The 72,089-nt window shown below is 44.3% G+C and overlaps 2 protein-coding genes across 2 annotated transcripts in view; both read left to right on the top strand.

The window, feature by feature from the left end:
- Window positions 1–3,465, top strand: part of LOC115192786 (E3 ubiquitin-protein ligase TRIM47-like) — a 5,671-nt gene extending 2,206 nt beyond the window's left edge. The window contains exons 2-7 of the mRNA XM_029751641.1: window positions 860–1,555; window positions 1,921–2,016; window positions 2,331–2,564; window positions 2,654–2,813; window positions 2,936–2,995; window positions 3,232–3,465. Of these exons, the coding sequence (XP_029607501.1) occupies window positions 962–1,555; window positions 1,921–2,016; window positions 2,331–2,564; window positions 2,654–2,813; window positions 2,936–2,995; window positions 3,232–3,449 (1,362 nt within the window). The 5' untranslated portion in view covers window positions 860–961 and the 3' untranslated portion in view covers window positions 3,450–3,465. The remainder of the gene's footprint in view (window positions 1–859; window positions 1,556–1,920; window positions 2,017–2,330; window positions 2,565–2,653; window positions 2,814–2,935; window positions 2,996–3,231) is intronic.
- A 38,595-nt stretch (window positions 3,466–42,060) lies between these two features.
- Window positions 42,061–65,702, top strand: LOC115192787 (tripartite motif-containing protein 16-like). Its single transcript, XM_029751642.1, has 6 exons — window positions 42,061–42,910; window positions 43,343–43,438; window positions 58,908–59,141; window positions 61,817–61,976; window positions 62,102–62,161; window positions 65,085–65,702. The coding sequence occupies exons 1-6, from the start codon at window positions 42,329–42,331 to the stop codon at window positions 65,591–65,593; spliced, it is 1,641 nt and encodes a 546-aa protein (XP_029607502.1). The 5' UTR covers window positions 42,061–42,328; the 3' UTR covers window positions 65,594–65,702.
- The last annotated feature ends 6,387 nt before the right edge of the window (window positions 65,703–72,089 follow it).

Raw genomic sequence — 72,089 nt, 5'->3', positions numbered from 1 at the left:
CAACACATTACTGAGTAACATTCTCCATATTTTCAAGCAAAGTGGTGGCTGCATCATGTATCCATTCTATGATTGTAATCGTTAAGGACTGGGGAGTTTTTCAGGATAAAAAAACTAACGAAATGGAGCTGAGCACAGGCAAAATCCTAGAGGAAAACCTGATTCATTTTGCTTTCTACCAGACACTGGGAGATGAATTTACCTTTAAGCAAGTCAATAACCCTTAACACAAGGCCAAATCTACACTGAAGTTGTTTACCAAGAAGGCAGTGAATGTTCCTGAGTGGCCGAGTTACAGTTTTGACTTAAATGTGCTTGAAAATATATGACCTGAAAAATGGTTGTCTAGCAATGATCAACAACCATATGGACAGAACTTGAAGAATTCTGAAAAGAATAATGGGCAAATATTGCACAATCCAGGAAAGCTCTTAGTCACTTACCCAGACAGACTCACAGCTGTAATCGCTGCCAAAGGTGATTCTAACATGTATTGACTCAGGGGGTTGAATACTTATCTAATCAAGATATATTTATTTTTTATTTTTCATGTATTTTTACTTTTTACAAATGTTAGAATTTTTCTTCTACTTTGACATTAGAGAATATCTTGTGTAGATCATTGACAAACAATGACAATTAGTCCCATTTGAATCATATTTTGTCAATACTTTCTAAAGGGACTGTACTTCATTTATTCTAACAACTCATATTTGAGAAAGTACATTTTTGATTTATTCCATATTAAACTTGAGGCCATCACCTGGAACAAAACTATTTGTCTCTCTTGAAGTCGCATGCCATTCTCTCTCTCCCTCTAATCCCTCCCTCTCTCCTTCTAACCACACCCCTCTGGCAGAACCAGGAAGTCCATCCTCCTCCCACAAACTCTCTTCTGACGAAACAAAACTGATCTGAGTCTCGTTGTCAACTGTCTGAGTGAGAGTGAACAACCGTCCAAATGGCTCAGCAGGGAGTTCAGCTGGACCAGGACCAGTTCTGTTGTTCTGTCTGTCTGGATCTACTGAAGGAACCAGTCACCATCCCCTGTGGACACAGTTACTGTAGAAGCTGTATTGAGGACTGCTGGGATCAGGATGTTCTGAAAGGCTATAGCTGTCCTCAGTGCAGAGTGACCTTCACACCAAGGCCTACTCTGAGGAAAAATAACATGTTGGCTGAGGTGGTGGAGAAACTGAAGAAGACAGGAGTCCAGGCTGCTCCCCCTCCTGCTCTGTGCTATGCTGGACCTGGAGATGTGGCGTGTGATTCCTGCACTGGGACCAGAAAGCAGAAAGCCCTCATGTCATGTCTGGCATGTCTGGCCTCTTACTGTGATACTCATCTCCAACCTCACTATGAATCTCCTGCTTTCAAGAAGCACAAGCTGGTCAAAGCCACCGCACAACTACAGGAGAAGATCTGCTCTCATCATGACAAACTGCTGGAGGTTTACTGTCGTACCGATCAACAGTGTATCTGTTATCAGTGTACAATGGATGAACATAAAGGCCATGATACAGTATCAGCTACAGCAGAGAGGACTGAGAAACAGGTAAGACCAGAACAACTTGTTGGTGACTGTCTGATAAACAAAGAATTAAAGATACAGTAGGAACTAAGGCTGTTTGAATATGAAAGAATTAAAATGAGATTGATCCTCAGCATAATAAATATCAACACAAACATTGAGTATATAGATATGTTAACCCAGGTTCTCCAAATGGTCATCCATTGTACACTGATAACAGTTTTGTAAAACTGTTATCATTCATATAGCAACATAATAATACTATATTGCAAAGGGACTTCCTTAAGATTTTAGACAATCCTCTCTATGGGCCCTATGTCACAATACTATACTGTTGATCTACTGGACAAATAAAGCTTGGTAACTCATTGAAGAGTGATTCTCCACAGAGGCAGCTGGGGAGGAGTCAGCAGAAGGTCCAGCAGAGATTCCAGGAGAGAGAGAAGGAGCTGAAGGAGCTCCAACAAGCTGTGGAGTCTTTCAAGGTGAGTATTGTTGGGAGACACCATTTCACTTCTCTCCTCCAGTCAACCAGAGGTAGAGGGGTCCCTCTCCAATCCCCCTGAGCCCCACTCTGGGAAACAGGCTGCTTGGGCTCCCAGTTATAAAGATAATAGACTATTTAAAATGGAGCCTTCTCTCTCTCTCTCTCTCTCTCTCTCTCTCTCTCTCTCTCTCTCTCTCTCTCTCTCTCTCTCTCTCTCTCTCTCTCTCTCTCTCTCTCTCTCTCTCTGTGTATCTCTCTCTCTCTCTCTCTCTCTCTGTGTATCTCTCTCTCTCTCTGTATCTGTCTGAACAGCGCTCTGCACAGGCAGCAATGGAGGACAGTGAGAGGATTTTTACTGAGCTGATCCGCTCCATTGAGAGAAGGCGCTCTGAGGTGAAGGAGCTGATCAGAGCCCAAGAGAAGGCTCAAGTGAGTCAAGCTGAAGGACTCCTGGAGCAACTGAAGCAGGAGATAGCTGAGCTGAGGAAGAGAAGCACTGAGCTGGAGCAGCTCTCACACACAGAGGATCACATCCATTTCCTCCAGGTAACTAAACTGCCTTGTTACATGTGATATGAAAATTAACTTAATGTGAAACTTTTCAATCATTCTGTTCTGTGTCTCTCTCTCTCCAGAGTTATCAGTCTCTCTCCAGTATCAGTGTATCTTCAGACTTACCCAGCATCGTTGTCCGTCCTCTTCAGTACTTTGGAGATGTGAGTAAGACTGTGTCTGAACTGAGAGATAAACTAGAAGACTTCCTTAAAGGAGAATGGACCAAGATCTCCACTACAGGTGTGTTGAAAATAATAACATCAACTTTAGACCATTGAAAGTTCCCTACTAGTCATATACATGTGGAATATGGTATGATGATAACATTCCCTCTCTCTGTCAATGTGTTTGTGTGTCTGTAGTGAATATAGTGGATGTTGTACTGCCTCCAGAGCCCAAGACCAGAGAACAGTTGTTACAATGTGAGTCTCTTTATTGTGAAGTAACTAACAGTCTCTTTTTACTGACACTCCTAACAATCCCTCTAGAAATATATAGCAATAGTAGATCTAATCAAAGACTGGGTATCTATCTGACTCCTCATATTTCTCTGATTTGATCTCTGCTGTGCTCTAATCAAAGACAGGGTAGATACAGTATCTGACTTAACTTATTGTTCTAACTCCCCTCATTGGTCTCTGCTCTGCTCTTCTCCCAGATTCCTGTCAGCTCACACTGGACACAAACACTGCGAACACACACCTCTCTCTGTCTGAAGGGAACAGAAAGGTGACACGTTCACGCCTAGCCCAACCATATCCTCGCCATCCAGACAGATTCACAAATGACTTGATGATTCTATGTAGAGAGGGTCTGTCTGGACGCTGTTACTGGGATGTGGAGTGGGCTTTGTGTTATTACAGCAGTCTCATATAAAGACATCAGCAGAATACAGAGAGGTATTACATTTGGACTAAATGACAAGTCCTGGAGTTTAAAGTGCTTTAGTGGTGGTTATTCTTTCAGACACAATAATGTTGAGACTAAAGTATCAGGCCCTCAGTCCTCCAGAGTAGGAGTGTACCTGGATCACAAGGCAGGTACTCTGTCCTTCTACAGTGTCTCTGATACAATGACCCTCCTCCACAGAGTCCAGACCACATTCACTCAGCCCCTCTATCCTGGGTTTTGTCTCTCTGGTACTGCTGAGCTGGTTAAACTGTAGTAGGTTCCACATAGATACTAGTCATGCTGGTGTAGTCTATAGCTGAGCTGGTTAAACTGTAGTAGGGTCCACATAGATACTAGTCATGCTGGTGTAGTCTATAGCTGAGCTGGTTAAACTGTAGTAGGGTCCACATAGATACTAGTCATGCTGGTGTAGTCTATAGCTGAGCTGGTTAAACTGTAGTAGGGTCCACATAGATACTAGTCATGCTGGTGTAGTCTATAGCTGAGCTGGTTAAACTGTAGTAGGGTCCACATAGATACTAGTCATGCTGGTGTAGTCTATAGCTGAGCTGGTTAAACTGTAGTAGGGTCCACATAGATACTAGTCATGCTGGTGTAGTCTATAGCTGAGCTGGTTAAACTGTAGTAGGGTCCACATAGATACTAGTCATGCTGGTGTAGTCTATAGCTGAGCTGGTTAAACTGTAGTAGAGTCCACATAGATACTAGTCATGCTGGTGTAGTCTATAGCTGAGCTGGTTAAACTGTAGTAGGGTCCACATAGATACTAGTCATGCTGGTGGTGATGGTCCCCAGATATAATGCTCTGATTTTCTTTACAATTATTTATTTCTGACTGATTTGATCTTCAGAGATTTCATCCATTATAATACAATGTTTTAATCTTGTACATTCACATCATCATGATGTATGGTGTTGATGTATATTGGTTGTCATTCAGAACCATTGATATGTTTTCTCAGTTGGTTCTTTGTCTCTATGTAATTCTCCTCAATGGCATTGAACAGGTAGTATCACTAACTAACTAACTAACTAACTAACTAACTAACTAACTAACTAACTAACTAACTAACTAACTAACTAACTAACATGGAACAGGTAGTATCACTAACTAACTAACTAACTAACTAACTAACTAACTAACTAACTAACTAACTAACTAACTAACATGGAACAGGTAGTATCACTAACTAACTAAACTATATTAAACAGCAGATATCTTGACTTGCCACTCAGTATATCAGCAATGTTCAGAATAGTACTTTAATATCATTGGAGATTGATGGTCTTTTTAATCCACTATCCAGAGTCAGGAACAGATGAAGTTAGGTCTGCTACTGTTCAGTGATTAAATATGATTTATGGTGATGGGAAATAAAAAATACAACACTAAACTTCATCTAGTAATAGTTTTCTTTGTTATTTATTCTAATGTGTGTCTTTAACTTGTAAATGGATTGTGTTGAAGCTGGCTTGTAGTGTGGATGATATAATAGAGCCAGGAGGAGAGAAGAACATAATATAGAAAACAGATGAGATAAAGACTTCTGACTCTGTCCCAAAATGACACCCTGTTCCCTATGTAGTGCACTAGGTTACTTCTGACCAGATCAAAGTAGTGCACTACATAGGGAATATGGTGTAGATTAGAATATTAGAATATGATACTGTAATGTTAGTGGTTGACTCATTAGGATATTAGAATATGATACTGTACGTTAGTGGTTTCCTCATTAGAATATTAGAATATCATACTATAATGTTAGTGGTTGACTCATTAGAATATTATACGTTAGAATATCATTCTGTATTGTTAGGGGTTGCCTAATTAGAATATCATACTGTAATGTTAGTGGTTGACTCATTAGAATATTAGAATTCATACTGTAATGTTAGTGGTTGACTCATTAGAATATTTAAATATCAGATTGTAATGTTATTGGTTGACTCATTAGAATATTTGAATATCAGATTAATGTTACTGGTTGACATATTAGAATATCATATTGTAATGTTACTGGTTGACTCATTAGAATATCATATTGTAATGTTACTGGTTGACTCATTAGAATATTTACATTTTAGCAGACGCTCTTATCCAGAGCAACTTCCAGTAGTGAATGCATACATTTAATTTCATGCATTTTTTTTTTGTACTGGCCCCCCGTGTGAATTGAACCCACAACCCTGGCGTTGCACACACCATGCTGGCGTTGCAAACACCATGCTCTACCAACTGAGCCACAGGGAAGCCTATCATATATATCATATTGTAATGTTAGTGGTTGACTCATTTGAATATTTGAATATCATATTGTAATGTTAGTGGTTGACTCATTCGAATATTAGAATATGATAGAAAGAGGAGGAAGGGAAGCGCTACTGAGGTACACAATAGTACATTTTGGTAGACAGAAGGTGCTCTTTGGTAAAAGGGGTGAATTGGTAATCAAAAAGAAAGGAGGACCAAGGCACTCCATATAATTAATTAAAATGCCTTTATTTGTATGGCATGTTCAATAGAAACAAGGTTTTATTAGAATATCATATTGTAACGTTAGTGGTTGACTCATTAGAATATTTCAACATCATACTGTAACGTTAGTGGTTGACTCATTAGAATATTTCAACATCATACTGTAACGTTAGTGGTTGACTCATTAGAATATCATACTGTAACGTTAGTGGTTGACATGTGCAAGAAGATATGAATGATGTATATTGTGTTATTGACTGTACGTTTGTTTATCCTATTTGTAACTCTGTTGTTTGTGTTGCGGTGCTTTGCGTTATCTTGGCCAGGTCGCAGTTGTAAATGAGAACTTGTTCTCAACTAGCCTACGTGGTTAAATAAAGGTAAAATAAAAAAATATATACATATTAGTATATCATATTGTAACATTAGTGGTTGACTCATTAGAATATTAGAATATTATATTGTAACATTAGTGGTTGCCCACTAATTTTCTTATTTTTCTTGTGTTATGTTTTTCAGTTCTCATCTCTCCCTATAAGGTCTTAAGTCTCTCTATGACCCTCCTGAGCCTGTGTCCTCTTCCAAAGTGTGCAAGGAGATATGAATGATGTCTAAAAATGGTAGTTAGTACACACATACAGTATGATCTCAAGATGTTTTTTAAGCTCTATTAAAATATGTGGTATATTTCTCATGGAATGTATTCAACTTTATTTGAGGTATATTGCTGAGCAGTTGTCTATTTGTGTTCATTGTGTAATGTGTTTTAGTCTGAAAACCCCCTAACACGTTCTTCTCTTAATATTCAAAACAGTGACACAATTCCAAATGTCTCCTGAGCTGAAGACCAAAGTAGAGTTGTATCTCTGTAAGAGATATTCAAACACCCTCTCAAAGACAACATACATGTTCTTTCTTTTACTTGTGTTTTTTTCTCCATCTGTCAGCCGTCCTCCAGCTGACATAGGATCTGAACACAGCTGATCCAGAACTCAGCCTGTCTGAGGGAAACAGGAAGGTGACAGCCACTGATAAAGCTCAGCCCTCTCCTGACCATGCAGAAAGATGTTCCTACTGGAGACAGGTGCTGTGTAGAGAAGGCCTGTCTGGAGTCTGCTACTGGGAGGTAGAGTGGAGCAGTGGATGGGTTGAAATAGCAGTGTCATATAAAGGGATCTGCAGGAAAGGAAAGGCCCCAGAGAGGAGATTTCTAGGTGACAGTCAGTCCTGGACTTTGGAGTGCTATCCCCCCATTGTAGGTTTTGGCACAATGATAATAAACCAGAAATATCTGTCCCCTGCTCCTCCAGAGTAGGAGTGTACCTGGATCACAGGGCAGTTACTCTGTCCTTCTACAGTGTCTCTGGCACAATGACCCTCCTCCACAGAGTCCAGACCACATTCACTCAGCCCCTCTATCCTGGGTTTGGGATTGGTACAAAATCATATTTCAAAATAATTACCAGTTGATATTATTTCAACTATTTCAGACATATAGATGGAGAGCTTCTGGGTTATTAACAGTCTTCCAGTAGGTCTATGATCTTGTTTAACATCCTTTTTTTGATCAGTATTGTAATAAAATACATTCTTTAGACAGTACATTCTTAATAGACTGGTCCCAGATCTGTTAGTGTTCTTGCTAAACAGATGGCATGATAACACATACAAACTGACACTCAGGCTTCAGACTTTTACTGTCCACCTTATCACCTCTTGGCTGTTTCAATCCTCTGTAAATGTGTCCCTTTTTCTCTTGATGTAAAACTGTAGTACTGGCAAACCAGTCAAACCAGAAACTGGGATCATTGTTTATCCAGTTATGATCAGATGATAATTTTTAAATCATGTATGTGTATGAATCCAAACAATTCAGTTTTCTGAGTCAATTACTGAATCAATGTGATCTTTCAAAATACAACTCATCATCATGACATTGGAAATGCTCTATTATTGAATTGATTGACACAATGAATCAGCTATTTCCAGTAATCTTTATATCAGTATTCCATTTAGACAAATAGATGACACATAACTCACTCCCATATCATGTCCATTTAGACTAATAGACAGTACATAACACACTCCCACATCATATCTATTGTGGTAAACCGTGGGGTGTTGGGTTGAGCGTGCAGAGATTGAACAAAGTCAACAACGCAGCCACTGCTAGCTAGCCTACTCCACCAGCCAGCAGTACTGTATCATTTTCGTCATTTTAGTCAATAAGATTTTTGCAACGTAAGCTTAACTTTCTGAACATTCGAGACGTGTGTCCACTTGTCATTCCAATCTCCTTTGCATTAGCGTAGCCTCTTCTGTAGCTTGTCAACTATGTGTCTGTCTATCCCTGTTCTCTCCCCTCTGCACAGGCCATACAAACGCTTCACACCGCGTGACCGCTGCCACTCTAACCTGGTGGTCCCAGCGCGCACGACCCACGTGGAGTTCCAGGTCTCCGGCAGCCTCTGGAACTGCCGTTCTGCGGCCAACAAGGCTGAGTTCATCTCAGCCTATGCTACCCTCCAGTCCCTAGACTTCCTGGCGCTGACGGAAACATGGATTACCACAGATAACACTGCTACTCCTACTGCTCTCTCCTCGTCTGCCCACGTGTTCTCGCATACCCCGAGAGCATCTGGCCAGCGGGGTGGTGGCATTGGAATCCTCATCTCTCCCAAGTGGACATTCTCTCTTTCTCCCCTGACCCATCTGTCTATCTCCTCATTTGAATTCCATGCTGTCACAGTTACCAGCCCTTTCAAGCTTAACATCCTTATCATTTATTCCCCTCCAGGTTCCCTTGGAGAGTTCATCAATGAGCTTGACGCCTTGATAAGTTCCTTTCCTGAGGATGGCTCACCTCTCACAGTTCTGGGTGACTTTAACCTCCCCAAGTCTACCTTTGACTCATTCCTCTCTGCCTCCTTCTTTCCACTCCTCTCCTCTTTTGACCTCACCCTCTCACCTTCCCCCCTACTCACAAGGCAGGCAATACGCTTGACCTCATCTTTACTAGATGCTGTTCTTCCACTAATCTCATTGCAACTCCCCTCTAAGTCTCCGACCACTACCTTGTATCCTTTTCCCTCTCGCTCTCATCCAACACTTCTCACTCTGCCCCTACTCGGATGGTATTGCGCCGTCCCAACCTTCGCTCTCTCTCTCCCGCTACTCTCTCCTCTTCCATCCTATCATCTCTTCCCTCTGCTCAAACCTTCTCCAACCTATCTCCTGATTCTGCCTCCTCAACCCTCCTCTCCTCCCTTTCTGCATCCTTTGATTTTCTCTGTCCCCTATCCTCCAGGCCGGCTCGGTCCTCCCCTCCTGCTCCGTCCTCCCCTCCTGCTCCGTGGCTCGACGACTCACTGCGAGCTCACAGAACAGGGCTCCGGGCAGCCGAGCGGAAATGGAGGAAAACTCGCCTCCCTGCGGACCTGGCATCCTTTCACTCCCTCTCTACATTTTCCTCTTCTGTCTCTGCTGCTAAAGCCACTTTCTACCACTCTAAATTCCAAGCATCTGCCTCTAACCCTAGGAAGCTCTTTGCCACCTTCTCCTCCCTCCTGAATCCTCCTCCCCCTCCCCCCCTCCTCCCTCTCTGCGGATGACTTCGTCAACCATTTTGAAGAGAAGGTTGACGACATCCGATCCTCGTTTGCTAAGTCAAACGACACCGCTGGTCCTGCTCACACTGCCCTACCCTGTGCTTTGACCTCTTCTCCCCTCTCTCTCCAGATGAAATCTCACGTCTTGTGACGGCCGGCCGCCCAACAACCTGCCCACTTGACCCTATCCCCTCCTCTCTTCTTCAGACCATTTCCGGAGACCTTCTCCCCCACCTCACCTCGCTCATCAACTCATCCTTGACCGCTGGCTACATCCCTTCCGTCTTCAAGAGAGCGAGAGTTGCACCCCTTCTGAAAAAACCTACACTCGATCCCTCCGATGTCAACAACTACAGACCAGTATCCCTTCTTTCTTTTCTCTCCAAAACTCTTGAACGTGCCGTCCTTGGCCATCTCTCCTGCTATCTCTCTCAGAATGACCTTCTTGATCCTAATCAGTCAGGTTTCAAGACTGGGCATTCAACTGAGACTTCTCTTCTCTGTGTCACGGAGGCTCTCCGCACTGCTAAAGCTAACTCTCTCTCCTCTGCTCTCATCCTTCTAGACCTATCTGCTGCCTTTGATACTGTGAACCATCAGATCCTCCTCTCCACCCTCTCCGAGCTGGGCATCTCCGGCGCGGCCCACGCTTGGATTGCGTCCTACTTGACAGGTCGCTCCTACCAGGTGGTGTGGCGAGAATCTGTCTCCGCACCACGTGCTCTCACCACTGGTGTCCCCAAGGGCTCTGTTCTAGGCCCTCTCCTATTCTCGCTACACCAAGTCACTTGGATCTGTCATATCCTCACATGGTCACTCCTATCATTGCTATGCAGACGACACACAATTAATCTTCTCCTTTCCCCCTTCTGATAACCAGGTGGCGAATCGCATCTCTGCATGTCTGGCAGACATATCAGTGTGGATGACGGATCACCACCTCAAGCTGAACCTCGGCAAGACGGAGCTGCTCTTCCTCCTGGGGAAGGACTGCCCGTTCCATGATCTCACCATCACGGTTGACAACTCCCTTGTGTCCTCCTCCCAGAGTGCTAAGAACCTTGGCGTGACCCTGGACAACACCCTGTCGTTCTCCACTAACATCAAGGCGGTGACCCGATCCTGTAGGTTCATGCTCTACAACATTCGCAGAGTACGACCCTGCCTCACACAGGAAGCGGCGCAGGTCCTAATCCAGGCACTTGTCATCTCCCGTCTGGATTACTGCAACTCGCTGTTGGCTGGGCTCCCTGCCTGTGCCATTAAACCCCTACATCTCATCCAGAACGCTGCAGCCCGTCTGGTGTTCAACCTTCCCAAGTTCTCTCACGTCACCCCGCTCCTCCGCTCTCTCCACTGGCTTCCAGTTGAAGCTCGCATCCGCTACAAGACCATGGTGCTTGCCTACAGAGCTGTGAGGGGAACGGCACCTCCGTACCTTCAGGCTCTGATCAGGCCCTACACCCAAACAAGGGCACTGCGTTCATCCACCTCTGGCCTGCTCACCTCCCTACCTCTGAGGAAGCACAGTTCCCGCTCAGCCCAGTCAAAACTGTTCGCTGCTCTGGCACCCCAATGGTGGAACAAGCTCCCTCACGACGCCAGGACAGCGGAGTCAATCACCACCTTCCGGAGACACCTGAAACCCCACCTCTTTAAGGAATACCTGGGATAGGATAAAGTAATCCTTCTAACCCCCCCCCCTTAAAAGATTTAGATGCACTATTGTAAAGTGGTTGTTCCACTGGATATCATAAGGTGAATGCACCAATTTGTAAGTCGCTCTGGATAAGAGCGTCTGCTAAATGACTTAAATGTAATGTAAATGTAATTGACACAGAGACGGAGGTTTTAGTCTGCAAAAACAACTTTACTTTACTAAGACAGAAAATTAACATAACAAAGAAAATCACTTAGGTTTGGCTCGGTCCTTCTTCTCTACTGTGGCTTGGTGTCAGTCTCTCCCGGTTCTCTCTCGCGGTGTGCCACCGTGCTCCTTTTATTTGGCCTCCACGGCTGGTTGGCACTTCCCTCTAATTACCTCCACTTAGAGCTGTCCGTGTCGGGGTGCCCAGCTCCTGTATTCCCAGCAGAGGGAGCCAACGTTGCCTCACGTACCTCCCTTTATTACCATCCCCCGGGGTAGACCTCCTGGGATACCACCACACCCCCCCCCCCTAGCCCTGACTGGGAGGGAGGCATGCTAGGGGCTAGGTTTGCATCCCTCTGGGATAGGGCGTCCGCATTGCCGTGCTGGGCCCCCGACCTGTGGATGACAGAGAAAGAGAATTGTTTTAAGGACAGGAACCAGCAGGTGACACGGTCATTCGTTTCCTTAACTCTTGCCATCCACACGAGGTCAGTGATCAGGGTGAACTTCCTCCCGAGGAGGTAATACTTGAGGGTGTCCAGTGCACACGGCGAGGCACTCCTTCTCGACAATAGAGTATTTCTTCTCCCTCGGGAGGGTGTTTCCTGCTGACATACATGATGGGGTGCTCCTCGCCTTCCTGCTCTTTGGACAAAACGGCCCCTACCCCTGTGTCAGACGCGTCTGTCTGGACCAGGAGGTTTTTTGAGAAGTCCGGGGTGATGAGTACCGGGTGCGAACATAGCGCATCCTTCAGGGCCTGGAACGCAGTCTTTGTGTCCTCCGTCCATTGCTTTGTTAACCTCTTACATCTAGACGTTCCGTTAGCAGAACACCTGCTCCAATATCCAATGATGGGCGTGGCGCGAAATACAAACTCCTCGAAAATCCGAAAACTTCAATTTTTCAAACATATGACTATTTTACACCATTTTAACCTCTCCAGGGTATGTGGGACGAAATCGTCCCACCTACTCAACAGCCAGTGGAATCCTGTGGCGCGATATTCAAATACCTTAGAAATGCTATTACTTCAATTTCTCAAACATATCACTATTTTACACCATTTTAAAGACAAGACTCTCGTTAATCTAACCACACTGTCCGATTTCAAAAAGGCTTTACAACGAAAGCAAAACATTAGATTATGTCAGCAGAGTACCCAGCCAGAAATAATCAGACACCTATTTTTCAAGCTAGCATATAATGTCACATAAACCCAAACCACAGCTAAATGCAGCACTAACCTTTGATGATCTTCATCAGATGACACTCCTAGGACATTATGTTATACAATACATGCATGTTTTGTTCAATCAAGTTCATATTTATATAAAAAAACAGCTTTTTACATTAGCATGTGATGTTCAGAACTAGCATACCCACCGCAAACTTCCGGTGAATTTACTAAATTACTCACGATAAACGTTCACAAAAAACATAATAATTATTTTAAGAATTATAGATACCGAACTCCTTTATGCAATCGCGGTGTCCGATTTTAAAATAGCTTTTCGGTGAAAGCACATTTTGCAATATTCTGAGTAGATAGCCCAGCCATCATGGCTAGCTATTTGACACCCACCAAGTTTGGCACTCACCAAACTCAGATTTACTATAAGAAAAATTGGATTACCTTTGCTGTTCTTCGTCAGAATGCACTCCCAGGACTTCTACTTCAATAACAAATGTTGGTTTGGTTCCAAATAATCCATAGTTATATCAAAATAGCGGCGTTTTGTTGTGCGTTCAATACACTATCCGAAGGGTAACGAAGGGTGATGCGCCCGGCGCGTATCGTGACAAAAAATTAAAAAATATTCCATTACCGTACTTCGAAGCATGTCAAACGCTGTTTAAAATCAATTTTTATGCGATTTGTCTCGTAAAAAAGCGATAATATTCCGACCAGGAGTCGTTGTTTTCGTTCAAAGACTGAAAATGTAAACATGGAGTCGTCTCGTGCACGCGCGCCCCAGTCTCATTGTTCTCAGATCGACCACTTACCAAATGCGCTACTGTTTTTCAGCCAGAGACAGCAGAGTCATCATTCAACGTTCTGGCGCCTTCTGAGAGCCTATGGGAGCATTAGAAAATGTCATGTTACAGCAGAGATCCCCTGTTTTGTATAGAGATGGCAAAGAAGGCCAAGAAATGGTCAGACAGGGCACTTCCTGTATGGAATCTTCTCAGATTTTGGCCTGCCATTTGAGTTCTGTTATACTCACAGACACCATTCAAACAGTTTTAGAAACTTTGGAGTGTTTTCCATCCAAAGCTAATAATTATATGCATATTCTAGTTTCTGGGCAGGAGTAATAATCAGATTAAATCGGGTACGTTTTTTATCTGACCGTGAAAATACTGCCCCCTATCCATAACAAGTTACACATGCCACTTATATAATGTTTTCATAACCTACATTACTCATCTCATATGTATATACTGTACTCTATACCATCTACTACATCTTGCCATCCTGATGTAATGTATCACTAGCCCCCTTAAACAATGCTGCTTTATATGTTTTCATACCCTACAATACTCAACTCATATGTATATACTGTACTCCATACCATCTACTTATAAGGTAATTGTTGTGGAATTGTTAGGTTATATTACTTGTTAGATATTACTGCATGGTCGGAACTAGGAAATAGAAGGACAAGCATTTCGCTACACTTGCATTAACACCTGCTAACCATGTGTATGTGACAAATAAAATTTGATTTGATTGATTTGATTTGAGGGTTACCACCACACAGTCCTGCAATAATTAATGTACTGTGTGTCTGTACTACAACCCACCAGAGAGGTAGAGACAGCAGGATGACTACAGGGTTACCACCACACAGTCCTGTATATATTAATGTACTGTGTGTCTGTACTACAACACACCAGAGAGGTAGAGACAGCAGGATGACTACAGGGTTACCACCACACAGTCCTGTATATATTAATGTACTGTGTGTCTGTACTACAACCCACCAGAGAGGTAGAGACAGCAGGATGACTACAGGGTTACCACCACACAGTCCTGTATATATTAATGTATTGTGTGTCTGTACTACAACCCACCAGAGAGGTAGAGACAGCAGGATGACTACAGGGTTACCACCACACAGTCCTGTATATATTAATGTACTGTGTGTCTGTACTACAACCCACCAGAGAGGTAGAGACAGCAGGATGACTACAGGGTTACCACCACACAGTCCTGTATATATTAATGTACTGTGTGTCTGTACTACAACCCACCAGAGAGGTAGAGACAGCAGGATGACTACAGGGTTACCACCACACAGTCCTGTATATATTAATGTACTGTGTGTCTGTACTACAACCCACCAGAGAGGTAGAGACAGCAGGATGACTACAGGGTTACCACCACACAGTCCTGTATATATTAATGTACTGTGTGTCTGTACTACAACCCACCAGAGAGGTAGAGACAGCAGGATGACTACAGGGTTACCACCACACAGTCCTGTATATATTAATGTACTGTGTGTCTGTACTACAACCCACCAGAGAGGTAGAGACAGCAGGATGACTACAGGGTTACCACCACACAGTCCTGTATATATTAATGTACTGTGTGTCTGTACTACAACCCACCAGAGAGGTAGAGACAGCAGGATGACTACAGGGTTACCACCACACAGTCCTGTATATATTAATGTACTGTGTGTCTGTACTACAACCCACCAGAGAGGTAGAGGCAGCAGGATGACTACAGGGTTACCACCACACAGTCCTGTATATATTAATGTACTGTGTGTCTGTACTACAACCCACCAGAGAGGTAGAGACAGCAGGATGACTACAGGGTTACCACCACACAGTCCTGTATATATTAATGTACTGTGTGTCTGTACTACAACCCACCAGAGACGTAGAGGCAGCAGGATGACTATTGTCATGGAAATTCTAACCAAAAGGAAGAGAGACTAGATTCTTCAAACAGCAACTTTATTATAAGATTTGCAAATCTGGAGCAGTTGATAATCACTCAATAGTGCAGAGTCAAAAGTCCAACAAACAGGATTGGGTCTCAGCTTTTATATAAAAGTACAATCTCTTTGTCTATGTGGCAGTAAGCAGCTTTGTGAAAACAACGGTTGAAGGCATAGAGTACAGACAGTGATAACCGGCAGTTTCATTACTCTTCTCTGCTGATATTTAGGTGCTGCTGCAGCTAGTTTCTCTTCTCTGCTGATATTTAGGTGCTGCTGCAGCTAGTTTCTCTTCTCTGCTGATATTTAGGTGCTGCTGCAGCTAGTTTCTCTTCTCTGCTGATATTTAGGTGCTGCTGCAGCTAGTTTCTCTTCTCTGCTGATATTTAGGTGCTGCTGCAGCTAGTTTCTCTTTTCTGCTGATATTTAGGTGCTGCTGCAGCTAGTTTCTCTTCTCTGCTGATATTTAGGTGCTGCTGCAGCTAGTTTCTCTTTTCTGCTGATATTTAGGTGCTGCTGCAGCTAGTTTCTCTTCTCTGCTGATATTTAGGTGCTGCTGCAGCTAGTTTCTCTTCTCTGCTGATATTTAGGTGCTGCTGCAGCTAGTTTCTCTTTTCTGCTGATATTTAGGTGCTGCTGCAGCTAGTTTCTCTTTTCTGCTGATATTTAGGTGCTGCTGCTGCAGCTAGTTTCTCTTCTCTGCTGATATTTAGGTGCTGCTGCTGCAGCTAGTTTCTCTTCTCTTGCATGTCTCCACACGGCTGTGCACTTTGCAGATACCAAAAAAACAGGATGTGTCACTTACTGTGGTCACACCCAAACGGCTCTTGGCTGCATTAAGTTACACAAAGACAGTTTGTATCAGTAGAAACATACCAGCTCATAACCATAGGTAATTCTCTGAGTAGAAAACAGCATAGCATGTCTAACTTGTAAATTCCACAACACTATAAGGTTACCACCACACAGTCCTGTATATATTAATGTACTGTGTGTCTGTACTACAACCCACCAGAGAGATAGAGACAGCAGGATGACTACAGGGTTACCACCACACAGTCCTGTATATATTAATGTACTGTGTGTCTGTACTACAACCCACCAGAGAGGTAGAGATAGCAGGATGACTACAGGGTTACCACCACACAGTCCTGTATATATTAATGTACTGTGTGTCTGTACTACAACCCACCAGAGAGATAGAGACAGCAGGATGACTACAGGGTTACCACCACTCAGTCCTGTATATATTAATGTACTGTGTGTCTGTACTACAACCCACCAGAGAGGTAGAGACAGCAGGATGACTACAGGGTTACCACCACACAGTCCTGTATATATTAATGTACTGTGTGTCTGTACTACAACCCACCAGAGAGGTAGAGACAGCAGGATGACTACAGGGTTACCACCACACAGTCCTGTATATATTAATGTACTGTGTGTCTGTACTACAACCCACCAGAGAGATAGAGACAGCAGGATGACTACAGGGTTACCACCACACAGTCCTGTATATATTAATGTACTGTGTGTCTGTACTACAACCCACCAGAGAGGTAGAGACAGCAGGATGACTACAGGGTTACCACCACACAGTCCTGTATATATTAATGTACTGTGTGTCTGTACTACAACCCACCAGAGAGGTAGAGACAGCAGGATGACTACAGGGTTACCACCACACAGTCCTGTATATATTAATGTACTGTGTGTCTGTACTACAACCCACCAGAGAGGTAGAGACAGCAGGATGACTACAGGGTTACCACCACACAGTCCTTTAGATGTTGATTTACAGGTTCTGGTGTGATGAGGGCCGATAGGGGCAGGGCCGAGAGACCCACACTGTTACTGCTCCTTAACGGAGGGGACGTACAGATAGTGGGTTAGTGTGTGTTACTGATCCTAGACAGAGGGGACGTACAGGTAGTGGGTTAGTGTGTGTTACTGATCCTAGACAGAGGGGACGTACAGGTAGTGGGTTAGTGTGTGTTACTACTCCTAGACAGACGGGATGTACAGGTAGTGGGTTAGTGTGTGTTACTACTCCTAGACAGAGGGGATGTACAGGTAGTGGGTTAGTGTGTGTTACTGATCCTAGACAGAGGGGACGTACAGGTAGTGGGTTAGTATGTGTTACTGATCCTAGACAGAGGGGATGTACAGGTAGTGGGTTAGTGTGTGTTACTGACCCTAGACAGAGGGGACGTACAGGTAGTGGGTTAGTGTGTGTTACTGATCCTAGACAGAGGGGACGTACAGGTAGTGGGGTAGTGTGTGTTACTGATCCTAGACAGAGGGGACGTACAGGTAGTGGGGTAGTGTGTGTTACTGATCCTAGACAGAGGGGACGTACAGGTAGTGGGTTAGTGTGTGTTACTGATCCTAGACAGAGGGGGTGTACAGGTAGTGGGTTAGTGTGTGTTACTGATCCTAGACAGAGGGGATGTACAGGTAGTGGGTTAGTGTGTGCTACTGATCCTAGACAGAGGGGACGTACAGGTAATGGGTTAGTGTGTGTTACTGATCCTAGACAGAGGGGACGTACAGGTAGTGGGTTAGTGTGTGTGTTTATTGTGCAGTGTGTGTTGACAGGAATAATCCTAGGTGTTTGTAGCCCGGTCATAAATGTGTGTTCTTGCCAACTCTATTGCTGTCTTTGTCAAGCCAAACATTTGGCATCACCATGAGTGACAAGAAGTTGGCATGATGGCAGAAGTAGACTGGGGCTAATGTCTGCAGCAGTGAAGAACGTGTGTGAGAATGTGGAAGAGCATGTTGTGGTGAGAACTGAACAGTGGAAGATACAGTACAGAGCATTCAGAAAGTTTTCAGACCATTTCCCTTTTTCACATTTTGTAACGTTTCAGTCTTATTCTAAAATGGATTAAATAAAAACAAATCCTAATCAATCTACACACACTACCCCATACTGACAGAGCGAAAACAGGTTTTTAGAAAAATAAATAAAACAAAACTTTAAAAAAGTATTTACAGTTGAAGTCAGAAGTTTACATACACTTAGGTTGGAGTCATTAAAACTCGTTTTTCAACCACTCCTACAATTTCTTGTTAACAAACTATAGTTTTGGCAAGTTGGTCAGGACATCTACTTTGTGAATGACACAAGTCATTTTTCCAACAATTGTTTACAGACAGATTGTTTCACTTATCAATCACTGTATCACAATTCCAGTGGGTCAGAAGTTTACATACACTAAGTTGACTATGTCTTTAAACAGCTTGGAAAATTCCAGAAAATGATGTCATGGCTTTAGAAGCTTCTGATGGGCTAATTGACATAATTTGAGTCATTTGGAGGTGGACCTGTGGATGTATTTCAAGGCCTACCTTCAAACTCAGTGCCTCTTTGCTTGACATCATTGGAAAATCAAAAGAAATCAGCCAAGACCTCAGAAAAAAGTTGTAGAACTCCACAAGTCTGGTTCATCCTTGGGAGCAATTTCAAAGCGCCTGAAGGTACCACGTTCATCTAAACAAACAATAGTACGCAAGTATAAAAAACATGGGACCACGCAGCCGCCATACCGCTTAGGAAGGAGACGATTTCTGTCTTCTAGAGATGAATGTACTTTGGTGCGAAAAGTGCAAATCAATGCCAGAACAACAGCAGAGGACCATGTGAAGATTCTGGAGGAAACAGGTACAAAAGTATATATATCCACAGTAAAACAAGTCCTATATCGACATAACCTGAAAGGCCGCTCAGCAAGGAAGAAGCCACTGCTCCAAAACCGCCATAAAAAATCCAGACTACAGTTTGCAACTGCACATGGGGACAAAGATCGTACTTTTTGGAGAAATGTCCTCTGGTCTGATGAAACAAAAACACCATCCCAACCGTGAAGCACGGAGGTGGCAGCATCATGATATGGGGGGGTTTTGCAGGAGGGACTGGTGCACTTCACAAAATAGATGGCATCATGAGGGAGGAAAATTATGTGGATATATTGAAGCAACATCTCAAGACATCAGTCAGGAAGTTAAAGCTTGGTCGCAAATGGGTCTTCCAGATGGACAACGACCCCAAGCATACTTCCAAAGTTGTGGGCCAGGTTGCTTAAGACAACAAAGTCAAGGTATTGGAGTGGCCATCACAAAGCCCTGACCTCAATCCTGTAGAATATTTGTGGGCAGAACTGAAAAAGCTTGTGCAAGCAAGGAGGCCTACAAACCTGACTCAGTTACACCAGCTCTGTCAGGAGGAATGGGCCAAAATTCACCCAACTTATTGTGGGAAGCTTGTGGAAGGCTACCCGAAACACTTGACCCAAGTTAAACAATTTCACTTCACTAGGGTAGGGGGCAGCATTCAGAATTTTGGATGAAAAGCGTGCCCAAGTTAATCTTCCTGCTACTCAGGCCATAGATTTGGATAGAAACACTCTAAAGTTTCCAAAACTGTTACAATAATGTCTGTGAGAATAACAGAACTGATATGGCAGGCAAAAACCTGAGGAAAATCCATCCAGGAAGTACTATTATTTTGAAAGGCTGTTTTTCCATTGAACGCCTATCCACCATACAAAGACTTAGGACCCAGTTCACGATCTCTATGACTTCTTCTACATGTGGCCAGTCTTTAGGCATTGTTTCAGGCTTTTACTCTGAAAATGAGGGAGATACACCACTTTCAATGAGTGGACAGTGGAAATTTCCAGACATGAGTCCAGCGCGTGATCGGGAGTGCGCCTTTCTTGTTTCTCGTTTTCTATTGACGAAGCTTTTGTCCGGTTGAAATATTATTGATTATTTATGACAAAAACAACCTGAGGATTGATTTTAAACATCGTTTGACATGTTTCTACAAACTTTTTTTGTACTTTTTTGACTTTTTGTCAGGATGATGAGAGCGCGCTTTGTGCCTTTGGATTACTGAACTAAACGCACCAACAAAACAGAGGTTTTTGGACATAAAGAGGGCCATTATCGAACAAAACAAACATTTATTGTGTAACATGGAGTCCTGGGAGTGCCACCAGATGAAGATCATCAAAGGTAAGTGATTAATTTAACCTCTCTAGGGTAGGGGGCAGTATTTTCACATCCGGATAAAAAACTTACCCGATTTAATCTGATTATTACTACTGCCCAGAAACTAGAATATGCATATAATTGTTTGATTTGGATAGAAAACACCCTAAAGTTTCTAAAACTGTTTGAATGGTGTCTGTGAGTATAACAGAACTCATATGGCAGGCCAAAACCTGAGAAGATTCTGTACAGGAAGTGCCCTCTCTGACCATTTCTTGGCCTTCTATACTCTCTTTATTGAAAACTGAGGATCTCTGCTGTAACGTGACACTTTCTAAGGCTCCCATAGGCTCTCAGAAGGCGCCAGAACGTTGAATGATGACTTTGCAGCCCCAGGCTGAAAAACAGTAGCGCATTTGGATAGTGGTCGATCTGAGAACAATGAGACAGGGGCGCGCATGCACATGAAGAGGCCATTTTACATTTTCAGTCTTTGAACGAAAAAGACGTCTCCCGGTCGGAATATTATCGCTATTTTACGAGAAAAATCGCATAAAAATTGATTTTAAACAGCGTTTGAATGCTTCGAAGTACGGTAATGGAATATTTTGAAATCTTTTGTCACGACATGCGTCCGCGCGTCACCGTTCGGATAGTGTCTTGAACGCAAGAACAAAACAGAGGATATTTGAACATAACTATGGATTATTTTGAACCAAAACAACATTTGTGGAGGAAGTAGAAGTCCTGGGAGTGCATTCTGATGAAGAACAGCAAAGGTAATCCAATTTTTCTTATAGTAAATCTGAGTTTGGTGAGTGCCAAACTTGGTGGGTATCAAATTAGCTAGCCCGTGATGGCGAGCTATCTACTCAGAATATTGCAAAATGTGCTTTTGCCGAAAAGCTATTATAAAATCTGACACCGCGATTGCATAAAGGAGTTCGGTATCTATAATTCTTAAAATAATTGTTGTTTTTTGTGAACGTTTATCGTGAGTAATTTAGTAAATTCACCGGAAGTTTTCGGTATGTTTGCTAGTTCTGAACGTCACATGCTAATGTAAAAAGCTCGTTTTTGATATAAATATGAACTTGATTGAACAAAACATGCATGTATTGTATAACATAATGTCCTAGGAGTGTCATCTGATGAAGATCATCAAAGGTTAGTGCTGCATTTAGCTGTGGTTTTGGTTTTTGTGACATTATATGCTAGCTTGAAAAATGGGTGTGTGATTATTTCTGGCTGGGCACTCTCCTGACATAATCTAATGTTTTGCTTTCTTTGTAAAGCCTTTTTGAAATTGGACAATGTGGTTAGATATGTGGTTGGTTGAAGGTATTTGAATATCGCGCCACTCGATTCCACTGGCTGTTGAGTAGGTGGGACGATTTCGTCCCACATACCCTAGAGAGGTTAATCGCTATTTCTGACTTTTGTGAGTCCTCTCCTTGGCTGGAAAATGTCTGTATGGTGTTTTGTGGCTAGGCGCTGTCCTAACAAAATCGCATGGTGTGCTTTCGCCGTAAAGCCTTTTTGAAATCTGACACAGCGGCTGGATTAACAAGACATTTATCTTTTAACCTATGTATAACACTTCTATCTTTCATCAATGTTTATGATGAGCATTTCTGTAATTTGATTTGGCTCTCTGCAATTTCACTGGATGTTATTTGAGACAATGCATTACTGAACATAACGTGCCAATTTAAACTGAGGTTTTTGGACATAAAGAGGGACTTTATTGAACAAAACTGACATTTATTGTGTAACATGGAGTCCTGGGAGTGCCACCAGATGAAGATCATCAAAGGTTAGTGATTCATTTAATCGCTATTTCTGACTTTTGTGAGTCTTCTCCTTGGCTGGAAAATGTCTGTATGGTTTCTTGTGGCTAGGCGCTGTCCTAACATAATCGCATGGTGTGCTTTCACCGTAAAGCCTTTTTGAAATCGGACACTGTGGTTGGATTAACAGGAAGTTTATCTTTAAAATGGTGTATAATACTTGTATGTTTGAGGAATTTTAATTATGGGATTTCTGTTGTTTAAATTTGGTGCCCTGCAATTTCACTGGCTGTTGTCGAGGTGGGACGCTAGCGTCCCAATGATACCAGAGAGGTTAAAGGCAATGCTACCAAATACTAATTGAGTGTATGTAAACTTCTGACCCACTGGGAATGTGATGAAAGAAATAAAATGTGAAATAAATCATTCTCTCTTCTATTATTCTGACATTTCACATTCTTAAAATAAAGTGGTGATCTTAACTGATCTAAGACAGGACCTTTTTACTAGAAAATCTGGGTTTAAATGTATTTGGCTAAGGTGTATGTAAACCTCCGACTTCAACTGTACATAAGTATTCAGACCCTTTGCTATGAGACTCGAAATTGAGCTCAGGTGAATCCTGTTTCCATCAATCATCCTTGAGATGTTTCTACAACTTGATTGGAGTCCACCTGTTGTAAATTCAATTGATTAGACATGATTTGGAAAGGCACACACCTGTCTGTATAAGGTCCCACATTTGACAGTGCATGTCAGAGCAAAAACCAAGCCATGAGGTCAAAGGAATTGTCTGTAGAGCTCCGAAACAGAATTGTGTCTGGGGAAGTTACCAAAATATGTTTGCAATATTGAAGGTCCCCTAGAACACAGTGGCCTCCATCATTCTTAAATGGAAGAAGCTTGTAACCGCCAAGACTCTTGCTTGAGCTGGCCGTCCGTCCAAACTGAGCAATCGGGGGAGACAGGCCTTGATCAGGGAGGTGACCAAGAACCCGATGGTCACTCTGAAAGAGCTCCAGAGTTCCTCTGTGGAGATGGGAGAACCTTTCAGATGGACAACCAGCTCTGCAGCACTCCACCAATCAGGCCTTTATGGTAGAGTGGCCAGAGGGAAGCCACTCAGAAAAAGGCACATGACAGCCCGCTTGGAGTTTGCCAAAAGGCACCTAAAGGACTCAGACTGTGAGAAACAAGATTCTCTGTTATGATGAAACAAAGGTTGAATTCTTGGCCTGAATGCCAAGCGTCAAGTCTGGAGGAAACCTGGCATCATCCCTACGGTGAAAAGTTTAACGAGGGAAAGTTTAACGGAGCAAAGAACAGAGAGATTCTTGATGAAAACCTGCTCCAGAGTGCTCAGGACCTCAGACTGTGGCGAAGGTTCAGCTTCCAACAGGACAACAACCCTAAGCACACAGCTAAGACATTGCAGGAGTGGCTTTGGGACAAGTCTCTGAATGTCCTTGAGTGGCCCATTCAGAACACAGATTTTAATCGATGGAACATCTTTGGAGAGACCTGAAAATAGCTGTGCAGCGACGCTCCTCATCCAACCTGACAGAGCTTGAGAGGATTTGCAGAGAAGAATGAGATCCTCCCCAAAAACAGGTGTGCAAAGCTTGTAGGGTCATACTCAAGAAGACTCGAGGCTGTAATCACTGCCAAAGGAGCTTTTTATTTTGTAATAAATTTGCTAAACAATTCTACAAACCTGTTTTTGCTTTGCCATTGTGGGCTATTATGTGTAGATTGATGAGAGGAAAAAAATGATTTAATCCATGTTAGAACATAACAAAATGTGGAAAAGGTCAAAGGGTCTCAAAACTTTCAAAATGCACTGTATAAATACAAATGTATGTGGACACCTAATCAAATTACTGGATTTGGCTACTTCAGCCACAACCATTGCTGAGGTGTAAAAAATCCAGCACACAGCCATGCAATCTCCATAGACAAACATTGGCAGTATAATGGCCTAACTGAAGAGCTCATTGACTTTCAACGTGGCACTGTCATAGGATGCCACCTTTCCAACAAGTACGTTTTTTAAATTTCTGCCCTACTAGAGCTGCCCCAGTGAACTGTAAGTGCTGTTATTGTGAAGTGGAAATGTCTAGGAGCAACAAGGCTCACCGCGAAGTGGTAAGCCACATAAGCGGGACCTCCGATTGCTGAAGCGTGTTGCACGTAAAAATTGCCTATTCTCGGTTGCAACACTCACTATCGAGTTCCAAACTACCTCTGGAAGCAGGGTCAGCACAATAAGTGTTCGTCGGGAGCTTCATGAAATGGGTTTCCATGGCCGAGCAGCCACACACAGGCTTAAGATCACCATGAGCAATGCCAAGCTCGCTGCCATTGGACTCTGGAGCAGTGGAAACGCATTCTCTGGAGTGATGAATCACGCTTCACCATCTGGCAGCCTGATGTACGAATCTGGGTTTGGCGGATGCCAGGAGAACGCTACCTGCCCCAATGCATAGTGCCAACTGTAAAGTTTGGTGGAGGAGGAATAATGGTCTGGGGCTGTTTGTCATGGTTCGGAATAGGCACCTTAGTGAAGGGAAATCTTAACGCTACAGCATACAATGGCATTCTAGATGATTCTGTGCATCCAACTTTGTGGCAACAGTTTGGGGTAGGCACTTTCCTGTTTCCTCATGACAATGCCCCGTGCACAAAGCGATTGGAAAGCCTTCCCAGAAGAGTCGATGCTGTTATAGCAGCAAAGGGGGGGGGGCAACTCCATATTAATGCCCAAGATGTTGGACGAGCAGGTGTCCACATACTTTTGGTCATGTAGTGTATCTCTTCTCTTATCTGTGTTGCCATACATTCTTGGCCCTCAGGAGAAATATTTCAGACAAGGTAAATCATCTCTACTCCACCTCAGTCACATCAAGGATTTATCCGACTAATCTAACCTCTACTCTAAATCAGCCGACAAGGTGAAAAATCTGCCGATGTGCCCTTGAGCAAGGCACTTAATGCTAATTGCTCCTGTAGGTCATTCTTGATGAGAGTGTCTGCTAAATGACTAAAATGTAAATGTAAATCACAGTCAGGATGGGAAGTCAGAAGATATGACTGTCTTATGGTAGTTGCAGACTGATTTTCAACATCAAACATGTTCTCAAAACGTAGTCGGATCAAATAGGCCTAACATTTCATTACCCATGGAGTCTTGCTTTAATAAGTCAAGTATGTACATGTATGTGTGTTTGGGGAGGGGATGTTAAGCCTGCGTGTTGTAGTACAGTACTGTATCACGTCTGTGTGTGAGTGTTTGGAGAGTGGATGTTAAGCCTGCTTGTTGTTGTACAGTACTGTACCGCGTCTGTGTGTGTGTATCTCCCCTCATCCATTCCTCACCTGTTTCTGGGTCTGTAGTGAGGGCAGAATAGAGCGGCTCAGCTGCGATCTACTCTGCCCTCTCTGGCCCCCAGGCATGGCCTGGCATGGGCACCACTTCAACACCCACAGCCACTCCTCCACTGCAGGCTCCTCCTGCCTCTGCCTCTCTAGCTATACCAGCACTCAGAGACCACCACCACCTCCCAGCCCGGCCCAACACAGCCAGGCCACTGGGGGAAATAAGAACAGAGAAGAAGTCAATGAAGGACATGGTCATGTTTAGAAGGCACAACACAGAAAACACAGTGAAATAGGAGGTAGAATACTATCTGAACTTGTGTAATATCAAATGCATATTTCGTTTTTTTCGTTGTAACCCATTTTGATATGGTGTGTGCTCAAATGAACACAACCCAGCTTCAAAAGAGAACATCAATAAAGGACAGCATCAACAGGGTTGAGTTCAGGTGGATGACAATGAAGATAGTAGTATGCGTAATGTAATGAGTAGAGATGATATGATTAACTTACTTGTCAGTGTCACGTCCCACTTATCCATTTTGGTCCTCTTTCACCGACGACAACCGTGACAGTCAGAGAGACACATAAGATAATATCTAGACAATTCATTTATATCTGAACTTTCGACAATGTTGTTCTCTACTGAACACATCATGGGCACACACACACACGCAGACAACCTTTACAATGACAGACAGGTGAGAAACTACACTACATAGAACAAGAGATAACCAAACCAGGTTATCCCAATGCTTTGGTGTGTGTGTGTTTGTGTGAATGTATGGACAGTGGAGGAGGTATTTAAGTATATAAAACCATTTCTAACACTATTTCCCATTTAACACCTTGATCCATTGCACTTATCCATGATGTCTTGACGGCAAAATGCAAAAAACGTAAACAAATCGTTAGGACCAATGAGTGTAGAGCTACTGAGATCGGACATAATACACACCTGTCTATATATGGCATTGCGTTGGCAGCCATACTGGATTTTCTATCTGGAACGGGGACCACGTCAAACCTCAAACTTTTGGCATAGGTTAGTCGCTAAATTAGTGCCAAAAAAGTTTGGATACATGTACTCATTCAAGGGTTTTTCTTTATATTTGCTATTTTCTACATTGTAGAAAAATAGTGAAGACATCAAAACTATGAAATAACAAACATGGAACCATGTAGTAATCATGTAGTAACCAAAAAAGTGTTAAACAAATCAAATTGTATTTTATATTTGAGATTCCTGAAAGTAGCCACGCTTTGCCTTGATGACAGCTTTGCACACTCTTGGCATTCTCTCAACCAACTTCATGAGATTGTCACATCCTGACCATAGAAAGCTTTTATTTTCTATGGTAGAGTAGGTCAGGGTGTGACAGGGGGTTTTGTCTAGTTTATTTATGTCTTTGTTGGTTCTAGTTTCTTTTTTCTATGTTGGGGTTTTGTCTAGTTTATGTATTTCTATGTGGGGTTCTAGTTTCTGTATTTCTATGTTGTTTTTTGGGATGATCTCCAATTAGAGGCAGCTGGTCATCATTGTCTCTAATTGGGGATCGTATTTGAGTTGTTTTTCCCACTAGTGTTTGTGGGAGATTATTTTGAGTTATTGTATGTTGCACCTCTTCGTCACGGTTTGTTGTTTTTGTTTAGTAGTTTATTTGTATGTCTTGCATAGTTTCACAGTTATAATAAAATGTGGAACGATACACACGCTGCGCCTTGGTCTCCTTCTTCAGACAGCCGTGACAGAGGTAGTCACCTGGAATGCATTTCAATTAACAGGTGTGCCTTGTTAAAGTTAATTTCTGGAATTTCTCTCCTTCTTAATGCATTTGAGCCAATCAGTTATGGTTTTTTTTCGCGTTATTTGTAACTTATTTTTTTACATATGCTTCTGCAACCGTATCTTACAGCAAAAAAGAGCTTCTGGATATCAGGACAGCGATCACTCACCTCGGATTAGACAAAGATTATTTCTACAACAAGGAGGACGCACAAGACATTCTAAACACCCCACAGGGCCGACATCCCTGTTATTTGCAAGAGGAAGCAAGGCAGGTACAACGGACAAAGAGCCTGATGCTTGTTCAGGACCCGGAGAAGGCGAGTGGGAAAGCTGCCGTTACCGTCAATATTACTCGCCAACGTGCAATCATTGGACAATAAATTAGACGAGGTACGATCACGAATATCCTACCAACGGGACATCAAAAACTGTAATATCCTATGTTTCACGGAATCGTGGCTGAATGACGACATGGATATTCAGCTAGCGGGATATACGCTGCACCGGCAAGATAGAACAGCACACTCCGGTAAGACGAGGGGGGGCAGTCTGTGCATATTTGTAAACAACAGTTGGTGCATGAAATCTAAGGAAGTCTCTAGATTTTGCTCGCCTGAAGTAGAGTATATTGTGATAAATTGCAAGCCACACTATTTGCCAAGAGAGTTTTCAGCTATACTTTTCGTGGCAGTTTATTTACCACCACAGACAGATGCTGGCACTAAGACCGCACTCAGTCAGCTGTATAAGGAAATAAGCAAACAGGAAACCACTCACCCAGAGACGGCACGCCTAATGGCCGGAGACTTTAATGCAGGGAAACTTAAATCAGTTCTACCAAATTTCTATCAATATGTTAAATGTGCAACCAGAGGGAAAAAAATTCTAGATCACCTGTACTCCACACACAGAGACGCGTACAAAGCTCTCCCTCTCCCTCCATTTGGTAAATCCGACCACAACTCTATCCTCCTGAATCCTGCTTACAAGCAAAAATTAACTTCTCTGGGGTAGGGGGCAGTATTTTGATGTCCGGAGGAAAGGCGTGCCCAAATTAAACTGCCTGCTACTCAGGCTCAGAAGGTAGGATATGCATATTATTAGTGATTTGGATAGAAAACACTCTGAAGTTTCTAAAACTGTTTGAATGATGTCTGTGAGTATAACAGAACTCATATGGCAGGCATAAACCTGAGAAAAATCCAACCAGGAAGTGTGGAAATCTGAGGCTTGTAGTTTTTCAAGTGATTCCCTATACAGTACACACTGACTTGGGGTTAATTTTGCACTTCCTACGGCTTCCACTAGATGTCAACAGTCTTTAGAACGTTGTTTGATGCTTCTACTGTGAATATGGAGCGAACAAGAGGGCCTGGAGTCAGATGAGTGAGGAAATGACATGAGCTCAGAGGCTCGCACTCACATGAGCGTGAGCTGTGTTCCTTTTTTTTTCTGAAGACATTGGAATTGTCCGGTTGGAATATTACTGAAGATTCATGTTAAAAACATCCTAAAGATTGATGCTATACATCATTTGACATATTTCTACGAACGTAAATATAACTTTTTTTGACTTTTCGTCGTGACATTTTCGCGCGCTTCCTGCATTTGGAGTAGTGGACTGAACGCGCGAACAAAAAGGAGGTATTTGGACATAAATGATGGACTTTATCGAACAAAACAAACATTTATTGTGGACCTGGGATTCCTGGGAGTGCATTCTGATGAAGATCATCAAAGGTAAGTGAATATTTATAATATTATTTCTGAGTTTTATTGACTCCACAAAATGGCGGGTTTGGTTTCGTGTCTGAACGCTGTACGCAGATTATTGCAATGTGTGCTTTCGCTGTAAATTTTTTTTGAAATCTGACACAGCGGTTGCATTAAGGAGAAGTGTATCTATAATTTTTTGAATTACAGTTTAATATTTTATCAATGTTTAGGATGAGTATTTCTGTAAAATGATGTGCTCATTCACTTGTCAAGGTGATGTCCTAACATAATCTAATGCTATGCTTTCGCCGTAAAACCTTTTTGAAATCGGACAATATGGTTGGATTAATCTTATCTTTAAAATGGTGTAAAATACTTGTATGTGTGAGAAATTTCAGTTATGAGATTTTTGTTGTTTTGAATTTGGCGCCCTGCTATTTCACTGGCTGTTGAATAGTGTGTCCCACAGGTGGGACGGTCACGTTCCACATACCCCGGAGAGGTTAAAGCAGGAAGCACCAGTGACTCGGTCTATAAAAAAGTGATAAGATGAAGCAGATGCTAAACTACAGGACTGTTTTGCTATCACAGATTGGAACATATTCCGGGATTCTTCCAATGGCATTTAGGAGTACACCACATCAGTCACTGGCTTTATCAAGAAGTGCATCGAGGACGTCGTCCCCACATTGACTGTACGTACATACCCCAACCAGAAGCCATGGATTACAGGCAACATTCGCACTGAGCTAAAGGGTAGAGCTGCCGCTTTCAAGGTGCGGGACTCTAACCTGGAAGCTTACAAGACATCCTGCTATGCCCTGCGACGAACCATCAAACAGGCAAAGAGTCAATACAAAGATAAGATTGAATCATACTACACCGGCTCCGACGCTCGTCTTATGTGGCAGGGCTTGCAAACTACACTGCTCAAAAAAATAAAGGGAACACTTAAACAACACAATGTAACTCCAAGTCAATCACACTTCTGTGAAATCAAACTGTCCACAACATTTCACATGCTGTTGTGCAAATGGAATAGACAACAGGTGGAAATTATAGGCAATTAGCAAGACACCCCCAATAAAGAAGTGGTTCTGCAGGTGGTGACCACAGACCACTTCTCAGTTCCTATGCTTCCTGGCTGATGTTTTGGTCACTTTTGAATGCTGGCGGTGCTTTCACTCTAGTGGTAGCATGAGACGGACTCTACAACCCACACAAGTGGCTCAGGTAGTGCAGCTCATCCAGGATGGCACATCAATGCGAGCTGTGGCAAGAAGGTTTGCTGTGTCTGTCAGCGTAGTATCCAGAGCATGGAGGCGCTACCAGGAGACAGGCCAGTACATCAGGAGACGTGGAGGAGGCCGTAGGAGGGCAACAACCCAGCAGCAGGACAGCTACCTCCGCCTTTGTGCAAAAAGGAGCAGGAGGAGCACTGCCAGCGCCCTGCAAAATGACCTCCAGCAGGCCACAAATGTGCATGTGTCTGCTCAAACGGTCAGAAACAGACTCCATGAGGGTGGTATGAGGGCCCGACGTCAACAGGTGGGGGTTGTGCTTACAGCCCAACACCGTGCAGGTCGTTTGGCATTTGCCAGAGAACACCAAGATTGGCAAATTCGCCACTGGCGCCCTGTGCTCTTCACAGATGAAAGCAGGTTCACACTGAGCACATGTGACAGACGTGACAGAGTCTGGAGACGCCGTGGCGAACGTTCTGCTGCCTGCAACATCCTCCAGCATGACCGGTTTGGCGGTGGGTCAGTCATGGTGTTGGGTGGCATTTCTTTTGGGGGCCGCACAGTCCTCCATGTGCTCGCCAGAGGTAGCCTGACTGCCATTAGGTACCGAGATGAGATCCTCAGACCCCTTGTGAGACCATATGCTGGTGCGGTTGGCCCTGGGTTCCTCCTAATGCAAGACAATGCTAGACCTCATGTGGCTGGAGTGTGTCAGCAGTTCCTGCAAGAGGAAGGCATTGATGCTATGGACTGGCCCGCCCGTTCCCCAGACCTGAATCCAATTGAGCACATCTGGGACATCATGTCTCGCTCTATCCACCAACGCCACGTTGCACCACAGACTGTCCAGGAGTTGGCGGATGCTTTAGTCCAGGTCTGGGAGGAGATCCCTCAGGAGACCATCCGCCACCTCATCAGGAGCATGCCCAGGCATTGTAGGGAGGTCATACAGTCACGTGGAGGCCACACACACTACTGAGCCTCATTTTGACTTGTTTTAAGGACATTACATCAAAGTTGGGTGTGACTCCAAATCCAGACCTCCATGGGTTGATAAATTGGATTTCCATTGATTATTTTTGTGTGATTTTGTTGTCAGCACATTCAACTATGTAAAGAAAAAAGTATTTTATACAATTTTTTCATTCATTCAGATCTAGGATGTGTTATTTTAGTGTTCCCTTTATTTTTTTAAGCAGTGTACTACAGACTACAAAGAGAAGCACAGCCGCGAGCTGCCCAGTGACACGAACCTACCAGATGAGCTAAATCACTTCTATGCTCACTTTGAGGCAAGCAACACTGAGTCATGCATGAGAGCATCAGCTGTTCCGGACGACTGTGTGATCACGCTCTCCATGCCGACGTGAGTAAGACCTTTAAACAGGTCAACATACACAAGGCTGCGGGGCCAGACGGATTACCAGGACGTGTGCTCCGGGCATGTGCTGACCAGCTGGCAGGTGTCTTCACTGACATTTTCAACATGTCCGTGATTGAGTCTGTAATACCAACATGTTTCAAGCAGACCACCATAGTCGCTGTGCCCAAGAACACAAAGGCAACCTGCCTAAATGACTACAGACCCGTAGCACTCACGTCCGTAGCCATGAAGTGCTTTGAAAGGCTGGTAATGGCTTACATTAACACCATTATCCCAGAAACCCTAGACCACTCCAATTTGTATACCGCCCAAACAGATGGGGATGATGCAATCTCTATTGCGCTCCGCACTGCCCTTTCCCACCTGAACAAAAGGAACACTTATGTGAGAATGCTATTCATTGACTACAGCTCAGCATTCAACACCATAGTACCCTCAAAGCTCATCACTAAGCTAAGGATCCTGGGACTAAACACCTCCCTCTGCAACTGGATCCTGGACTTCCTGACGGGCCGCCCCAGGTGGTGAGGGTAGGTAGCAACACATCTGCCACGCTGATCCTCAACACTGGAGCTCCCCAGGGGTGGGTGGTCAGTCCCTTCCTGTACTCCCTGTTCACACATGACTGCATGGCCAGGCACGACTCCAACACCATCATTAAGTTTGCAGATGACACAACAGTGGTAGGCCTGATCACCGACAATGACGAGACAGCCTATAGGGAGGAGGTCAGAGATCTGGCCGGGTGGTGCCAGAATAATAACCTATCCCTCAACGTAACCAAGACTAAGGAGATGATTGTAGACAACAGGAAATGGTTCAACAGCTGCAACATCGAGAGAATCCTGACTGGTTGCATCACTGCCTGGTACGGCAATTGCTCGGCCTCTGACCGCAAGGCACTATAGAGGGTAGTGTGTACGGCCCAGCACATCACTGGGGCTAAGCTGCCTGCCATCCAGGACCTCTACACCAAGCTGTGTCAGACGAAGGCCCTAAAAATTGTCAAAGACCCCAGCCACCCCAGTCATAGACTGTTCTCTCTACTACCGCATGGCAAGCGGTACCGGAGTGCCCAGTCTAGGACAAAAATGCTTCTCAACAGTTTTTACCCCCAAGCCATAAGACTCCTGAACAGGTAATCAAATGGCTACCCGGACTATTTTGCATGGTGTGCCCCCCAACCCCTTTTTTTACGCTGCTGCTACTCTCTGTTTATCATATATGCATAGTCACTTTAACTATATGTTCATGTACATACTACCTCAATCAGCCTGACTAACCGTCTTTATGGGCCGTCTTTTTCCTGTTGTTTTATTCCTTTACTTACCTGTTGTTCACCTAATACCTTTGTTGCACTATTGGTTAAAACATGTAAGTAAGCATTTCACTGTAAAGTCTACACCTGTTGTATTCGGCGCACGTGACAAATAAACTTTGATTTGATTGGAGTTGTGTTGTAACAAGGTAGGGATGGGTATCAGGTGGAAGGAGATCACAGAACCTGGAACAGACAAGAGAGGATGGCTGGGAAGAGAATGTATCATTCATTTGGTTCAAACGTCTCTTGTCTGTCTCTAATACACCAGTGGTCGTCATCCTAACCCTAGCTTCCAGAGTTCACAATACTATCCTCCATGTTGGCAGTTGGTTCCAACACTCCACATTCTAACTTCATCCCAACTACATATGGTGTCCATTGACATTCTAAATGTCAAACTCAGTCCAATAGGAAGACACTCCCTGTAGATACAGGGAACCCAGTCCAGTAGGAAGACACCCCCTGTAGATACGGAGAACCCAGTCCAGTAGGAAGACACTCCCTGTAGATACAGAGAACCCAGTCCAGTAGGAAGACACTCGATGTAGATACAGAGAACCCAGTACAATAGGAAGACACTCTCTGTAGATACAGAGAACCCAGTACAATAGGAAGACACTCTCTGTAGATACAGAGAACCCAATCCAGTAGGAAGGCACTCCCTGTAGATACAGAGAACCCACTCCAGTAGGAAGACACTCCCTGTAGATACAGAGAACCCAGTCCAGTAGGAAAACACTCCCTGTAGATACAGAGAACCCAGTCCAGTAGGAAGACACTCCCTGTAGATACAGAGAACCCAGTCCAGTAGGAAGACACTCCCTGTAGATACAGAGAACCCAGTCCAGTAGGAAGACACTCCCTGTAGATACAGAGAACCCAGTCCAGTAGGAAGACACTCCCTTTAGATACAGACAACCCAGTCCAGTAGGAAGACACTCTCTGTCCTCTGGTGTAGAGTTCAATGAAACAGAAAGTAATCTTTCACACTGCCATTGCTTAACCTACGAGAGAGAGCACCAAAATGGCAGAGAATCAGGAACTGTTGTGTTGCTCCATCTGTTTGGATCTACTGAAGGATCCGCTGACTACTGCCTGTGGACACAGTTACTGTATGGGCTGTATTAAAGAAAGCTGGAATCAGGATGACCTGAAACGTGTCGACAGCTGTCCACAGTGCAGACAGACCTTTACCCCAAGACCTATTCTGAACAGGAGCACTGTGCTGGCTGAAGCGGTGGAGAAATTGAAGAAGACAGGACTCCAGGCTGCTCCCCCTCCTGCTCTGTGCTATGCTGGACCTGGAGATGTGGCGTGTGATTCCTGCACTGGGACTCTTACTGTGAGACTCACCTCCAACCTCACTATGAATCCCCTGCTTTGAAGAAGCACAAGCTGGTCAAAGCCACCGCACAACTACAGGAGAAGATCTGCTCTCATCATGACAAACTGCTGGAGATTTACTGTCGTACCGATCAGCAGCGTATCTGTTATCAGTGTACAATGGATGAACATAAAGGCCATGATACAGTGTCAGCTGTAGCAGAGAGGACTGAGAAACAGGTAAGACCAGAACAACTTGTTGGTGACTGTCTGATAAACAAAGAATTAAAGATACAGTAGGAACTAAGGCTGTTTAAATATGAGATCATTCAAATTAAATGGATCCACGGCAGAACAAATATGAACACAAACCTTGAGTATATACAGTGAGGGAAAAAGTATTTGATCACCTGCTGATTTTGTACGTTTGCCCACTGACAAAGAAATGATCAGTCTATAATTTTAATGGTAGGTTTATTTGAACAGTGAGAGACAAAATAACAACAACAAAAAATCCAGAAAAACGCATGTCAAAAATGAAATAGATTGATTTGCATTTTAATGAGGGAAATAAGTATTTGACACCCTCTCAATCAGAATGATTTCGGTCTCCCAGGTGTCTTTTATACAGGTAACGAGCTGAGATTAGGAGCACACTCTTAAACGGAGTGCTCCTAATCTCAGCTTGTTACCTGTATAAAAGACACCTGTCTACAGAAGCAATCAATCAATCAGATTCCAAACTCTCCACCACGGCCAAGACCAAAGAGCTCTCCAAGGATGTCAGGGACAAGATTGTAGACCTACACAAGGCTGGAATGGGCTACAAGACCATCGCCAAGCAGCTTGGTGACAAGGTGACAACGGTTGGTGCGATTATTCGCAAATGGAAGAAACACAAAAGAACTGTCAATCTCCCTCGGCCTGGGGCTCCATGCAAGATCTCACCTCGTGGAGTTGCAATGATCATGAGAACGGTGAGGAATCAGCTCAAAACTACACGGGAGGATCTTGTCAATGATCTCAAGGCAGCTGGGACAATAGTCATCAAGAAAACAATTGGTAACACACTACGCCGTGAAGGACTGAAATCCTGCAGCGCCGCAAGGTCCCCCTGCTCAAGAAAGCACATATACATGCCCGTCTGAAGTTTGCCAATGAACATCTGAATGATTTAGAGGACAACTGGGTGAAAGTGTTGTGGTCAGATGAGAAACTCATGGAGCTCTTTGGCATCAACTCAACTCGCCATGTTTGGAGGAGGAGGAATGCTGCCTATGACCCAAGAACACATCCCCACCGTCAAACATGGAGGTGGAAACATTATGCTTGGGGGTGTTTTTCTGCTAAGGGGACAGGACAACTTCACCGCATCAAAGGGACGATGGACGGGGCCATGTACCGTCAAATCTTGGGTGAGAACCTCCTTCCCTCAGCCAGGGCATTGAAAATGGATTGTGGATGTGTATTCCAGCATGACAATGACCCAAAACAGACGGCCAAGGCAACAAAGGAGTGGCTCAAGAAGAAACACATTAAGGTCCTGGAGTGGCCTAGCCAGTCTCCAGACCTTAATCCCATAGAAAATCTGTGGAGGGAGCTGAAGGTTCGAGTTGCCAAACGTCAGCCTCGAAACCTTAATGACTTGGAGAAGATCCCTCCTGATATGTGTGCAAAGCTGGTGGCCAACTACAAGAAACGTCTAACCTCTGTGATTGCCAACAAGGGTTTTTCCACCAAGTACTAAGTCATGTTTTGCAGAGGGGTCAAATACTTATTTCCCTCATTAAAATGCAAATCAATTTATACAATTTTTGTTCTGTCTCTCACTGTTCAAATAAACCTACCATTAAAATTATAGACTGACCATTTCTTTGTTAGTGGGCAAACGTACAAAATCAGCAGGGGATCAAATACTTTTTTCCCCTCACTGTAGATATGTTAACCCAGACTTTCCAAATCCATCACCATTTTCTAAAGTCAAACACCATTATCATTCTGAATGCCCTTTAATGAGTCCAAAGTTCAGTCTCAACCCCTTGATACATGTATGCCAACCATAAAAACTATAATCATTCACATAGCAACATAATATCATATTGGAAAGGGACCATCAATATTTTAGACCTTCCTCTCTATGGGCCCTATGTCACATTACTATACAATTGATCTACTGGACTAATAAAGCTTGATAGTTCATTGAAGAGTGATTCTCCACAGTGGCAGCTGGGGATATGTCAGTAGAAGGTCCAGCAGAGATTCCAGGAGAAAGAAAAGGAGCTGAAGAAGCTCCAACAGGCTGTGGAGTCTCTCAAGGTTAGTATTGTTGACCAGAGGAGACACACCATTTCACTTCTCTCCTCCAGTCAGAGAGAGAGGAGAGGGGCCCTCTCCAATCCCACTGACCCCACTGTTGGGAACGGGCTGTCTGAACCCCTTTCAGAGAATAGACTGCTTAATGTAACCAACAGGATATGAACCCAGGTCTACTGCAGGAGAAACCAACATCTAGACCATTACACCAAGAGGACGTTCCCTATTGGGCCGAGGGCCGACACTGATTTAGAAGTCGCAGGCGGGGCTACCTCATCACATAACCTTGAGTAACCATGACTGACTCATGTCCTCTATACATTCCTGTCACTTTCTCTCAATTAAATTACTTTTAATTCAAAGGTATTTATTGGCATGGGAAACATCTGTTTACATTGCCAAAGCAAGTGAAATAGATAATATACTAAAGTGAAATAAACAATCAGACATGAATAGTAAACACTAAACTCACAAAAGTTTCAAAGGAATAGAGAGTGTGTACCAACAGTAATATGTGTGTCAGAAATACATGCTGGCTCTCTGTCACTCAGAGGAGGGGGTGACGAGGGAGCCAGCTGGAAGGAGGCCATGGAGGACACCTGGAGCACCTTCCCTGACAGGGCCTGCTCCGTCAGAGGATAGCCCTTCCTGTGGACCTCAGACAGGCCCGCTACCAGGACAGACAGGGATGCACTCATGAAAAGAGGAGAGGAGAGGAGAGGAGAGGAGAGAGAGAGAGACATGGAGAGAGAGAGCGAGAGAGACATTAACATTCACTGAGTCATTGATGAGGATGGTATTTGTTCATGTGTGTGCATGCGTGCATGCCTGTGTGTGGGTATTGTGAGGGGGAAGAGCCTTGCCAGAACCTTGACGTTCTCCATGTGTGTCTCTTCAGAGAGTTCAGGAACACCCCAAATGGATCAACAGGGAACTGCCTGCACAACAAACACATCAATACTGGACCAGACCACAACAACCACAACAATACTAGAATAGACCACAATAACCACATCTATACTAGAACAGAGCACAACAACCACATCAATACTAGAATAGACCACAATAACCACATCAATACTAGAACAGAGCACAACAACCACATCAATACTAGAATAGACCACAATAACCACATCAATACTAGAACAGACCACAACAACCACATCCATACTAGACTAGACCACAACAAACACATCAATACTAGACCACAACAACCACATCAATACTAGACTAGACCACAACAACCACATCAATACTAGACCAGACCACAACAACCACATCAATACTAGACCACAACAACCACATCAATACTAGAATAGACCACAACAACCACAACAATACTGGACCAGACCACAACAACCACATCATTACTAGAATAGACCACAATAACCACATCAATACTAGAACAGACCACAACAACCACATCAATACTAGACTAGACCACAACAACTACATCAATACTAGACTAGGCCACAACAACCACATCAATACTAGACCACAACAACCACATCAATACTAGACTAGACCACAACAACCACATCAATACTAGACTAGACCACACAAACATAGGTACATACATGCTGTAACACAAAGGTGAAACAGTCTGTGTGTGAAGATGAGTTTGTGTTACCTTTCTTGGGCCTGAAGGTGAGGTTGAGGTTGTGTTACCTTTCTTGGGCCTGAAGGTGAGGTTAAGGTTGTGTTACCTTTCTTGGGCCTGAAGGTGAGGTTGTGGTTGTGTTACCTTTCTTGGGCCTGAAGGTGAGGTTGAGGTTGTGTTACCTTTCTTGGACCTGAAGATGAGATTGAGGTTGTGTTACCTTTCTTGGGCCTGAAGGTGAGGTTAAGGTTGTGTTACCTTTCTTGGACCTGAAGATGAGGTTGTTGCGGACCATGTGTATGGCGATGAGCATCAGCAGCACAGACATGAAGGGGATGAGGAAGCCCAGGTTGTTGGCCACTGACTGCTGGATGTAGGTGATACCCAGGAACACTATCATCGAGTTCAGGTTCACCAGCCAGTAGAACCTGAGAGGACAACATAACAACCAGGCTTGAGGGTGTGAGGGAAGATGTTGTTCTCTGAAGAGAGAGCCTTGAACTACATCTTCTCTCACTCTATCTTGGTCCGTGCAGATGACTGTGATCTCCTCAGACTAATTGTCAGAACGCCCAGGATATGTTCTGGAAGTTAAGATAGGAGACATTAGTTAATTAGTTAAGTTAATTTACTAATTGACTTGATGAGTCCTTGATGGTAATGCCCAATACAAGAGGAAACTTTTTGGAATGAAACGCAGGCCCTGAAATGCAGAACAGCCTCAATTCGTCGGAGCTTGTAGAATCCTCCCCCATTTTGCTCTCAGAACAGCCTCAATTTGTCGGTGCATGGACTCTACAAGGTGTAGAAATGTTCCACAGGGATGCTGGTCCATGTTGACTCCAATGCTTCCCACAGTTGTGTGAAAGTGTCTGGAAGTCCTTTCGGTGATGGACCATTCTTGATACACACAGGAAACTGTTGATCAGGAAAAACCCAGCAGCATTGCAGTTCTTGACACAAACCGGTGCGTCTGCCTGGCACTTACTACAATACCTCGTTCAAATGCACTTCAAAATTTTGTCTAACCCATTCACCCTCTGAAAGGCACACATACACAATCCATGTCTCAATTGTCTCAAAGCTTGAAAATCCTTATTTAACTTGTCCCTCCCCTTAATCTAGACTGATTGAAGTGGATTTAACAAGTGACATCAGTAAGGGATCATAGTTTTCACCTGGATTCACCTGGTCAGTCTATGTCATGTTCTTTATGTTTTGTACACTAAGTGTAACCCTCTCTATGGCCAGGGCGTGACAGTACCCCCCCAAAGGTGCGGACTCCGGCCGCAAAACCTGACTCTAAAGGGGAGGGTCTGGGTGGGCCTTCTTTACCGGGGCGGCTCTGGTGCGGGACGTGGACCCCGCTCCACCTTAGGCTTGGCCCAGTTAGGTGGCGCCTCTGGAGTGGTGACCCTTGCCGCCGACCCCGGACTGGAGACCCTCGCATCAGGCCCCGGACAGGCGGGCGACTCTGGCTGCTCCGAACAGGCGGGCGACTCTGGCCGCTCCGGACAGGCGGGCGACTCTGGCCGCTCCGGACAGGCGGGCGACACTGGACTCGCCAGGCTGGGGAGGCATGCAGGAGGCCTGGCTCTGGGAGCAGGCACAGGACTCGCCAGGCTGGAGAGATATGCAGGAGGCCTGGCTCTGGGCGCAGGCACAGGATTCGCCAGGCTGAGGAGACATGCAGGAGGCCTGGCTCTGGGAGCAGGCACAGGACTCATCAGGCTGGGGAGACATGCAGGAGGCCTGGCTCTGGGAGCAGACACAGGATAGACCGGGCTGTGGGGGAGATCTGGAGCTTATAGCTGGCACACCCCGTCCTGGCTGAATGGTGACTGTAGCCCGGCACGGGCGGAGCGCAGGCACAGGACAAACTGAGACCTCCCAGCACCCCGGAGACACAGTACGCAGAGCCGGCGCAGGATACCCTGGGCCGAAATGGCGCACTGGAGACCATACGCGCTGAGCTGGCACAATCCGCCCTGGCTGGATGTCCACTTTCACATGGCACTTGCGGGGGGCTGGCCTATAGTGCACCGGGCTATGAGCGCATACTGGAGACACCATGCGCTTCACCGCATAACACGGTGCCTGACCAGTACCACGCTGCTTCCGGTAAGCACGAGGAGTTGGCTCTGGACTATCGCCTGACTTCGCCAATCTCCCCGTGTGCCCCCCCAAAAAAAAATTTTGGGGGGCAGCCTCTCAGGCTTCCTTGCCAGCCGTGTGCCAGCATAACGTTCGCTCCCCTTTCCTGCTGCCTCCGCTCTCCTGGCTGCCTCCACCTATTCCCATGGGAGGCGGTCCCTTCCAGCCAGGATCTCCTCCCATGTGTAGGATCCCTTGTCGTCCAGGATATCCTCCCATGTCCAGGAGTCCTTCTTACCATGCTGCTTGGTCCGTTTGTGGTGGGTAGTTCTTTAATGGTCGTCTGTGGAAGAAGGAGTAGACCAAAGCGCAGCATGGTACGTGTTCATGATGTTTATTATTACTTGAACACTAAAACAAAAAAAACAAACTGGTTTAAAACGCACCAAACAGAAAACAACTACCCACACCAACCCTGTGGGAAAAGGCTACCTAAGTATGGTTCCCAATCAGAGACAACGATAGACAGCTGTCCCTGATTGAGAACCATACCCGGCCAAAACAAAGAAATACCAAAACATAGAAAAAAGGACATAGAATGCCCACCCTAGTCACAACCTCGCCTAACCAAAATAGAGAACAAAACCCTCTCTATGGCCAGGGCGTGACACTAAGTATATATCAACACAGAGATGGGCAAAAGATACTGATCTTGTTACAAATACAAGACTAGACTAATGTATCAAACTAAAATACAAAATACTTTTGTTGAGTTGTATGTAGATAAAATACAAATTCATGGAGGCAAATAGATTTGCTAGTACACACCTTCACTACAACAACATTCTCAGTAACGGAAGAAAACATATTTTTACTTTGTATGACTGTGATATGTGGTTGTTTGTCTACCTTAGTTGAATGTACTGATTGTAAGTCACTCTGGATATACAGTAAGAGATGGCTAAATGACTAAAATCTCAATGTAAATGTAAAATTAACAATTGCGAACCATGCTGGGTATTATTATTGTCCTTCTTTTGGGTGCTGAGCTCATTATTATAATACCCAGCATGCTTGTCAAGTGTTACTTTTTAAAAAACATTTTTGTCATTTAACAGACACTCTTATCACACCGTAGAGCCTTCAGACTTCTGATACCAATGTTGTCATTTAGCAGACAGTCTTATCACACCATAGTACTATCATACTGCTGATACCAATGTTGTCATTTATCAGACACTCTTTTCACACCATAGTACTATCATACTGCTGATACCAATGTTGTTATTTATCAGACACTCTTATCACACCATAGTGCCTTCAGACTTCTGATACCATTGCAGGATGAAAGGGGACCACAAAATGACCAACCCCTATAAAAATATTTTGTATTTTACAATAACAACAACATGTCTTTACAAATTACAGGTCTCAAAAGTATCCTGTTACAAAATACATGGGATTGTAGTTCAGGCCAGTGAAAAAATACTCAAAAGTCATTTAACCCTCCTGTTGTGTTCGTTTCATGTTAATTAATTCTGTGTTCCCAGTCCAAAATGACCGCCCCATTATAGCTGATTATAAATCCACAATAATACATATATTATCACCTAATGATGTGTTATATCTTTTTATCAACTTAAGTTCATGTGAACATTACACGTTTTGAACTTCTATTTGCTATTTATGGCACATTTATAGTTCAACCCAGTGTAATTCAAAAGACAAAATACTCAGAAGTCATTAAAATACGTATTTCAAATATATGTAACATAAATACTGACTGTCTCTGCCTACTACCCAACACTCTGTCATACTTCCTTATTAAAGAAACCACACCCCCTCTACATACAGAGTACACAGTCAAGTAGGAAGCCACTCCCTGTCCTCTGGTGTAGAGTTCCATGAAAGAAAGTCATCGTTGACACTGAACAGAAAGTAATCTTTGACACTGGCATTGCTTGACCTATTGGAGAGAGCACCAAAATGGCAGACAATAAGGCACTGTTCTGTTGCTCCATCTGTCTGGATCTACTGAAGGATCCGGTGACTACTGCCTGTGGACACAGTTACTGTATGGGCTGTATTAAAGGAAGCTGGGATCAGGATGTTCTGAAAGGTGTCTACAGATGTCCACAGTGCAGACAGACCTTTATCCCAAGGCCTGTTCTGAAGAGAAACATTGTGCTGGCTGAAGTGGTGGAGAAACTGAAGAAGACAGGAACCCAGGCTGCTCCCCCTCCTGCTCTGTGCTATGCTGGACCTGGAGATGTGGCATGTGATTTCTGCACTGGGACCAGGAAGCAGAAGGCCCTCATGTCCTGTCTGGTGTGTCTGGCCTCTTACTGTGAGACTCACCTCCAACCTCACTATGAATCTCATGCTTTGAAGAAGCACAAGCTGGTCAAAGCCATCGCACAACTACAGGAGAAGATCTGCTCTCATCATGACAAACTGCTAGAGGTTTACTGTCATTCCGATCAGCAGTGTATCTGTTATCAGTGTACAATGGAGGAACATAAAGGCCATGATACAGTGTCAGCTGCAGCAGAGAGGACTGAGAAACAGGTACGACCAGAACAACTTGTTGGTGACTGTCTGATAAACAAAGAATTAAAGAAACAGTAGGAACTAAGGCTGTTTGAATATAAGATAATTCAAATGAAATCGATCCAGGGCAGAGCAAATATGAACACAAACCTTGAGTAGATAGATATGTTAACCCAGATTCTCCAAATGTATCACCATTTTCTAAAGTCAAACACTATCATTCTGAACTTTGGACTCATGCCTTTAATGAGTCCAAAGTTCAGTCTCAACTCCTTGATACATGTAGGCCTACCATAAAAACTATAATCATTCACATAGCAACATTGAAAATATAATATTGGAAAGGGACTTCCTCAACATTTGAATCCCTATCCCTATGTCACATTACTATACTATTGATCTACTGGACTAATAAAGTTTGATAGCTCATTGAAGAGTGATTCTCCACAGAGGCAGCTGGGGATGAGTCAGCAGAAGGTCCAGCAGAGATTCCAGGAGAGAGAGAAGGAGCTGAAGGAGCTCCAACAGGCTGTGAAGTCTCTCAAGGTGAGTATTGTTGACCAGAGGGGAGACACCATTTCACTTCTCTCCTCCAGTCAGAGAGAGAGAGGAGAGGGGCCCCTCTTCAATCCCACTGACCCCCCTATGTATGGACTCCTTTCAGAGAATAGACTGCTTAATGTAACCAACAGGATATGAACCCAGGTTTACTGCAGGAGAAACCAACATCTAGACCATTACACCAAGAGGACGTTCCCTATTGGGCCGTGGGGTGACACTGATTTTGAAGTCGCATACTGGGCTACCTCATCACATAACCATGAGTAACTCATGTTCTCTGTACATTAACATGGAGCTCACTCTCTCTCTGGGAAACATATGTTTACGTTGACAAAGGAACGTTGACAAAGGAAGTTAAATAGATAATAAACAAAAGTGAAAGAAACAATCAGAAATGAACAGTAAACATTACACTCACAAAGTTTCAAAGGAATAGAGACTTTCACATGTTATATTTTCTAGTGCAAACAGAGTGAGTCGTGCACCAGACTGAGTTCTGGAGGTGAAATGGAAATGAATGAGGGAGAGTTAAGTAAGGTAGAACGTGTGGTGAAGAGCTCAGAACCAGGACCTGGCATCAATGGACATGATAAAGAAGAATCTGGTGCAGTAGGAGTTACATTTTTGGAGAAAGTGGATCCATATCTTTTGGCAGATCCATTTGTGGTTTCAGGGTGGTTGGGAAAGGAGTTGGGTGCAGTTGAATCAGTGAAGGTAACCTGTAGTGGACTTGTCATATTTGTTTGTGTTTCTTCTGACCAGAGGGAGTGGGTGCCCCGTGTCACGCAACTTGGGTCAAGATCTGTTTCTTCCTTTGTTCTTAGGAACAGGGCACCATTGAAATGATTGATTTCTGGGGTAGTGTTAAGTGTGGAGGTGGAGCAATTGAAGTTGAAGATTCCTGGTGTTTGCGATGCCTGCCGTTTGGTGTGACGCAGACCCGGTGGTGAGCGTGGTGAAACAGAGGAGTCACTGTCAGTCATTTTGAGTTTTGAGTCTTTACCTGACAAAGTCATGTTAGGATATATCAGTTATCCTGTTAGAGTCTTTGTGTTGAATCCACTGAGCTATTTCAGGTGCAACGTTTATGGTCATGTTGCAGCAGTTTGTAGGAGGGAGATTCCAAGATGTGGGAAGTGTGCAGGAGGTCATGGGATAGAGGATTGTTTAGTTTGGTGGATAAAGTTGTGTGTGTCAACTGTAGGGGTGTCCATGTTGCTGGGGATCAGAAGTGTCCGGTGAGAGAGAGGCAGGTTGAGGTGGATAGAGTCAGAGTAGTGCAGAAGGTGTCGTATGCTGAGGCAGTGAAGAAAGTAGAGGAGGATGGGTCAAGGGTGAGGGATCCTGAGAGGATCCCTGTGTGTAGTAGATCTGTACCAGCACAGAGGGATAGGCCAACGAGTGATATATGCTTCAGTAAGGTTGGCTTCTTAGCATTCATAGCAATGGTTATCAACTGTACCGCAGAAATGGAACGTAAATCACAGAAAATAGATGTTGTGGTGGCAGCTGCATAGAAGTATTTTGTCATACGAGATATGACTTCAGAAGAGTTCCAGGGTGTGTTGAGTGGTGGTGTCCCGTCCTCCCAGGTCGTTGGCATGGTGCAGGAGCAGATAGGGTCAAAGTAGTGGAATGGAGTAGTGGGTTTTTAATGACTGTAGGGTTAGTTGGAAGGGTTTTATTTTTTGTATCACAAAGTAAAATAGATTTATATTACTGTCCAGTTGGGGGCGGTAATGCAACATATTGGATGCCAACCGCCATTAAACTCCAAAGAAGAAGAAACGTTATATTATGTCTATGTACAGTGTTGTAACGATGTCTCTCTCTCATTCCATCACTTTCGCAGTAGTTGGTTGTGTGGGTCTCTGGTTATGAATGGGGTGCTGACAGACAATCGTTGATGGATATTTATAAAGCTCTGATCAGGACAACAATTGATTACGGGTGTATAGTTTATGGAACAGCAGCAAAGACTTGTCTTCAGAAGCTGGACAGAATCCAGTATATAGCTTTAAGGATATGTATTGGTGCATTTAAATCAACATCTGTATGTGTCTTACTAGTGGAGGCAGGTGAGATGCCTTTGGATATACGGCGTAATAAATTGTCATTGTCTTATTGGGTTGAAAGGCTGTGAGGTTGAGCATCCCACTGCTACTGTTCTAGATGACTGTTGGGAATATACTAGTAGACAAGGCAGTGGTTTTGGTTGGACAGTTGGAAAGCTTGCTGATGAGAGTGGTTTGAGGGAGTTGGAGGTTGGCCCTTCTGTGGTGATAGGGGATGTTCCTCCATGGTTACTCCCAGATCCTGTTGTTGATCTAAGCTTGGTAGAGAAAAGGAAAGATGGGTCAGAAGTCAGTGATAAAGGGAAACTGGTTGACAATTCCATTGGTAGAAGTTGCTATGATTTTTTAACTCTTTTCACAGATGGATCCAAGGACCCAGATAGTGGGCACAAAGGAGCAGGTGTTTACCTTCCTGAATGTGATGTGCAGATACAGTTGAAGTCGGAAGTTTACTTAGGTTGGAGTCATTAAAACTCGTTTTTCAACCACTCCACAAATTTCTTGTTAACAAACTATAGTTTTGGCAAGTCGGTTAGGACGTCTACTTTGTGCATGACACAAGTAATTTTTCCAACAATTGTTCATAGACAGATTATTGCACTTATAATTCACTGTATCACAATTCCAGTGGGTCAGAAGTTTACATACACTAAGTTGACTGTTTCTTTAAACAGCTTGGAAAATGCCAGAAAATTATGTCATGGCTTTAGAAGATTCTGATAGGCTAATTGACATCATTTGGGTCAATTGGAGGTGTACCTGTGGATGTATTTCAAGGCCTACCTTCAAACTCAGTGCCTCTTTGTGTCACGTTCGCCATAAGGATGGGACCAAGGCGCAGCGGGAATGTGTAAACTCATCATCTTGTTTATTGTGAAGAAAACGGGAACACAGGAAAACAAAATAACAAACAATGACAAAGACGCTAACAGTCCTGTAAGGTACAACACTATACCAGGAACAACTACCCACAAAAAAAAATGAAAAAACACCCCTATTAAATAGGACCTTCAATTAGAGGCAACGAGGAACAGCTGCCTCCAATTGAAGGTCAACCCAATAAACTAAACATAGAAATAGAAAACCTAGAACGAACATAGAAATATACTAACATAGAACATTAACCAAAAAACCCCGAAAGACATTAAACAAACACCCCCTGCCACGTCCTGACCAAACTACAATAACAAATAACCCCTTTACTGGTCAGGACATGACACTTTGCTTGACATCATGGGAAAATCAAAAGAAATCAGCCAAGATCTCAGAAATAAATTTGTAGACATTCCACAAGTCTGGTTCATCCTTGGGAGCAATTTCCAAATGCCTGAAGGTACCATGTTCATCTGTAACAACAATAGTACGCAAGTATTAACACCATGGGACCACGCAGCTGTCATACCACTCAGAAGGAGACGCGTTCTGTTTCCTAGAGATGAATGTACTTTGGTGCGAAAAAAGCAAATCAATGCCAGAACAACAGCAGAGGACCATGTGAAGATGCTGGAGGCAACAGGTGCAAAAGTATCTATATCCACAGTGAAACAAGTCCTATATCGACATAACCTGAAAGGCCGCTCAGTAAGGAAGAAGCCACTGCTCCAAACCGCCATAAAAAAGCCAGACAACGGTTTGCAACTGCACATGGGAACAAAGATCGTACTTTTTGGAGAAATGTCCTCTGGTCTGATGAAACAAAAATAGAACTGTTTGGCCATAATGACCATCATTATGTTCGGAGAAAAAAGGGGGAGGCTTGCAAGCCGAAGAACACCATCCCAACCGTGAAGCACAGGGGTGGAAGCATCATGTTGTGGGGGGGCTTTGCTGCAGGAGGGACTGGTGCACGTCACGAAATAGATGGCATCATGAGGGAGGAAAATTATGTGGATATATTGAAGCAACATCTCAAGACATCAGTCAGGAAGTTAAAGCTTGGTCGCAAATGGGTCTTCTAAATGGACAATGACCCCAAGCATAGTTCCAAAGTTGTGGCAAAATGGCTTAAGGACAAGAAAGTCAGGGTATTGGAGTGGCCATCACAAAGCCCTGACCTCAATCCTATAGAAAATGTGTGGGCAGAACTTAAAAAGTGTGTGCGAGCAAGGAGGCCTACAAACCTGACTCAGTTACACCAGCTCTGTCAGGAGGAATTGGCCAAAATTCACCCAACTTATTGTGGGAAGCTTGTGGAAGGCTCTAACCACTAGGCTACCTGCCACCCTTTCACAGAGGCCGTTTACATGTGAGTCATTTATCAGACACTCTTATCCAGAGCCACAAGGGTTAAGTGCCTAAATCTCCCTAAAAAATGCAATTGACAGATTCTTCACCTAGTTTGCTCGGGGATTCGAACCAGCCACCTTTCAGTTACTGCCTAACACTCTTAACCACTAGATTACAAACCACTAAATGTTAAACACAAGTCAAATGGTGGTAGATAAATGGTAAGCTGGTTAAATAAAACACTGCCATTGTTTTGGGGAAATGGGGACATGTCTGTCTATTTCTCCAATTATCTCTAATAGATGTATTTATTTTAATGGTTTGAAGTTCTACAACATTTTAATCAGGATAACCTATTATTTCTAATGATGTAAGTTTGGGCAGCGGACAATGCTGTTACCAATTGCTGGTAATTTAAAAACAAATGTACTCCTGAAACTCTGAGGTCGTCCCACTGTTTTCTAAAGGGGAAAAACAGGTATGTCTGTTTATTTCACTAAATATCTCACAATGTGTAAATTTAGATTTATTCATGTCAAACACCATTTTAATCAGGATAATCTCCTCTTTCTAATGACATAAGGTTGGGCAGCGTCCTCTGCTGTCATTGATCGCTAGACCAGAGATAGTCAGAAGTTGCATGTTTTTCCTACTTCCTGGTGTCATGACGTTGGCCTGTGGGTAAGGTTTATGACCCCCCCATAAATACCTTCTCCCTTCCCCTCTCTCTCTGACCCTACTGAAGGACTGGAATAGCCTGTGTTAAATATAGAGAGTCTGGGAACATCAAACAAATGGGGAAAGGAACCATCTTTTGTTAATAAAACCAGTTGGAAATATGCTTGATAACGTAATGAGTATGTATGTCAGTTCATTGTTATCTGAGACATTATGATTGATGGCAGGACAACATAAACTGTACCGGAGAAAGTATACACCCTCTAGTTATCAGAGTCACATGGAATTGTTATGCAATTGAAATGTTTGATATTGAAATTGTTTGTTAGGAGATTAAATGTAATTTTAGCTTCCAAATGAGAGAATTGGGTTTTCATAGGGAAAGTGCCCTGCCGATCAGTGGCCAACCCTGTGAAGAGACATGGGGTTATAAACGATGAAACCCCTCCTTTCCCCTCTCCACTATATAAGTCTTTGACGAAAAGACATTCCGTGTTCCAGTACGAGAGGTCTGCAGCCTCGACGTTATAAGGACAGACATGTTAACTAAACCATATCAAGGACAGAACTAAGCCAACCTCGGCGTGAGCTATGGTATGAACTGGTATGAACTTTGAGCTTATTCACTACAGAAGTGATACTTCCTAGCCGTTGAGTTAGCCGCTGCTAACGTGGGCTAGGAAAGGACGGACGACGGATCCAGTCTAACAACCAGACGAAGATACCACCACCATTGACATTCTTCCACTACACAACAGGAAGATCTGTTGGCCAACCACGGCCAGCATCTACGACCAATCTACCGAAGCGCAGCTCAGAGTAAATATTTATTGCATTTTCCTTTTCCAAATGGGCGGTAATTTAGAATGCATAAGATAATGTATTTACGATAGCATAGCTGCTGTTTCTGTGTTCCTAAATCTTCCCGCTCTTTCATTCAAGCCCAACCCCCTTTTCCTTTGTGTAACCAGCCATGATACAGGCTCAGTCCACTAGGACGTGTTCTGTATGACATCATATGAATTCTGTGTATTTGTAATTCTGTGTGATTAGTTAGGTATTTAGTAAATAAATAATTAAACCCAATTTTGTATTGCTGATTCAACTTGTTAGCCAGGGTTCGTGAAGATAACCAAGAATTTATAACTTTCATGATGAGATTGAAAATAAGATAAGATTGACTGCTATCGATGTAAAATATTACTAAGTATTTTAAGAGTTTATTCAGAAGATAACAGCTCTATAAACGTTCTTCTGTGGTGCCCCGACTTTCTAGTTAATTACATTTACATGATTAGCTTAATCAGGTAATATTAATTACAGAGAAATAATTTTATAAATTAGCATGTCATATCACTTAATCCGGCATAGCCAAAGACACGACATAATGGAGCCCCCGTGCGAGGAATCTAAAATAGGATGAAGCTTTCATTTTGATTCAGCCTATATAAAATTGAAAAGCAGATTACATAATATACCAAGTTGATTATATACATTATGGGAATTGTAGATCGGAATTATTGGTGCGTGTGTTCTGGAGAATCGCCTCAGTGTTGTGCTCTGAGGTAGTCAGTGGGTAGCATACCCTATACAGTTCTGTATGAGGGCTGATAAAGCTATCTGATAAATAGCGCGTTTGGCCAAACGCTGGGCTATTTCTGCCTCGCGCGTTTCAGACGCGTGTTGGCTAGGTCATTATTAATTTCTCGAGCGAGGACAAAGACCCAGCCGATTGAAATTTAGGAGAGATTAGCTTGACCAGTTTATAAGTATCTCTCTGTCTGTCTCGCGTTTCGATGCGAGGAGACCACGGTGCATTTTGTTGTTTACCGCGAGTTCCGGTTAAAACATCGTCAAATATCGGCGAAAAGGTTTTGAACATAATACGTTATAAGTAAAACCTTTCCCTTGCCAAGGGAATCCTATGTGAGCATTTCTCAGGCATCAAGTAGCATTAGCTTGCTCGAGATGCTAAGCTAACAAAAGGGAAAACAGCCATTTTGTTTGTGCCACATTGTAATTCATCCGACTTGCGGAACGAAAGTCCTGCCCTGGGTACTTCCGTTGATTTCAATGTGTGCCAGCAGACTCCCCTATGAGAGTCACCAGTACTTTCCTTCAAATAATTAGTCAGGTGACACTCAAGTCGTTACTCATGATATCCAGACGGATATCGATGTCTTATTCAGTTGAACTAATAAGTGAAATTGCCAGATTTACATTCTCAAGTGGATCTTTTAAAAAAAAAATTATCCAAATTGATGAGTTTTCTAAATGAGACATTGTAATCTTTTTTCCACATTAACCTAGATGAATAAACCTCTCAGGTTAATTAAAGTTTAAATCCCAAATAGCCTATACAGGTTTGATTTATCATTAAAATTGATCAATCAGTAAAATTTGTTTTTTTCATTCAGTAATCCAGTACTGACAGAAGTCCCGCCCCAGCGGGAATCCCATGTGGCTTCGGCCCAAGGAAGAAGTGTACCATAGTGGGAAGTGTTCCCAACATTTAATCTACTGTTTACACTTATGATATCCAATCACTGGAGATGGCACGGATTATCATCTCATTCAATTTAATAAGTTAAATTGTTGAACATACCTTAATGTTCTTGCAATCAAATGAGACACTTTTAAACTTCCCAGATTAACCTGGATGAAGCAATCTCAGGTTAACTCAAGTTTAATACCCAGATAGCCTACCCAGGTAGGATTAATCATTGGCATTGATTAATTCATTCAATTTGCTTTTGCAAATTCATTCACATCCAACTCCACATTACTGGTACAGTACTGATGGTTCGTCAACATCTATAAATAGATTAAACTGGTCTTTGCAGCTTCCAATGAATTCCAACCCAAACATTGAATAAAATAGGAACATTTTTCCTCTAAATTTTTCTAATAATGTGCAAGCTACCAAAGGAGGTGGTCACCACTCCTCCACTAATTAGTGAACCTCCACCCATAAAAGGATTGATCTCTGACCTCAGCAGCGATACCAACCCTAATTATGCCATTAGTGAAAAATCAGCCGAAATTGCGAACGCTGTCCAAAATCAACCATCAAACACAGGCTTTGTGACGGTTCTCTCCACTTTAGCACTTATGTATCGCCATCAAAGGTTGGCATCGATCCAATACCACAGTGCACAGCTGAAGCACGTGCAAGACATGGCTAACATGAGGGCACAGGTGGAGAGAACTGAGCAACTATTGACAAAAGCAGGAAATGAAAACATTCTGCTAGTCGAGGAACTGCGTTTGAAATCGGAACAATTAAAAGTAATTGCAAATACTTATGACGATGAACAAGCACAAGCTCTTCAACAAAATCATAGGCTACAGGAACAACTCGATTTAGCTAAAACTAAATACGATGATGTCCACGCCAAACTAGATAAATCTGAAGAGTTATCTACAAACAGGAGCGCTCAACTGGACAACATGCATGCTGTTTTGTTGAATGTTACTCAAAATAACACCGTACTCCTCAAAGCGCTGCAGACCTAAGACGATCAGTTAATGAACACAGTGACAAAGTTGGATGATAAATCAGCAGAACTTATTGAAGTTGCTGACCAAATGAATGATGAGAGAACTCAGGTGATGAGGATGGAAATATTGATTTCTAAGCAAGCAGAGGAAATCTCATCACTGAATCTCTCGCTCCGTACTCGAGACCTCTATCTGCAAACCATGACAGATAAGTTGGAGACCGAAAGGAGCAGGTGTGACACTCACGTGTCCAAAATTGGTACTCTAAGCGCTCAAGTGGACTCTGCAATGCAGCAGAAGACCACCCTTAGGTACCATCTGGAGGAAATCCAGAATGGTCACGCTCTACAGCATGACTACCCATCCAAGCAACCGGAGTCCGGTACTCAAAGGAGTGAAGACGATAGGTTTCAGACATTGCATCCATCATGTGTCCCTCAGTCTTCTCCTCTTGGCCATTCGGCACTGAGTAATATGGAGCCTCTTGGCCAACAAAGCCAAAGCTTGGCTTCTCCTCTTGGCCTTTCGGCCCCAATTTCTCCACAGGATGAAGCCAACCCTCTCCGCCCGCTTGGCGCGGAATACCTTGACAAACTCGTCAAGAATTTCCCCACCTTTGACCCCGTTCCAGATCAGCCAAACGATACTGAGACGTTCCTAGCTGACATAGAGGACGCGTTGGATGGCTACCCGAACGCCACGGGTTCTGACAGGGTTTACCTGTTGAAGCGAACGTCGAATAGACACGTGACGAGGTTCATTCGCCTACAACAGCAACACGTGCTAAATGACTACGCTAAACTTGCCACAGCTTTGAAATTAGAATTCAGTGGTTCTGCGACTCACAAACACGATAGCTCACTGGCTAACACGGTCAAACAAGCTCGAAACGAACACCCACAAGCTTTCTATCATAGGCTTCGTTCAGCTTACTTTGGCCTACTCACAGAAACAGGAATGGAAGAGCTGTTACCATTCAAACAAATGTTTCTGTCGAACATGTATCCCACCTTCATTACCTACTTGGGCCCTGCAGCCCACGTTGGCTTGCCTATCTTACAACTCAGAGAGCTTGCAAGCACAGCTTTTGAGGCATCAAAAGCTCGCAATGCTAAGAGCCCTGACCACTCGGTTTTGAAGTTAGACCAGGAGCACTCACTCCAGTTAGAGGGTGCATTATCAGGTATTGGAGCGTCGAGAGCTGACGCACAACAACAGTTTCTACCACGAAACCATGATTCCAATAACCGCCGCGGTCGAAATAACTGTAAAGTACGTCGCCTTCAAAACGACTACCGCTACAATCGACCTGTTCGCTATGTTCCTGTACCCAACCTACACAAAGTGTCAGAACACAAGGGTAACAAAGGGTTGAAGGACGATCAAAACGTAGACCAATGTTCTCCAGAAGTCCCACTACGGGAAGAACTAAAGCGAGAACAATTTGAGAAAAGGGTAAAAGATAAGTCACAAGGACTAGACGGGGAATTACCGGACACCAGGTCCGCAGACATTAACACCCATAGCAAGGACGTTAAAGTTCAAATTTCTCCCGCTCTCATTCAAGACCCTATCCAGGGCCCGCTTGATCAAGAAACAAGCCCCCGGGCTCGGTCTATAGACTCCGATACAAAAGTTGCGAAGGTAAAGGTCAAACGCTTAGTTAAAGCCAAGCCCACTCAAAATCGGAAAAGTCAATCTGCTTCCATCTTGAACAGACATGGCACATCACGTCGTTGCGAACGACCACTCCACTTTGTGGGGAATATGTCCACTAACCACGAATCTAAACGGCCATACCTGGAAACAGTCCTGGAGGACTGCTTTGCTTGTCATGCGCTAATTGATTCGGGTGCGACAATATCACTCATCTCTCAAACATTGTTTGATGATCTCAAAAGGGCTTTGAAGCCAACTAAACGTTGGTTAAAAGTGGAACGATGCGACACTACACTTCGAGGGGTCACTCAGACTACCTCGCCTCTCACATTGAGAGTCATGCTGAAACTACACTTCCAGGACGTATCGCTCGTTCATCCTGTGTATGTTACCAGCCTCGAAACTGTAACCCTGCTACTTGGAGCAGACTTGATGGATCGGTTACTCCCATTGATGGATTGGAAAACCAACCAGGTATGGTCACAGGCCACAGTGCCTTCTCCACTGACCACACTGTCTTCCCCTAACGCTAGCTGCAACGCAGTCCTTCACGAGGGGTATCTGTCAAAAGCACCCCTTGGGAAAAAGACGTGTAGAAACCTCTTGGTGCAGAATCCGATCCAAGGAGATATTACGATATCTCGACACATTCCATCAGCCAATCTGATTGACCATTCTTTTCATGATTTCGAGCCAGCTGTCTCTGTGAATGAGCAACTTCCCTCCTTCTTGCAGTCGTGCAATACGGTAGTTGAGATGAACTTCTCTGGCCCTTCGGACACTTTGATGTGCAGAGTACACTCTGCTTCCGATGATACACCTTCTGCTTTGTTGGGGACTGTCACCCCTTACAATGACACTAATGGCGTCAGTCTAGCAACTGACCCGATGACTCCCATTGGTGAAACACTTTGCGATATCACAGACCGATATCCTCGTCTCAGTCTGCAGGTACTGAAGAGGTTGCCACACGCGGACGCGGTGGTGACTGACAGACCTCGACAGCCACTGAGGGTGTTGAAGCACAAACACCAGGAGATTTGGTTGAAAGGTTACAGCCATTCTCATAATAACGCGGCCACTGACAACTCGTACATAGGGTCCGACCTTCTCGTTTGCGCCTCGGACACCAACACCACCCGCTGGTGGGGGGGTCCCGAGACACAAAGGGGGGGAATAGTAGCCCAGACCCATGATGAGCCTCATCGAGGCCGGTGGGGGGGTCGAGGCAACGGACAACACCGTACGAGGCCGCCAGAGCATAAATCAAATCTAGTTGTAAACTCCCCTATGAGAACAGTGAGGAGCAGACAGGCCCCTAGACGGGGATTATCTTAGAACACATCTAAGATAGTACTGAGGTGTACCACACTGGTCGTAAAGGAAGTCCAGTGGACTTGTCCACCTCCAAAACAAATGGCAACAATAATCATTCCTTGCCATGTGTAGGTTCAACTACAATACAACTAGTAATATGCTCCAATCATGTGTTCCGGTAGATAATATTTCAGAATAAATCGGTAGGACAACTGGACCCCTTGAATACCAGTACCAATACCACAGTCAGTCCAGCAACACTCAGTAAGAGGATTAGTAACCTCACAAGTTAAATTGCTATTGATAATAGCGACATAGGAGTCACTCAGAGTGCAACACGGGGAAGGGAATCTCCATTGCACTCCTCCAATGGTTAACACATGCCACTAATAAATAGAACCCTCCGTTCAGGAGAAAAGTTATTAGAAGTCATGAACCATGATCACACCACGTACGACTGGTCTAATACTTAGAGTACTTCCGTCGTGAGGTTAGCTCCTCCGTGGATAACATAGCTATGAAATAGACTTCATACCTACCGCCACTACAATAGTGGAAGACACCGTGACTTGTAGAAAACTACTACAGACTCCCTTGACACCAATTCTGACTGACCTCCAGGCATTGACCTGAAAATTACCTGACTACGTCAGACTCATTCTGAACAAGTTGTAATCTGCCAGGATACTTGGTTATCTTCCCTTGACATGCGCGATTGTGTAAGCATAAACGCACATGCACAACGGAACATCCAATTAGGATTTATGCTAGGATCACTTAAGGGTCCAAACAAAATACCAGCCTTAGTAAAGTTGAACATTTACTTCTAGGCCTTTGACTCTACAGCACTCACCAGTTTTCTAACCAGAAGTCCATAGGTCATCCTGTAGACTGCCCAAAACTAGTGCCTCACAGCTGTAGACTTATCATATAGTTGTCAACTTAGGATAGTACCCTAAGCGCCACCCCGCAAATTAGGAAAGTCCTAGATATGACATTAGACAATGCCATGATAGGGTCATTTTGCCAAGACCATGGACGTAGATAGAATACAGTCCAATTAGATGATTAAGGTGGCATAACTATTTTGTTTTGTTTATGCTTTCATTAATTTTGTTTCATTTTCTTTGGCACATAGAAAGTGATAGAGCCATAAACAACTCCCCCATACAACCATCAGTTAGTGCCACAACGCCGCTCATTTGGGAGGAAATGTAATTATATATTTCATGAGTGTGTGTGCATTGTTAACCTCTGCCTAAGTTACTGCCCAGATATTCCAGTCTGGACGACCAGACGACGGGTCCGGAACGGCGATCCCAATCCGGACATCCGCTGCCGAGTCATGGAACGGACATCTTCATTTGCAGAGACCCTACCCGGGTCGACCACCAGAGGGGGGACTGCAATAGCAACCACCAACTGGACATCCGCTGCACAGCCTTGGAGCGGACTTCTTCTTCATTTGCAGACACCCTACCCGGGTCGACCGCCAGATGGGGACCACAACGATGATCCACAACCAGGACAACCCACGTTCATTTTTATGTTGGTTTACAACATGCAGGTTAATCGCAAGATTGAACCCAACATGGGGGGACTGTCATGACGTTGGCCTGTGGGTAAGGTTTATGACCCCCCCATAAATACCTTCTCCCTTCCCCTCTCTCTCTGACCCTACAGAAGGACTGGAATAGCCTGTGTTAAATATAGAGAGTCTGGGAACATCAAACAAATGGGGAAAGGAACCATCTTTTGTTAATAAAACCAGTTGGAAATATGCTTGATAACGTAATGAGTATGTATGTCAGTTCATTGTTATCTGAGACATTATGATTGATGGCAGGACAACATAAACTGTACCGGAGAAAGTATACACCCTCTAGTTATCAGAGTCACATGGAATTGTTATGCAATTGAAATGTTTGATATTGAAATTGTTTGTTAGGAGATTAAATGTAATTTTAGCTTCCAAATGAGAGAATTGGGTTTTCATAGGGAAAGTGCCCTGCCGATCAGTGGCCAACCCTGTGAAGAGACATGGGGTTATAAACGATGAAACCCCTCCTTTCCCCTCTCCACTATATAAGTCTTTGACGAAAAGACATTCCGTGTTCCAGTACGAGAGGTCTGCAGCCTCGACGTTATAAGGACAGACATGTTAACTAAACCATATCAAGGACAGAACTAAGCCAACCTCGGCGTGAGCTATGGTATGAACTGGTATGAACTTTGAGCTTATTCACTACAGAAGTGATACTTCCTAGCCGTTGAGTTAGCCGCTGCTAACGTGGGCTAGGAAAGGACGGACGACGGATCCAGTCTAACAACCAGACGAAGATACCACCACCATTGACATTCTTCCACTACACAACAGGAAGATCTGTTGGCCAACCACGGCCAGCATCTACGACCAATCTACCGAAGCGCAGCTCAGAGTAAATATTTATTGCATTTTCCTTTTCCAAATGGGCGGTAATTTAGAATGCATAAGATAATGTATTTACGATAGCATAGCTGCTGTTTCTGTGTTCCTAAATCTTCCCGCTCTTTCATTCAAGCCCAACCCCCTTTTCCTTTGTGTAACCAGCCATGATACAGGCTCAGTCCACTAGGACGTGTTCTGTATGACATCATATGAATTCTGTGTATTTGTAATTCTGTGTGATTAGTTAGGTATTTAGTAAATAAATAATTAAACCCAATTTTGTATTGCTGATTCAACTTGTTAGCCAGGGTTCGTGAAGATAACCAAGAATTTATAACTTTCATGATGAGATTGAAAATAAGATAAGATTGACTGCTATCGATGTAAAATATTACTAAGTATTTTAAGAGTTTATTCAGAAGATAACAGCTCTATAAACGTTCTTCTGTGGTGCCCCGACTTTCTAGTTAATTACATTTACATGATTAGCTTAATCAGGTAATATTAATTACAGAGAAATAATTTTATAAATTAGCATGTCATATCACTTAATCCGGCATAGCCAAAGACACGACACTGGTAATGCAGACATAAACACACTTGGCACCATCGAGGTGCGGATGTTTACTTTCTACACCAGTTGTTATTATTATTATTATATATATTCTTTCCAGTTTTGTCCTAAAAACAGGTTTTAGTGGTAAAATAAAAAGGTAGACATTTTTTGGTGCCATTTAGGGAAAATGGAATTGGGTTTGTGGCAGGATCAGCAGCTCTTCATCATGCGGCCGGAGAGACTCAATGCAGCAGGGGTCTCTGATTTCTATGCTGCAGTACTGAGGGCCCGGCAGCTGCTGAGACCCACATGAGAAGGGGGTGTGGTGCCTGGGCCGTGGGTATGGGAGGAACCACTGATCACTGGGTTTGGTGGACCTGGAGAGCAGGGTGGCAGCGTTCTGACTCAAAGCAGCACAGAGGCTACTGTACCGTACGGAGGTGGGCTTAGCGGGAGGGAAGGGGCATCAGTGGCAGGGGGTTGTGGGGGCTGAGAGCATGGCAGGGTATAGGTGGAGGGTGCTCTATAAGCTCCCAGTGCTGGAAAAGTCAGGGGTCATCCAGTGGAGGGTATTACGTGGAGCCCTGGACACCAATAGCTGGTTGGCTCAGGTTGACCTGGGAGTTGGGGAGGGCTGTCCGTTTTCCGCAATGACAGACTGTTCATCATGTTTTTTCTGTGTTGCCAGGGTAATGCCATTACTGTTGACGCCTTAGGGTTGAGTTTGAGTTTCACAAAATGATCAACAGTGTGGAGATGTTTCAGGAGGTATGGGGGCTCAGGGGGGCTGTCTGTACGGCTGGAGAGGAGGGGTTGGATGTACGGTTGGAATGTGGTGCTGGATGGTGTATTGTACTGTATAATGTGATGGTGTGGAGGTTGTGGTGGCACGCAATGTGTTTTTAGGAGGGGGGGGGGGTTAGTGTAATGAGGATGACAAGTCAGTCTCTCTCCATCTCTCTCTCTCTCTGTCTCTCTCTCTCTCTGTCTCTCTCTCTCTGTCTCTCTTAACAGCGCTCTGCACAGGCAGCAGTGGAGGACAGTGAGAAGATCTTTACTGAGCTGATCCGCTCCATTGAGAGAAGGAGCTCTGAGGTGAAGGAGCTGATCAGAGCCCAAGTGAAGACTCAGGTTAGTCAAGCTGAAGGACTCCTGAAGCAACTGAAGCAGGAGATAGCTGAGCTGAGGAAGAGAAGCACTGAGCTGGAGCAGCTCTCACACACAGAGGATCACATCCATTTCCTACAGGTAAGTAAACTGTCTTGTTACATGTGATATGAAATTAACTTAATGTGAAACTATTCATCTCAATCATTATGTTGTCCTGTCCCTCTCTCCTGCTCTCTGTGTTTCTCTCCCCTTCTCTCTCTATCTCTCTCTCTGTCCCCCTCTCTCTCTCTGTCCCCCTCTCTCTTTCTGTCCCCCTGTCTCTCTCTGCCCCCTTCTGTCCCCCGTCCCTCTCTGTCTCTGTCCCTCTCTCTCTCTCTGTCCCTCACTCTCTCTGTCCCTCTCTCTCTCTGTCCCTTTCTCTCTCTCTCTCTCTGTCTCTCTGTCCTTTTCTCTCTCTCTCTCTCTGTCCCTTTCTCGCTCTCTCTTTCTCTCTTTATCTCTTTCTCTCTTTCTCTCTCGCTCTCTCTCTGTCCCTGTTCCTCTCTGTCTCTGTCCCTCTCTGTCTCTGTCCCTTTCTCTCTCTCTCCCTATGTCCATATCTCTCTCTCTCTCTCCCTATCCTCTGTCCCTTTCTCTCTCTCTGTCCCCCTCTCTCTCTCTCATCCCTCTCTGTCTCTGTCTCTCTCTGTCTCTGTCCCTCGCTGTCTCTGTCCCTTTCTCTCTCTGTCTCTGTCCCTTTTTCTCTCTCTCTCTCTCTGTCCCCCTCTCTGTCCCTCTGTCACCTTCTTTCTCTGTCTCTCTGTCCCCCTCTTTCTCTCTCTGTCTTTCTATGTCCCTCTGTTTATCTCTGTCCCCCTCTCTCTCTGTCCCCCTCTCTCTCTCTCTGTCCCCCTCTCTCTCTGTCCCCGTCTCTCTCTGCCCCCTTCTGTCCCCCGTCCCTCTCTGTCTCTGTCCCTCTCTCTCTCTCTGTCCCTCACTCTCTCTGTCCCTCTCTCTCTCTGTCCCTTTCTCTCTCTCTCTCTCTCTCTCTGTCCTTTTCTCTCTCTCTCTCTCTTCCCTCTCTCTCTCTCTCTCTCTCTCTCTGTCCCTTTCTCGCTCTCTCTTTCTCTCTTTATCTCTTTCTCTCTTTCTCTCTCGCTCTCTCTCTGTCCCTGTTCCTCTCTGTCTCTGTCCCTCTCTGTCTCTGTCCCTTTCTCTCTCTCTCCCTATGTCCATATCTCTCTCTCTCTCCCTATCCTCTGTCCCTTTCTCTCTCTCTGTCCCCCTCTCTCTCTCTCTCTCATCCCTCTCTGTCTCTGTCTCTCTCTGTCTCTGTCCCTCGCTGTCTCTGTTCCTGTCTGTCTCTGTCTCTGTCCCTTTCTCTCTCTGTCTCTGTCCCTTTTTCTCTCTCTCTCTCTGTCCCCCTCTCTGTCCCTCTGTCACCCTCTGTCTTTCTCTGTCTCTCTGTCCCCCTCTTTCTCTCTCTGTCTTTCTATGTCCCTCTGTTTCTCTCTGTCCCTCTGTCTCTCTCTGTCCCCCTCTCGCTCTCTGTCCCCCGCTCTCTCTCTGTCCCCCTCTCTCTCTCTGTCCCTCTCTCGCTCTCTCTCTGTCACTCTCTCTGTCCCCTCTCTCTATCTCTGTCCCTCTCTCGATCTCTCTCTGTCACTCTCTCTCTGTCCCCCTCTCTGTCTCTCTCTCTCTCCCCCTCTCTGTCTCTCTGTCTCTGTCCCCCTCTCTGTCTCCCTCTCTGTCCCCCTCTCTGTCTCTCTCTCTGTCTCTGTCCCCCTCTCTCTCTCCCTCTCTCTCCCCCTCGCTGTCTCTCTCTCTGTCTCTGTCCCCCTCCTTCTCGCTCTGTCTCTCTCTGTCCCTCTGTCCCTCTGTCTTTCTCTGTCCCTCTCTCTCTCTCTGTCCCTTTCTCTCTCTCTCTCTGTCCCTCTGTCTTTCTCTGTCCCTCTCTCTCTCTCTGTCCCTTTCTCTCTCTCTCTCTCTGTCCCTTTCTCTCTCTCTCTCTCTCTGTCCCTTTCTCTCTCTCTCTCTCTCTCTCCCTTTCTCTCTCTCTCTCTGTCCCCCTCTCTCTCTGTCTCTCTCTCTGTCTCTCTCCTTCTCCTTCTGTCTCTTCTTCTGTCCCCCTCTCTATCCCCCTCTCTGTCACCCTCTCTCTCTGTCCCCCTCTTGCTATGTCTCTGTCACTCTCTGTTCCCCTCTCTCTCTGTCTATGTCCCTCTCTGTCTCTGTCCCTCTCTCTCTGTCCCTTTCTCTCTGTCCCCCTCTCTGTCTCTCCCTCTGCCCCCTCTCTGTCCCCCCCTCTGTCTCTCCTTCTGTCCCCCTCTCTCTCTGTCCCCTCTCTCTCTCTGTCCCCCTCTGTCTCTCTCTCTCCCTCTGTCCCCCTCTGTCTCTCTCTGTCCCTCTCTGTCGCTGTCCCCCTCTCGCACACTGTCCTCCTCTCTCTCTCTCTGTCCCTCTCTCGCTCTCTCTCTGTCGCTCTCTCTCTGTCCCTCTCTCTCCCTCTCTCTCTCCCTCTCTCTCCCTCTTCCCCTCTCTCTCTCTGTCCCCCCCTCTCTCTCTGTCCCCCTCTGTCTCTGTCTCTGTCCCTCTCTCTCTGTCCCCCTCTCTCTCTGTGTCTCTCTCTCTCGCTCTCTCTGTATCTCTCTCTCTCGCTCTCTCTGTGTCTCTCTCTGTCTTTCTGTCTCTATCTCTATCTCTTTCTCGCTCTCTCTCTCTCTCTCTTTATCTCTCTCTCTCTCTCTTTCTCTCTGTGCCTCTCTCTCTGTCCCCCCTCTCTCTCCCTCTCTCTCTCTCTCTCTCTCTCTCCCTCTGTCTCTCTCTCTCTCCAGAGTTATCAGTCTCTCTCCAGTATCAGTGTGTCTTCAGACTTACCCAGCATCGTTGTCCGTCCTCTTCAGTACTTTGGAGATGTGAGTAAGACTGTGTCTGAACTGAGAGAGAAACTAGAAGACTTCCTTAAAGGAGAATGGACCAAGATCTCCACTATAGGTGTGTTGAAAATAATAACAACATCAACTTTAGACCATTGAAATTTCCCTACTAGTCATATACATGTGGAATATGGTATGATGATAACATTCCCTCTATCTGTCAATGTGTTTGTGTGTCTGTAGTGAATATATTGGATGTGGTACTGCCTCCAGAGCCCAAGACCAGAGAACAGTTGTTACAATGTGAGTCTCTTTATTGTGAAGTAACTAACAGTCTCTTTTTACTGACACTCCTAACAATCCCTCTAGAAATATATAGCAATAGTAGATCTAATCAAAGCCTGGGTATCTATCTGACTCCTCATATTTCTCTGATTTGGTCTCTGCTGTGCTCTAATCAAAGACAGTGTCGTGACGTTGTATTAGTTGTGACGACTGTTGCTCATCCAATGATTAAAGGTTTCTAATTGCGTGATTAAATGAATCAAGCAATTATTAACTTTTTAACCCGGGGCACCATGGGAAAATTAGTTTTATTGAGTTTCTATTTCCCAAATTAACTCAAAGAATATCAGAATATTGATTTTACAACAGTCGCTAATTAATCAGTTTCCTCTACAATCTCATTCTGAACGTCGCATAATCCGGGAATCTTAGTTGATTATTTATTTACTAGAAAGCTAAAATGATGATAAAAGATACACATATACAAAACACAGTCTAGGCTATTGATTAGAACTTAGTATAATGGGCCAACACACTATGGCACGTGTTACCCAAAATGGGCATTTGAAAGAGAGAGAAAAAGAGAAAGTACACGAGAGAAATATACATTTGGGTTCATTTGTCAGCTATGATTATTTTAACCCTAGCCTTGCCCCGAACTGCCGCTCTTATGGGTCAGAATATAATTATGTAATTACGTGTTGGAGGTCTCAGATGGGAAGCTCCGCGTGGCTTGTTTAGGCTTCTCAATGACGCACTTCTCCAGCACAACTCTCTGGTTGTCCTCACGATGTCAGTGTCCTTTTGGCTTAGTGGTCTGATTCCTCGCCCTGGCTCTGGAAGGGGTCTTCTGAGGACAGACAGGTCTGTAGCTCAGAGCTCACAGCGTAGGAATGAAACTGCGTAGATACCACGATTCGATGGAGAGTGGAGGCTAGGTGGTCCGGCTTGAACTCACCTGCTTAGACACAACTACTTAGCCGTAACATGGGTAGAAAAATATTTCTATGTCTTCAACCTTGTGTTGCGTTTTGGGTTCGTTGACTATTCAGACCTCGGCTGCAGCTTGGGTCACTTAGTCTGTTATGTTAATTCTTAACTCTAAAGGCGTAACCACCTTTAGGGCAATTCTCTGGGCATACCAAGTTAAGAGGCTGAAGGTCTAGATTTTACTCAAATCCAATTTTAGACAACTAACTTCACATTTCATCTTTACCAAGACATTCTCTTTGATTTGGACATTTTCCACACAAAGTACAATGTATAAACATCAAGCATATACTAAGAAAACTCTTAAAGTTACAATGTTTACGTAATAACGTCATCTATTAACCTTTAATAACAAAACAAAACAGACCACCATTGTGGCTGACGGAAACCATTGTTCCAAAGTCCCTTGAACCAACTCCCTGTGCTTATTATGGGGAGCGACGAATGAAGAAGGCATCGAGCTATGCGGAAATGCGCACTGTATTGCGAAGAAGCATTCAAAGGCCGGTGCGATCGATGGAAGCTCCTCAGCGTGGCCAGGCTATATTAAGCACTCAGCCAGGAAGGGTTGTGCAGGCTGTACGCTCCAGACCTCCAATACGTCTTCAGGGTCCGGTTTACCCTGTTCCTGCTCCTCGCACTAGCCCTGTGGTGCGTGTCCCTAGTCTGGCGCCTCCAAAGCCAGCCCCACGCACCAGGCTTGTAGTGCATCAGCCCAGTCCAGTACGTCCTGTTCCTGCTCCTCGCACTAGCCTTGAGGTGCGTGTCCCTAGTATGGCGCCTCCAAAGCCAGCCCCACGCACTAGGCCTTTAGTACGCCTGTCCAGTCCGGAGCTGCCAGAGTCGCCCTCCAGTCCGGCGCAGCCAGAGTCGTCCTCCAGTCCGGCGCAGCCAGAGTCGCCCGCCAGTCCGGCGCAGCCAGAGTCGCCCGCCAGTCCGGCGCAGCCAGAGTCGCCCGCCAGTCAGGCGCAGCCAGAGTTGCCCGCCAGTCCGGCGCAGCCAGAGTCGACTGCCAGTCCGGCGCAGCCAGAGTCACCCGCCGCGAGGGTCCCCAGTCCGGGGTCGGCGGCGAGGGACCTCGCTCTAGCGGCGCCACCAAAGTGGGGTGAGCCAGTCTGCGTCCCGCTCCTGAGCCACCTCCGTAGGGGGGAGGATTGGGAAGGGGGGGGTGTTGCACAAGAACCGTCGGTGACGGTGGCCACCCTCCCTTCCCTCCCTTTGGTTTGGGATTATTTTTTTGGGGGGGGTTCTTTTTGTGTTTTTTTGTTTGAGGTGCATCCGGGGTCTGCACCTTTGGGGGGTTACTGTCACGTTGTTTGTTATTGTAGTTTGGTCAGGGCGTGGCAGGGGGTGTTTATTTACTGTGTTTCGTTTTTTTTTGGCAATGTTCTATGTTAGTATATTTCTATGTCTGTGTCTATTTTGTCTATTTCTATGTACAGGGTTTTTGGTTGGCCTTCAATTAGAAGCAGCTGTTCTTCGTTGCTTCTAATTGGAGGTCATATTTAAGTAGGGGGTTTTGTCACTGTGTTTGTGGGTAGTTGTTCCATGAATAGCGTGTTGCCTTACAGGACTGCCTTCGTCATTGTTTGTTATTTTCTTTAGTGTTCACATTTCCTTCGAAATAAAAGAAGATGAGTATACACATTCCCGCTGCATTTTGGTCCCATCAATATGACAAACGCGACAGGCTGGTTCTCCATAGTGAGAGGACAAAGGAATTTTGTCTGTAGCCTAAGATTTACCATGGGCGTGAGGGGTAATAAAAACCCCACATCTTCATACCCCTAGATCTCTCCTCCTCTGTTGGGGCTGAGAGATAATCTGTAGGGTTGTGGTCTCCTGTAACCTGACCTGATCAGGACAGTCATGACAACAGGGTAGATACAGTATCTGACTTAACTTACTGTTCTAACTCCCCTCATTGGTCTCTGCTCTGCTCTTCTCCCAGATTCCTGTCAGCTCACACTGGACCCAAACACAGCACACACACGCCTCTCTCTGTCTGAAGGGAACAGAAAGGTGACCTATACACTCCAAGACCAACCATATCCTGACCATCCAGACAGATTCACCAACTACTACCAGGTTCTGTGTAGAGAGGGTCTGTCTGGATGCTGTTACTGGGAAGTGGAGTGGAGTGGTTATGTTGATACAGCAGTCTCATATAAAGACATCAGGATAACAGAGAGAGGTAATGCGTTTGGATTAATTAACAAGTCCTGGAGTTTACAGTGGTGTAGTGGTAGTTATTATTTCAGACATAATAATGTTGTGACTAAAGTATCAGGCCCTCAGTCCTCCAGAGTAGGAGTGTACCTGGATCACAAGGCAGGTACTCTGTCCTTCTACAGTGTCTCTGACACAATGACCCTCCTCCACAGAGTCCAGACCACATTCACTCAGCCTCTCTATCCTGGGTTTTGTCTCTCTGGTACAGCTGAGCTGGTTAAGCTGTAGTAGGGTCCACATAGATACTAGTCATGCTGGTGTAGTCTATAGCTGAGCTGGTTAAGCTGTAGTAGGGTCCACATAGATACTAGTCATGCTGGTGTAGTCTATAGCTGAGCTGGTTAAACTGTAGTAGGGTCCACATAGATACTAGTCATGCTGGTGTAGTCTATAGCTGAGCTGGTTAAACTGTAGTAGGGTCCACATAGATACTAGTCATGCTGGTGTAGTCTATAGCTGAGCTGGTTAAACTGTAGTAGGGTCCACATAGATACTAGTCATGATGGTGCAGTCTATAGCTGAGCTGGTTAAACTGCAGTAGGGTCCACATAGATACTAGTCATGCTGGTGTAGTCTATATCTGAACTGGTTACTGAACTGCTCTGTTTTTCTTTACAATTAATTTGTTGTGACTGATTTGATATTCAGAGACTACATTTATTAAAATGCTTTGTGTTAATGTTTTAATCCTGTACATTTCCATGAATCATGATGTATGGTGTTGATGTATATTGGTTGTCATTCAGAACCATTGATATGTTTTCTCAGTTGGTTCTCTGTCTCTGTGTAATTCTCCTCAATGGCATGGAACAGGTAGTATCACTAACTAACTAAACTATATTAAACAGCAGATATCTTGACTTGCCACTCAGTATATCAGCAATGTTTAATATCATTGGAGATTGATGGTCTTTTTAATCCACTATCCAGAGTCAGGAACAGATGAAGTTAGGTCTGCTACTGTTCAGTGATTAAATATGATTTATGGTGATGGGAAATAAAAATACAACACTAAACTTCATCTAGTAATAGTTTTCCTTTGTTATTTATTCCAAGGTGTGTCTTTAACTTGTAAATGGCTGTGTGGAGGTGAGCTAGTGGTGTGGCTGATAGAATAGAATGAAAAGGGAGGAGGGGAGGAAGAGGGGAGGAGTGAAGGGCTGTTATAGAAACCAGATGAGGAAGAGAAAGATGTTCATGGGAATTACTGGCTCTGTTCCAAATGGTTCCCTATTCCCTACGTAGTACACTACGGTGCTTCTGACCAGGTCTAAAGTAGTGTTCTACATAGGGAATAGGGTGTAGATTTATTACAATATCATGCTTTAGTGTTTGTCACAAAAATATATTAGATCTCCACCCACCCACTTCATGTCTGTCATCCCCCAGTTCTGTTAAGACTTCCTCTCATTGAACTGGGCCTCAATCTAAATGCTCACTTTGTATTGATAGTCCATACTGTGCTTTACTATGGTTCTACATACAGTACCTGTATTGATAGTCCATACTGGTCTTTACTATGGTTCTACATACAGTACCTGTATTGATAGTCCATACTGGGCTTTACTATGGTTCTACATACAGTACCTGTATTGATAGTCCATACTGGGCTTTACTATGGTTCTACATACAGTATCTGTATTGATAGTCCATACTGGGCTTTACTATGGTTCTACATACAGTACCTGTATTGATAGTCCATACTGGGCTTTACTATGGTTCTACATACAGTATCTGTATTGATAGTCCATACTGGGCTTTACTATGGTTCTACATACAGTATCTGTATTGATAGTCCATACTGGGCTTTACTATGGTTCTACATACAGTACCTGTATTGATAGTCCATACTGGGCTTTACTATGGTTCTACATACAGTATCTGTATTGATAGTCCATACTGGGCTTTACTATGGTTCTACATACAGTATCTGTATTGATAGTCCAAACTGGACTTTACTATGGTTCTACATACAGTACCTGTATTGGTAGTCCATACTGTGCTTTACTATGGTTCTACATACAGTATCTGTATTGATAGTCCATACTGGGCTTTACTATGGTTCTACATACAGTACCTGTATTGATAGTCCATACTGGGCTTTACTATGGTTCTACATACAGTATCTGTATTGATAGTCCATACTGGGCTTTACTATGGTTCTACATACAGTATCTGTATTGGTAGTCCATACAGGTCTTTACTATGGTTCTACATACAGTACCTGTATTGATAGTCCATACTGGGCTTTACTATGGTTCTACATACAATATCTGTATTGGTAGTCCATACAGGTCTTTACTATGGTTCTACATACAGTATCTGTATTGATAGTCCATACTGGGCTTTACTATGGTTCTACATACAGTATCTGTATTGATAGTCCATACTGGGCTTTACTATGGTTCTACATACAGTATCTGTACCTGGAGGGTTTCTGCTCACATATTCCTTCATCTCCACAACTTTATCTGATTCTCTCTCTCTCCCACTTCCCTTCATGGATTTAAAGGAAATGACTGGTATATGTGAACTCCCTCTACCCCATGCCAACACCAATCCAATGCTTTTACATTTGTGAGGAAGTGCAGGGAGATGCATCTGATGTGACTGGGTGTCAGGTGGAAGGAGATCACAGAGCCTGGAACAGAGAAGAGAGGAAGGCTGGGAAGAGAATGTATCATTCATTTGGTTCAAACGTCTCTTGTCTGTCTCTCATGCACCAGTGGGGTCATCCTAATCCTAGCTTCCAGAGTTCACAATACTATCCTCCATGTTGGCAGTTGGTTCCAACACTCCACATTCTAACTACATGTGGTGTCCATTGACATTCTAAATCTCTAACCCAGTTTGTCTCTGTGTACGAACAGTGTAGCAGCAATAGGTGTAGCAGAAATAAGTGCTGGCTCTCTGTCACTCACAGGAGGGGGTGACGAGTGCCTCAGCCAGCCCCAGTAGGATGTACTGGGGAGCCAGCTGGAAGCAGGCCATGGAGGACACCTGGAGCACCTTCCCTGACAGGGCCTGCTCCGTCAGAGGATAGCCCTTCCTGTGGACCTCAGACAGGCCCGCTAACAGGACAGACAGGGACGCACACGCATGACCCAGTGCTGGGAGAGAAGGGAGGGGAGAGGGAGAGAAACAGAGAGAGAGAGGGAAAGACATTAACATTGACTGAGTCACTGAAGAGGATGGTATTAGTGTGTGCATGCTTGCGTGTGTGCCTGTGTGTACTGTGTGAGGGTGCTGTGTGTGCGTATTGTGTGTGCCATGTGTGCATGCCTACTGATGACTCTGGCGGGGGAGAAGGGTGTTTTCTCCATGGACAGGTAGCAGGAGGTGATGCACTCCATGAGAGGGGCCAGCAGCAGCAGAGGTAGGATGCATCATGGCACCGATGGGCAGGAGGAAGCCGTTCAGGTGCAGGTTAGAGTTCATGGTCTGAATATAGTAACCTGATGGAATCTGTGGGAGAGGTCAGGGGTCACAACAGATTCTATGACAACTTTTTTGATTATAAATAAGCATTATAGATTTTCCTTTTTTTATCCCCAATATCTAAAAAATTATATATTGCACTTTCCACTGAAATTAAGCAAGGACCTGAAAATGTTGTAAAAATGTCCTGTGAAGCATGTCAGTGAAGAGCCCTGATGTTCTCCATTACATTGACCTGCCTGAGTGATGCAGGCGCGGTACAGTATCTGCAAGCCGTACAGGGGGAAGAGCCTTGCCAGGACCTTGACGTTCTCCACGTGTGTCTCACTGTAGCGCCCCCCGTTGTTCTCCTTTGCGCGGTCCAACCAGCTGGCTACGTCTCCACCCAGGTGGCGGTAGTGCAGGCAGCACATCTTCAGAGAGTTCAGGAACACCCCCAGAGTGGTCAGCAGGGAACTGCCTGCACAACAACCACAATGTAAGGTTCTAAATAAACAGAGGAAAAACTAATGGACAACTAGGGAAAGCTCAAACCAAGTTTATTCACCCAATAGGTCAGACAGCTGAGCAGACAGACATGTTCCCACCAGCACAAGTATATATAGTCCACTTTAGGCAGGAAGTTAAGTGATGTGGGTAATAAACTGTTCCTTCTCCCTTATTGTGACCTGACCTGGGGCCCTATTAAGCCACAGCTCTCCACCCTTATCAGTGATGGCAATCATGTGATTGGATATGAGCCAGCAGGTTGGCAATCTTAATTGAGCGCACCATACACATTCCTCCTACACATAACCATTCATGTCTGGTGAAGCAAGTAATTCAAATTACAACCCAACAACTGAAACCAGACTGAAACCAGGGATATTTCACATTTCAAGTTTAGAAATCAGAACCTATCAACATCAATACTAGAATAGACCACAACAACCACACCAATACTAGAATAGACCACATCAATACTAGAATAGACCACATCAATACTAGAATAGACCACATCAATACTAGAATAGACCACATCAATACTAGAACAGACCACAACAACCACATCAATACTAGAATAGACCACAACAACCGCATCAATACTAGAATAGACCACATCAATACTAGAATAGACCACATCAATACTAGAATAGACCACATCAATACTAGAATAGACCACATCAATACTAGAATAGACCACATCAATACTAGAATAGACCACATCAATACTAGAACAGACCACAACAACCACATCAGTACTAGAATAGACCACAACAACCACATCAATACTAGAATAGACCACAACAACCGCATCAATACTAGAACAGACCACAACAACCACATCAATACTAGACTAGACCACAACAACCACATCAATAATAGAATAGACCACAACAACCACATCAATACCAGACTAGACCACAACAACCACAACAATACTGGACCAGACCACAACAACCACATCAATACTAGAATAGACCACAACAACCACATCAATACTAGAACAGACCACAACAACCACATCAATACCAGACTAGACCACATAAACATAGGTACATACATACGCTGTAACACAAAGGTGAAACAGTCTGTGTGTGAAGTTGGGGTTGTGTGACCTTTCTTAGGCCTGAAGATGAGATTGAGGTTGTGTTACCTTTCTTGGGCCTGAAGATGAGATTGAGGTTGTGTTACCTTTCTTGGGCCTGAAGATGAGGTTGAGGTTGTGTTACCTTTCTTGGACCTGAAGATGAGGTTGTTGCGGACCATGTGTATGGCGATGAGCATCAGCAGCACAGACATGAAAGGGATGAGGAAGCCCAGGTTGTTGGCCACTGACCGCTGGATGTAGGTGATACCCAGGAACACTATCATCGAGTTCAGGTTCACCAGCCAGGAGAACCTGAGAGGACAACATAACAACCAGGCTTGATGGTGTGAGGGATGATGTTGTGTTCTGAAGAGAGAGCCTTGAACTACATCTTCTCTCACTCTATCTTGGTCCGTGCAGATGACTGTGATCTCCTCCTCAGACCAATTGGCCGAACGCCCAGGATATGTTCTGGAAGTTAAGATAGGAGGCATTGTGTGATAACAGCCAGTCAGCTGCAGGAACCAACCCTATGAAGCATGCCTATGTAGCTTCTTTGTGTAGCAGTTTATATTAGGACTGAAGGGACAACCCTGGTAGAGCTTCTGACCATCCTCTACTGAGTGTGCAGAGTTTGTTGTAACCTCTCCGCTGGCCCGAATTTTAAGTTAATTTACTAATTGACTTGATGAGTCCTTGATGGTAGTTTCCTTTACAAGGGGAAACTTTCTGGAATGAAATGCAGGCCCTGTGATCTCCACATTAATCTTGGCACCAATTACCAAATCGGCTAGTCACTGAGAGACTATACACTAAGTACAACAAACATTAGGAACACCTCACTAATATTGAGTTGCACTCCCCCATTTTGCTCTCAGAACAGCCTCAATTTGTCGGTGCATGGACTCTACAAGGTGCAGAAACGTTCCATAGGGATGCTGGCCCATGTTGACTCCAATGCTTCCCACAGTTGTAATTTGGGTGGTGGAACATTCCTGATACACACAGGAAACTGTTGAACATGAAAGACCCAGCAGCATTGCAGTTCTTGACACAAATCGGTGCGCCTGCCTGGCACCTACTACCATACCCCGTTCAAAGGCACTTAAATATACTGCTCAAAAAAATAAAGGGAACACTTAAACAACACATCCTAGATCTGAATGAAAGAAATAATCTTATTAAATACTTTTTTCTTTACATAGTTGAATGTGCTGACACCAAAATCACACACAAATAATCAATGGAAATCCAATTTATCAACCCATGGAGGTCTGGATTTGGAGTCACACTCAAAATTACAGTGGAAAACCACACTACAGGCTGATCCAACTTTGATGTAATGTCCTTAAAACAAGTCAAAATGAGGCTCAGTAGTGTGTGTGGCCTCCACGTGCCTGTATGACCTCCCTACAACGCCTGGGCATGCTCCTGATGAGGTGGCGGATGGTCTCCTGAGGGATCTCCTCCCAGACCTGGACTAAAGCATCCGCCAACTCCTGGACAGTCTGTGGTGCAACGTGGCATTGGTGGATGGAGCGAGACATGATGTCCCAGATGTGCTCAATTGGATTCAGGTCTGGGGAATGGGCGGGCCAGTCCATAGCATCAATGCCTTCCTCTTGCAGGAACTGCTGACACACTCCAGCCACATGAGGTCTAGCATTGTCTTGCATTAGGAGGAACCCAGGGCCAACCGCACCAGCATATGGTCTC

The sequence above is a fragment of the Salmo trutta genome, chromosome 4, assembly GCF_901001165.1.
Source record: "Salmo trutta chromosome 4, fSalTru1.1, whole genome shotgun sequence".
Lineage (NCBI taxonomy): Eukaryota > Metazoa > Chordata > Actinopteri > Salmoniformes > Salmonidae > Salmo > Salmo trutta.
The sequence above is the reverse complement of the archived record's forward strand: the minus strand, read 5'-3'. Positions and strand labels throughout refer to the sequence as shown.

Coding starts and splice junctions, on each gene's coding strand:
- LOC115192787 (XM_029751642.1), top strand. CDS start 42,329: ATGGCAGACAATAAGGCACTGTTCTGTTGCTCCATCTGTCTGGATCTA. Junction 42,911..43,342: donor CAGAGAGGACTGAGAAACAG/GTACGACCAGAA, acceptor GATTCTCCACAG/AGGCAGCTGGGGATGAGTCA. Junction 62,162..65,084: donor CAGAGAACAGTTGTTACAAT/GTGAGTCTCTTT, acceptor CTCTTCTCCCAG/ATTCCTGTCAGCTCACACTG.